At 28.7% G+C, this 72089-nt stretch overlaps 3 protein-coding genes across 3 annotated transcripts; all 3 read right to left on the bottom strand.

Annotated features, from left to right (window-relative positions):
* Positions 1–23883: 23883 nt before the first annotated feature.
* Positions 23884–27330, bottom strand: LOC129295228 (cytochrome P450 93B16-like). The gene is made up of 2 exons (XM_054933718.1): positions 26310–27330; positions 23884–24780 (listed from the first exon to the last, which is right to left on the bottom strand). Exons 1-2 carry the CDS (start codon positions 27246–27248, stop codon positions 24124–24126), a joined length of 1596 nt encoding a protein of 531 aa, XP_054789693.1. The 5' UTR covers positions 27249–27330; the 3' UTR covers positions 23884–24123.
* Positions 27331–47341: 20011 nt separating this feature from the next.
* Positions 47342–53003, bottom strand: LOC129295225 (inositol-phosphate phosphatase-like). Its single transcript, XM_054933715.1, has 12 exons — positions 52876–53003; positions 52707–52762; positions 52551–52601; positions 51178–51258; positions 50954–51057; positions 50796–50880; positions 50264–50318; positions 50137–50180; positions 48331–48399; positions 48148–48248; positions 48007–48063; positions 47342–47724 (listed from the first exon to the last, which is right to left on the bottom strand). Exons 1-12 carry the CDS (start codon positions 52886–52888, stop codon positions 47625–47627), a joined length of 816 nt encoding a protein of 271 aa, XP_054789690.1. The 5' UTR covers positions 52889–53003; the 3' UTR covers positions 47342–47624.
* A 9643-nt stretch (positions 53004–62646) lies between these two features.
* LOC129295226 (cytochrome b561 and DOMON domain-containing protein At4g17280-like) lies at positions 62647–67584 on the bottom strand. Its single transcript, XM_054933716.1, has 4 exons — positions 67203–67584; positions 66020–66486; positions 64483–64737; positions 62647–63354 (listed from the first exon to the last, which is right to left on the bottom strand). The coding sequence occupies exons 1-4, from the start codon at positions 67384–67386 to the stop codon at positions 62992–62994; spliced, it is 1269 nt and encodes a 422-aa protein (XP_054789691.1). The 5' UTR covers positions 67387–67584; the 3' UTR covers positions 62647–62991.
* Positions 67585–72089: the final 4505 nt, after the last annotated feature.

Here is a 72089-nt window from a genome sequence, read left to right as displayed (position 1 = left end):
AGATTGTGAAACAAATTTTTAAAAAAATTACTAAATTACTAAAATCTTGTCAAACAAGCTTGTAGTTAGGTGTGTGTGATGAAATCATGATATATTAATTCTCTTATTCTTCATGCTCTTGAGATCTTATCATTTAGAGTTGTAAATATTAATATACACAAGTAAAAAAAACCCTCTTTCTTAGTTTTATAATTATCAAAACACATGATTCAATAAGTTGTTATTCCCAGAAACCAGAATGTTGATTTGCTAATATGGAAATTTACAAAAGATAGGAATTACACTATTAAATCTGGGTATTATGTAGCAAAAGGCCTTAAGAAGGAGGTTATGAATAATAACCCGGGTAGCTTGCATCAGATACCTAAGCAAGTATGGCAATGTATTTGGAGTTTGAACGTACCTACCAAAAGTGTAGTAATTCTTATGGACGGGGGTGAATAGAACAATTGCAACTAGAGAAGCTCTATTCAAAAGAAAGTATGCTAAAGATCCTTTGTGTCCTATTTGTAGTGAAGAGGCTGAATCTATTGAGCAAATGTTGCTTCTATGCTCAGGGGCAAATAAATGTTAGCATGGTTGGTTATTAGCTCTAGTTATTAACAATGATAATATACAAAGATTTGGGAAGTGCCTTGAAAATATTTTAGTAACAAACAGATACATGGAGGATTCAGGGAAAGCCTTAATTGTTGCTACTTGTTGGGGTATATGGAAAGGAAGTTGTGATTGGGTATTCAATGCTACACAAGTTAATCCTATGAAAGTTATTGAATCTGTTGCTGCATTGGTTGATGAATCTTGGAGAACCATAAGTATTGAAGAGAAGTTTGTTAAAAGACTTGCTAGAACTAGGATTAGTATAAATGAGTGTTGGAGACCACCAGCAAAAGATAAGGTGAAGATTAATACAGATGGAGTTTTTTCTGGAAGTAGTAATAATGCTAGTTTCGGGATTGTCTATAAAAATGTAGAGGGTCGATTTGTGGGTGGTTTGAGTAGAAGAATTGTTGCTAACACAGCTTTCATGGCAGAAGGGTTAATTGTGCGTCAGGCTATACTTCTTCGCAATAGATTTGAAGGTAAGATTTGTATTGAAACAAATTGTGAAGGTTAGATTACTTGCATTAGTGCTAATTCAGTTGAAGCTTGTAAATGGTAAAGTGCTATGGTGGTATATGATATCCTGCACCTGCAGCTCAAAGAATCATTGCCTTTAGTTTATTTTTCCTTGGTTCTTAGGCAAGCAAATAAAGATGTTGAACGATAGAAGCTACGGCTAACAAGAGATTAGGGGCCCATGGGTGACTGGAAACAACAAAAACTCCTTTATCTAATGCTCTGTTGGAAGATTCTAAGAATAGAAAGAAGAAGATTATTACTAAAAGTAAAAATGTTTTAAAAACGGTTGGTGTTGGTTGATTAGTTTGCCTTTTGTGTTGCTTTGTTCTATTTTTTTTTCTGTAAGTTGTACCTAGGCTTTATTTGCTTTCTGGTAGGTTGTATCTAGGTTTTCTTGCTTTTTTTTTTAATTTCTAATTTGTGTGTGTAATATTTTTTTGATATTAATAAAATGGGCTCCGTTTTGTTAAAAAAATCCATTATTGCACATCTTAAATGATATATGTTGGGTCATTATATAGTTTTGCTTATCTAACCCCACAATTTGTGCGTAGTTATAAATTTACCAATAGTTATTTTTTCCCCATTTATTATAAAATGATTTGAGTTGGTCTGTAATACAAGTGCATTGGCATATACAAACATGACACAATTCACTTTATCATCATGTAGGAAAATAAGATAAGAAAGCGTATGACGTATTTGGACTGTGGTGAATTTAAAATACATTTGCAATGCATATATAATTGATGATTTACATGATGAAAATTAGTTGTCTCTCTTGTTTAATTCCATGCATTGAATATATAAATATGCTTGGATGTATAAAATCAAACGAAGTATTGTTATACTAACAAAAAGATGACATAAAAAATTGCACAATGAATTTGGTTCAATCCAAGCCCAACCACTTGCTGTAAAAAATGGCCCAATTCAGAGTAAATTTAGGATCCATTTGGTATAATGTAGTTGAAGGGTATAGAAATGGAATTGAAGATGAAAATCATATCTCAGCTTGTTTGTGTTTGGTGTGTCAAATATTATTTCCATGTGGAATCAAATTCCACAAAAAATGCATGATTGAATTGATTTTCACCATTTGACTCATGGAATTTTGAATTCCATGGAAGTGAGATTTATGACATTATTCTCCTTTCTTTTTAGCTCCCCTTCTGACAAAAATTCTTCAGTGATGGCAACAAATATTGCAAACCAGGGTTTAAGAAACCTCAGCAATGACGACGAGATGATAGCAACCTCCTCATCTTCTTCGTCACTTCATCTTCGCCTTCTTCTCTAGATCTTCAATCTTCTTCATCTTCAACTTCTCCAGCTTATTCTTCATCTTCTCTACTGTTTCATATAGATTCAAAGGTTACTGATGATTTTTCTGCCTTGGTTTTTGAGTGGGTTGTTGAATATTGGGTGCAGGTGGCTGGAGGTTTGGGTTCCAAGAATATGAATGCAAAGGGCAAAGATTTTTTTTTTTTTTTTTAAAATTTTTGATAGGATATTTTGATAAATTGATTAAATAAAAACATATATATTAAAAAAAAAATAAAAAAAACTGAGAGTCAATTTGTGTTTCAAAAATTAACATAATAATTTAAAAAAAATATAAAGAATCAATAAAAATTAAATTTAAAGGGCCAATCAAAATTAAGTTAAATTTGAGGAAATAAAAGTTTCATTTTTTCTCTTATAACATTTGAAATGTTGAATAATATAATTCGGTCATTGCTTTTCTCTTACCATGCGTTCATTGCTTCACACATGAACAATAAATATTTTATTGGCTTCAAAATATACTCCCTTCATTAAAAAATAAAAAAATTTAACTAAACTTTCTCCCAATAAAATAATTATTTATCTTTAAACTAACTTTATTTTTTTAGACTTATCCCTATCTACACCTTAAAATAGATATAAAATGATTTATTCGACACTTTAAAAAAAGTAATAATCACATATTAAAATATTAAAAATATCTTACATATTTTGATATTCAATCATTTAAAAAATATTTTATATTTTTTAATGAAAAAAGTATTAACTTTCTCATTAAAACTAGACTTTCACCTGTGCAATGCATAGGAATATTTTTTTTATTCATTTATAAGTACTGTAAAAATTTATTTGACTTTTTTTTTAATATATGTAAGGATTTTTTATCATTTGAAGGGTAAGCATAAAATATAAAAATTTTAAAAAATTTATTTCTGTGTACTTGTGATACTTTATGCAGATTTAAATTTAAATAATTTTTTTCTATTTTAAATTTTTTTACTCAAATATATTAAAGATATAAAAATACTTTTAAAATTTATTTTATACAGAATTTTTTATTTCATGTGAGTTAAGATTTCAAATAATAAAAATCATCCATCAAATTATACACATATTTTTTAATAATTTATATAAATTGAGTTTGTAATTACATTGCAATAAAACATTTTATTTTATGATTTATTATTTAAATTTATATTTTATAATACAATTAATTGTCTTATGTACATATAAAATACAAGCAATAAATAATAAGTAGAGTCCTTACTTTTATTAAAAATATTAAATCTTATATTATTTTTATTGTGAATCTTGTATTTATAAATATTTTTTTATTATGAATCCTACACCTATTTTACTACGGGTCTAACATGAGGTATTAATTTACAAAAATTATTTCTTTTAAAAAATATATATGGTACTGTTAATTCAACTGTAGGAACAGTAATTTTATGCACTTTGTGTATGGGTATTCTTTAACTTGCCGAAGACGGTAAAACACAAGTACGGCTTGGCTCGTGGAATGTACAAAAAATAATGAAATAAAGGTATGTGTCAGCCTCATTACGCTCCAACGCCGAAGTATAAATGTAGAATGATGACCACAGTGACCTCCTCAGTAATGGCGACAGTGACCTCCTCGGTAATGGCGACGAGCTCACTTCTTCTTCAGATCTTTCATTCGTCTTCATCTTCCACTTCTCCAGCTATTCTCCTTCATCTTCGCTATTGCATGTTTCCTCTCGATGCAAAGGGCAAAGATTTTATATAAACATATATATGTATATATATGTATATATATATTAAATAAAAATTATATTTAAGAAACTTGGGGCTTGGGGCTTAACTTGTATTTTAAAATTTGAAGAAGTAATAAAATAATTTAAAAAATATAAGGAATGAAATCAATCAAAATCAAACTTGAAGTATCAAATTAAAAATTGAGTGAAATTTAGTCTTAGAGAATTAAAAATCCCATTATTTCTGAGATAAAATTTAAAATGTTGAATAATATAATTTGGTTGCGTTCATACTTCTTCACAAATGAACAATAAAATATTTTCAAGAATTAAAATATACTTCTTCCAATCTAAAAATGCAAGTAATTTTTAGAAAAAATTTATATACCAATAAAATTCTCATTCTCATAAAAATATATATTATTTTTTTAAAAGGGGTAAGATGTAATTTTTTTTCATATATTAAATTATTTATATTTCAAACCGAAATTAATTACAAAAATGCCTATATTTTTTTTAACTTGAGAAAACAAGAATGGCTCGTGGGGCATGCAAAAGAAACGTGTGTCTCCTCATCATCTCCAACACCTAATTTTGAAAACTTTCTCCAAATGGATTCTAACCAAGCGCCTCTTCGAGCTTTTACCGCATGAGGAAAAAGGACTGTTTACTTTATAAACATCAAATCAAAATGGTGCCCTATATTCTTTTCATTTGCATAAGAAAAATGGAAGGAGAGGTCAACTTGTAAGTGAGTTGTTTTATAATTAAAGATGTCGAATGCGATTCTGAAAATAAGGGGATGTTGGTGGTAGATTTGAATTAGTATAAGCCTCATTAAAGTCTCCTCAACTCATCATCTTGAGATCAAGATACACGAGGTGCACTCCATGCCAAAAATAATAATAATAATAAAATAAAAAAATGGGAGGAGATGAGGAATACATCTACATTTGTCTTATACCATATCTCAAGTTATAGAATATTTTTAAAAGAGTTTTTTCATCTTAGAATATAAAAACACTTTGAATAGATTAAGGTTTTATTAAATGCATCAATTTTAATATTATCCTCCATCTCTTTATAATTAATTTTCATCTCTTTTTTTAATATATTAAATGATGGGTATTTTTAAAATTTTATATTTTTATTTTAAAAAAATAAGATTGTTAAATGTATTTAATAAAATTTATTAATATATAAAATTTTATTTAAAAATATTTTATAATTTAAAACAGAGAAAGTAATATGAAAGCCAACTGTGCCATTAATGATTGTGAACGGAGCATACCAGAGCAAGGGACCTACACGGCATTGGATGTGGTTGGGACGTTAATGGATGGGTGTAGGATATTATGGTGGGAGTCATAAGACATCATGACATACATTGGATTCTCGGATGTTTGGTTGATTTATTATTATTATTATTATTATTATTATTATTATTATTATTATTATGTAAAGGTGTCCTTTTAATAAAAATAATTCTGCTCAAAAAGTAGGCGGGCTCAAGATATAAATATTTTTCCTAATAAAGATTTAAATCTTAATTAATCATATTATAAAAGATCAGCCGTTTATGTCAAAACTAAATCCAAGACTACTCAAATTACTCATTTCTGAAAATCATGTTGCTGGTTACTTTTTGTACATAATCATGAACATCCACCTTGTTGTAGTCATGTAATGGGGTGGTCGATAAAAAAAAAAAAGAAAAAGAAAAAGAATGGAGAATTTTTTTTTCTTGACTAATTAATCCTTTGCAATTAATGGAACGTAACATTTTAACTTAAAAAGAGGGAAGCTATTTTTTTGGCAACTTTTTAATTCACTTGTGATTTAATGCTTCAAGCTTAACTTGTCACGATCCAGTTTTTGAAGTTTCCAATTGAAAATTCAAGCCTTGCTAAAGCTCATTTCAACAGAAGCTATATGCCACATTGAGATCAGACTTGATAATCTTTGTCTTTCGAAATTGGTTGAAAATGCAGGAATACATTCCCTGAAAGCTATCTGAGCGAGCGTGATGCTTAAGATTTCCACATTTGTATCAGCCAAAAACGGAGGATGATGGTGAGTGTGGATTATATGCCCAGGAAGCTGAGTTTCAAGATTGATTTCGGTGCTTATCATTGTAATAAAATCTAAATCATTCAGATTTTGATTTGGATAATTCAGATTTAAAGATTATTATACATTTTTATTTTATATTTATTAAACTAAAAATTTATAAAAATTTTACAATAATTTTAATAAAAATTTTATTTTTAATATGGTCTATATTTAATTTGAAGAGTTCTATTCAATACAAATTTTTTTTATAATTGATGTATATAACTATCCAGATGTTTTATAATTTTATCAAAATTATTTACAGCTTTTCAGAATAAAAAGTGTTGAAAATATGGAAGTGCCATACTTCAAAACTAAAACAAGAGAATATATATCGAGTTCGAGGATAATTGAGTTAAGTAGCACACAAAGCTGATGAAAGACAATTGTTTTGCTGTGATACTATCTACTTCATATATTGAAGTATTTGACAGCTTACAAGGAGGGGAAAAACATATAGCTAACGAGAGTTGAAACATAGGCTAATCTTTTATAATTTACAAATCAATATTCAAAATTTTAATAAAAAAATTGAATTATTATTAAATTATATTTTAGATAAAATAAGGTAAATGTACTCCCTCCTTTCCTAAATATAAAACATATTTTAAAAATTTGTTTTGATTCTACATATAGAATATCAATCTTTCTGTTTTTCTCATTTATTATCTTTTTCCCTAAAGTAGCATCATTAATTTCACAGTTTCTATCATTATCTTTATCTTTCACATCTAATACTCTCGATCTCTTTGGAATATTTTAGGGAAACCGATGGACACATATTTTAGAAAAAATAATTAATTAATGTAATCAAATTATTCTATCTTCGTGAATTAGTTAATTAGAATTTATAATGAGTGTTGGAGTTAGTAGCTATCATGCTTATCCTCAATAATTTCTATTTTAAATAAATATGCTAAGGAATCTAATTTATTTATTTAAAATAAATAAATAAAATAACTCGAACATCGAGATCACAGTAATTAAAAGAACTTTTGGATGCGCAATTATTAAATATGATTTTATTTGTTTAATGAGTATATATATAAATATAAATTAAAATAGAAAAAAAATTGACTACTAAAATATTAAACATGAATTTTAAATTGTTCTTCATATATTTTATGATTTGATCTCTTCTGAATCCACAAATTCCATGACTTGTTCAACATTAAGAATATTATAAAAATGTATACAATATCACAAGAAAATTCTTTATGAAAAAAGATGATACCAATATAAATTTCGATAACAAAAACCATACCCATATACATTTAAATTATAATCACCATGACTACTAAATTAATTATTGTATAATTTTCACTCTTCTGAAATTAAAAATATTTCTCAGTCTGAAAATAAAGGATACAAAAAATATTTCATTTTCATTTTTAATCGAAATTTTAAGAAATTGCTTTTAGAATTTTCAGATATATCCTATTAAAATCAGCTATCAATAACAATCAGCCAACCAGATCGAGCGAGACCGGTGAAGGACACAAAAACATGAGAGAGAAGCAGTGGAGAACTGGGACGCTGATCAATTTAGCCGTGGAGGGAATGTTTCTATTAGCGACTTTTCAAAAGCTAAGATTTTTAAATTTATGTAGTAATTAATTAAAAACTCAGTTTGAGGGCATAACCGAGTTTTGCAGTTACAAACATTGTTTGGGAGCTCCCTTCGCAACCTTGGTTTTGAAGGCTCGGATGGATTTGGTAAAATAGATGGTTCTGATGGTTTGGCCAGTTCAAGGGACGTGTGAGATTGAGTCTAGCATAGCAGTATTGTTGCCCGTTGGAGGGATTGCCAACTACTCCCTACAATTTTATTTATAAATCACATTTTTTAAAATTTAATTAATTTTATTTGTAAATTATACTATAATTTTTTAAATAATATTTAAAAATATTTTTAAAATTATTTTTATAAAAAAATAATATAATATTATTTTTTAAATTTATTATATAAAAATATATTTAAAATTTTATGTATTTGTATTTTTTATTTTTTTATTGATATTAATGAGATTAGTGTACATAACTTAGATGGAGGAGGATGTGAATATGTGACTTTTCAAAAAAGGTATGACTTCGGAATCGAGATTCTCCATTTATCAGTTGATTAGACCTCAGCACCAAATGGACTGGCGCACTCTGGGCTCCATGCTAGGCGGGGGACAATAAATATATACAAGAATTGAAGGGCAGATTTATCTTTAAAATATAAGTCTAAAAACGTTTGAAATTTTAAATTTTATTTTTTGTATAGTATTTTTTTCTAATATTTAAAAATAATACAATATAATCATAAAAGTTAATTTTAATCGTTGGTTAACCTAAAAATGATAGTAAAAACTTCAAAAATTATAAAAAAAGTCTAATGAAATTTTAATTTTTTAGTCTTTTTATATAAATTTTTAGATCCTTGCATATAGTTTTATTAGTTCTTTTTTATAATAGATATAAAAAAGGACCAAAATGATCAAACTATTTTGGGTTTTAAGCTAATTTTGGGTTTGTCAAATCTATTTGTTTCAAAGCGACCCGAGAGGAACCAATTATCAAATCAGATTTATGAGACAAACTGAGTTATTTTTGTATTTAGGTTAGTGAAGATCTTGAAAACATTAGGGGTAGGTTATATGATATATCAACCAGCCTTCAGGCATACTAGACTAATCTAGCCCATGTAGTGATCCAATATTCTATCAAAAAAAAAATTTTAATGTGTTTTATTTTTAAAATTGTATTACGAATCTTTATAGCTCAAATTCAAGTTTTCGATATATATTTTTTTTCATAGTGTTGTTGCATTGGATCATAAGAACCGTTGTTTTCCCTACTAATCGAGTGTCTTCTGCAGAAACCACGTTCCAGTAACAGAAGCCTCAAGTTTCATGGCCATACCAGTGGGATGTGGACCATCAACATTGGGCCCTTAATTTTTTTTTGGTCAGAACATTGGGCCCCTAATTCATTACACCTGACTTTGCAGATTCAATAATAATGGCTTCACCTGTAACACTTCTTTCTCATAAATGAATAATTCATGGTTTTCATAATTAAATGTTTTGTTGTGACTTGATTAACTTTTTGTTTGTTAAAGAAGTAATTAGTGGCATAGCTAATACTTCCTTCGTTTGAAAATATAAATCATTTTTTTAATGATTAAATATTAAAAAATGTAAGGCATTTTTAATATTTCAAAGTGTAATCATTATTATTTTTTAAGTATCCTTAATGAATAAATCACTTTACATTTATTTTAGAGTAAAACATCCTATTAAATAGGGATAAATATGGAATGATGTTGTTAGTTTAAAAACAAATAACTATTTTATTGGGGTTAATATTTAATTAAAAATATCTTATATTTTTTTAAACGAAGGGAGTATATACAATAACAACAAACCTTAACCCATTAGATGGGGTAGGTTACATGGATTGTATGACGTCATTATACTCTATTATTATTACGCTTTTAAAAATATTATTAATTAAAAATCTCACTTAACAACTTTTAAAAGTATTCTCTTTAATCTTTTTCTACCATTCTAAAAAAGTTTAAAATTATTTATTCTACTCTACTCGCATGTGCCTCCCTTAATTTTCTTTATACATGTCTAAACCACATCAAATAAGTATATAATTGTCTTTAATTTCCCCATCTACTTCAGTTACATGTGAAGCATAGGAAAAAACATGCAACAACATGGGCTATTAATGTGTTGCATGTTAAATTGGACGTTCCATGGGAAGAATCGAGATGGAAATGGAACATTGCAAGCAGAGCCATCAATTTGTGGCCCCTCCTTCCCTTTTTCAACATTTCAACAGTTTACATTTAATTATGTTTTATAAAATTTTTTATATAATTTACTTCTGCAGTTGTGAACGGTTCAAATTAAATTTTAGCAATTTAAAATTTGCTTAATTATTTCTTCTATAATTAAAATTTTAGCAAATTTTTTATTAAAAAATTAAATCTAAACTATTTAGGTACTGATCTATAATGGTTAAGAATAGAAGCGGACAGGAAAGGAAAAGGAAGAGGAATTAATAATAATGACTAGGGAACGTGGCTTCTTGCTTCATTCTCATGTGAATCCATAGCCTCCAAATCTATTAATTGTTAAAGCAACAGCAAGAAGTTGTTCAATGGAAATATTTGCATATATTATGAAGATCTTCCATTAGGGTAAGACTTATATACTAAGAATTATATACTTAATATATTTATATCTAATCAAATCATGTTAAGTGGATCATAATATATTAATAAAATAATATATAAGAATTTATTATAGAAATAGTATATAAAAAATTCATGTATCTTGATTTAATTGAAAACAGTATATTGAGTATATAAGTTGTTATGTGTCCAATTAAAATACTCAAGTCATTTAAATAAAATCTTATGTGATATTATTTTAATTAATTTTATTCTTATAACAAGATGCATATTTATTTTTTTATCTTTTATTTTTACTATCATTAATGTCAGAATCTATTATATTTAATGCCATATGAATATCATGTTTTTATTAAACATGCCTTAAATAACGAGGCACATATATTCACCAGAATTTCTCATAAAACAAAGGATATAAGTTTTTCCCTTTCCCTAAAAAAAGGTTATTTTAGTCATTTTGATTTTTATTCTATTTATCTCCATTCCCTTTTTTTTTTTCTCTATCTTATCATATATAATTTGCGAAAATACACTCTTTTCCTATCTCATTTCATTAAAAATCTTTGCATCAAACAAAAAGGGGCCTATGAGTAATTAACAAGGTTTCATCACCCATAAAGTAAACAAGGATAGATATGAAGTAATTAATCAATTATTATTCAGCAATAACGAAAATAAAATTGTTATTTAATGAAATTATTATAGATGCATATAAATGAGATATCATTTTTGACATAATATTTAATGTTATTAAAATCTTAGTATACACAACCCGCTAGCTTGATATCTAGGGGGGTTTGCAGATAAAATTATCAATATTCCATTCCAATAAACCAATATAGCGTGTATAAAAGGGTTAAATTATAATTTGATCTTTAAATTATAGGACCAGTAGCATTTAAAATTTTAAACTTGTATTTCGTTGAAATATGCTCTCTTAATTTTTAAAAGTAGTGCAATATAATTTTTTTATTAATAAAAATTAATTTTAACTGTTAATTGATCAAAAATGACAAAAAAGGACACAAAAATTACAAAAAAAGGACAAAAATTAAAGGATGTTATTATAACAATTTTGGTTATATTTATATTATTGTGTGATGTTATTAAGGCATCTTGCAATCATAAGTATATTTTAAAATAATTAAAAATGTATGATGGTGTTATGATATATTATTAATGTAATATAGGATTCAAAGACAAAAATATCTTGGAATGTTTTCGTGAGGGGAACCAGCATCCTAAAATTTTTTGGGTGTAATATTATCCTAAAGCTTTTAAAAAGAGTACAATATCGCCCTATCATTAATGTTGACTATTTGTTTGATTTAAATGTGAGGTTGGCAGCTACTAGGCATTTTTTTAGTAAAAATTTAAAAAGAAAACAAAACCTACAAAGATTGGAAGAGTTGAGAGATCTAAGCGTGAAGGGTGACAAATTCAGCTTTTGAATCTTGTTGCTGGTTTGTTTTTAATATTTTTAAAAACACAATGTTGTTTCCAACCTAGTATTTAAATCAAACTAACGATCAACTGATGGGCAACATTGACGGCAAGGCAATATTGCACTCTTTTTGAACATTCTTGGGTGACATTACTCTCAAAAAAGTTTAAAATGTCAAGCATCCCTTGTGAAAAAATTCTAGGACATTTTTTACTTTAACCCTATAATACATTTTACATCCTATATGAATGTTCAATGATAAATTTAAGCATGAGGTAATAAAAAGGAGGGAGATAGTTGAAGCTGTGTTTTTTTTTTTTGGTTATTTTGAGCAATTGAGTCTATGACAATAGTATCCATGTAATACTTGAACTAGCCTACTTATTAAGTATTTTCCTTTAGTTCAATAGCAAAGCACTACATGAAGTCAATAAAAGTCCTTATCAAAATAATTAATGACATCATTTGAGCTAGATGCATCATAAACACGACACCGTACACAAAACCTATATGCATTACAAACAAAACCAATGAACACGCCTTCCACTTAAGACACATGTCATAATAAAACCAATAGAGAGGAATGTAAACTTCATATCCTAGAGCCAAAAACTTGACAAACTCATTGGACACTATTATAGATTTGGTAATATATGATCATTATTTTTGCCCATATTTAACTATTAACAAATTGTCAAATATTGTTGCATAACATTTGATGGTTGTTACCAACTGTCATATATTAGTACTCAAATGTGGCTAAGAAGACTATTATGAGATAATAGTTGATTGTTATGGTATATAACTGTCAAATATGTTTAACCATATTTGATGGTTGTTATAACAACCGTGAAATATAATGACACATATTTGATGGTTATGTATAACCATCAAATATTACCTTCAATTTTTTTTTTACATTGGAGGATTGCATATTTCACAGCCCCTTACTTTACAGATCAGAATACATGCAATTAGAATCTAGTCCAGAATACTTCCAATACATAAATTAAAACTAATCAATTGAAAATATGTACAAATAAACCAAAATATTTTCATATACAACATTTTTGAATCCTCCAATAATCTAAAAAGAAGTTACCCCCTATGAATTTGTCACATTTTGAGACATCAACTGTAATGAATATTGACATCACTCCTTGGTAACTTCATTGGTGCTAGCATCTCTAAATACTTCACAATATGTGTCTGGGTAGAATTGCATTATAAATAACCAAAGAAAAATCAGTTGACAAATTTTTAATATTGTAAAATAATTGAACTTGAATGACATATATGTACATATACATACACACATACCGTCAAAGGAATGACAGTCTACTAGTGAGTGATGATACCTTTAAAATGCCTCATAATACAATATCCACAGTCCGGGCCATTATCCTTTTGTTGAGGGCATCTAAAAAACCAATAAAAATATATTAATGAATTAGAACAAATAAACATATAATAAAGACAATATTCAAAGGCAATACCTTAATTATGTTCCAACTGTAGGCTTGATCATATTTCTTGCCTCTTAAAATACTAAGCTACATTTGGGTGCAATACAACATCATAGCCATAATAAACAAAAAAAAATATTGATGCTTAGAAATTTGAAACAATAAAAAATATATAAGCTAATTAAGAAGCTTACATATTAAACATCTCCATCATATCTTGCCGATTATTTGGTAGCTTCCTAGCAGAATCCAAGTAGTAAAATCTTAGGCATGTACCAACCAGTTGGATGGCAATTAACATCTAATGGCTCCTAAGAGAATTTAAAAATGTTATAAAATGAAATTCTTGAACCAAAATTAATTTGACAAGTTCAATTAATTAACTCTCACCCTTGCACATAAGGTGCCAAGAATAATAGTTCCTTTGAAGGGTTATTGTTCTTGGCCTCAAAATACTTAGACAAAGTAACTAATTAAGCTTCACGACTCTCAGTAGATTGGTCACGATGAGCAGCAATATCATAAATATATATAAAGATAAACTTTGAGGCAAGGCTGGTAAGGACGATGAAATTTTCATAAAGATATCTAAATAAAGAAATCAAATATGAAATATGTCAATATATTTGTAATAAAATAGAAATTTGTCATGTGAAAAATAAGTATCTCATATGAAAGTGAACGACAGTTTGGCTAATCTCCTCGTGCTTAAGAACTTCATTGATCACTTCGATCTGAGCATATCTCATTGATCTATGTTATACATGCTATGATCAAATAGGACCCACATCATAGGATTTTTAATCCTAAACACAAGGGCATATGCTTTAAGTGCATCTTGCTAACTCATTGACAATTGAGACAAACTTATCGAGGGTAGTCCAGCGACCTTAGATTGATGTGTCAAACTTTTATGATGGTCCTGTCCTTTAGACTATGAACTAATAGTATCAGTTATGGATGAAAAGAAATTATATGTATACTTTATATGAGATAATGCCAACTATGATATCTTTTCTATCATTTCTTTTAAGTCTACCAACAGTATGAGATTCTTGGGCCATGCAACAAAGGAGCCTACCACTTCTCCTATAGTTACTGCATCAATTGTAGGCATAGGTAATGGATAGTTGGCATTAAGAGTTTTATTGATTAACCCTCACATGTGGTCTGCAGGCATTGACACACTATGTATAGTAGTCTCTCTCGAGACATTATACACTTTCCCTACTGTGACCCTACATTGATTCAGGTTGTTTGCTAAGAAAAAATAGTCAAACTCACCCTAAACATATAGAAGCATTAGGATAGAAAATAATTGTGAACTAAAGTTAATACATAAAAAATACTACCCTAGGGATATTCTTGAGAGGAGAAGGCTGGGCCACTGTGCAACTGTCTCGCTTGCTGGTAGGAGAAGGGCTGAAAAATGGCTTCTTGGCTTCTTGGGAACTAAAAAATTTCTCAAATTTCTCAAGGCCAATACCTCTAACATGACCAGGGTGATCTTTTTTGCTCAATGTCCTTTCCAATATATCTTTAGTCTCTAATATCTCACCTCTAGAGACTTCTTCTGAAATGGCAACCTGAGCAGCAATAATATTATATAATGAAGTAAATGCAAATGAATAAACTTATTTGATAATTTAATTATTTAAGCACTTACAACTTTTTTGGCAAGCTCTTGAACTGATTCGTGAACAATATTTTTAGATTTGTTGGTTTGACCCAATATAAGAAGTCTATGACAGGATATAATACTTTCTCTTGTGATTTCTTGCTCTAGCTATATATAGGCATAAGTGGCAAAACACATGTTAATAAACTTATTAAATAAAAAAATTTAAATAGTTTAATTTTAATCCAAAACACATGTTATCAGTATGACATCTTATGAAATTAGTCCATGTTATCAATACGATACTCTATCAAATTGGATATTCATGTTGAGATATAAGAATTACTTACCTTATTTTATTCTTATTTTGTGCCATTCTTATATTTTGTACTTTATCATTTAAAAGTTTGAGTTGATATCTATTGATATTTTAAATCTATGTTATTGAATGGCTGGTAGCTATAGATAATACTCTTGTGATTAGATGGTTAGAAACCACATCATTTTTGTGGTAGTTTTGTAAAAGACCATTTTGTGGTACTAAAAAAGAAAAAGCTTTGATGACAATGAAAAATATTTTTGCTATAGTACTAAAGACTAATAGCTTGTAAGAATTATGACACTAAAAAATAACAGTCCTAAAGACTAATTATTAGCATATTTATTTGGTTATGATTACATCACATATGGCCGATGACTAAAGCAACAATATTTTGCCATGTATATTGAACTAATGATATTATGCCAATAGTTTTTAAAATCATGAGCAATGTTTACAATATGGTTAGAAGCCATTCAAGCATATGGATATGAATTTATTGAAAATAAATGTCAAAGTGGTTATGGAGCTAAAAAAATTGAGATATTAAATAAAACACCAAGAGCAGTATGGAATCAAATAGACCAAAAACTAATTATCGGTCATATTAATTATTATTGGTCACGATACTGTTAGAAATTTAATAATTAACTCATACCTACCTCAATTAAGGCAGGCTCTTGTACTTTGCTTTTTAGATGTTATTTGATGTTTCTAGTCTTTTTTTTTTTTTAGCCACTATCATGTGAGATCATGGAAGCTTTGTCATTACGTGCCATTATCCTGAATAATAGGTGTCAAAGAACTTTGACATTCCTATTCAAAAAAATAATTATCATGATAGTACACTCTCTCACACACACACATTACAATTAGACTTCTTGTATGTGATACTTGGAAAAAAATTATATATTTGTATCACATTTGAATATAGAGAATGAAAAACTGTTTAATTTTATGAAAAAATTTAAAAATAATTAATCTTTTAATCCTTTAATTTTAAACTCATTTATAACTTAGTTTTTTAATTATAGCTTATTGTGACTCGGCCCCTTAACTTTTGATTTGCTTATAGCTCAGTACCTCAATTTTTGACTCGTCTATTACTACTCAGTCCCTCAATTTTTCATTGTCAATGAAGTTTGTCTTTCTCCATTAGTTCTCCTTTTTTATGTTAGCTTAGATCCCATATCAAAGAACAAAATGATCATGGCATTTTAGAGCAAGATATGAGCATTTCTTTTATTTCTTTTATTTGATAAGGATAATTTTTTAAATTTTAAAAAATAAGGACCAAGTTATAAATGAGTCAAAAATTGAGGGATTGAATTACAGTAAGTTATAGTTCAAGAACTGAGTCGTAGCAAGTTATAGTTGAAGGATTGAGTTACAAATAAGTTAAAAGTTGAAAGACTAAAAGATTAATTTTTTTCAAAAAATTATTATGAGCAGTTGATAGTTGATGTTGATGGACAAAATTATTTTGTGATATTTTAAAGCTATATATGTGTATTACAAGTTAAATTCAAGAATGTAATAATCATTCCATGTTATAATGTTTATTAGAACTGTGCAAAAGTCTTCCAGTCTTGTCTGATCCAATCCAACTCAACATGCTCCAGTCTTATTACGTATGTATAAATATTAGTCCTTCAGGACTAAAAAGATTAAAAAGATTAAACTATTTTTCAAGTTAGATTGAATAAGAGACTGGGCATTTAGACTACTTGGTCTAGTCTAGTCCTATTAATTTATTTATCATAATTATAATTTATTTATTTTTGACAAATGCTTTAAGTATAATTGACTTTAAGAAGATGATTGTGTAAAAATTTGTTGAGTTTGTTTCTAAATTATTGTTATAATGTAGTGTTTTTGAAGTTTGTTGAATGCTGTTTTTGTTAAAATTATAAATTTAAATCATTTGGACTATAATAAAAATATTTTTTTGTCATTGAAAATTATTATGGATTTATTATTATTATTATAAGTGTTTTTACTATCTTAATTGAATTTATTAAGTTAAAATGTATTATTGCCTTTCATAGAGAAAAAAAAAAAGTTACGTGAATACTGAACTAACAGAACTAGTCTTTCAGTCTTATGAACCAAGTTTGGTTCTGTTAATTTTTGAGTTATAATTGGACAAGATTGAACTTCGAGTTAGGCCGAAGTCTAATGACGTCCCGTCCTTTGTATAGTCCTAATCTTTATGATGGATTTTATTTGTTTTTACTTTCTTATCAACTTTTTTTCATTTCACTTTAACCCCTACACATCATCAATTAGAAGGCATTTGGGCCTCCAAGTGAATTTGACTATTATATGTTGGGAACTATCTTTAAAATTTGATAAAGATAAAAAATAAAAGGATATATTTGCATAATTCACACTTGAGGGACAAATTGTTGGAATATAAATATGTTATTTTGTGTGATAATTTCAGATGAAGTGTCACTTGTTGGATGAAGTTTCACTTTATATATATATATATATATATATTCCCTAATTGAGATCATATTGAGATTGTAAATGTATCATAGATCATAGAAATTAAAAAATTTACTATTGATTGAAAAATGTTACAATAAACAAGAAGTTTACTGATTTATTAAGATATATTGTTGGCATAAATTGTTTGATTATTTTGAATCATTCATTGAAAAACTAAAAGATTCATCACTAATAGCCAACACACACATACTCTCTCTCTCTCTATGCGCGCAAGATTTTTTGAATAAATCAGTATATTGAATGCACAATTTTCAAAGTATGTAATCAATACATTTCATATTGAAAATGCTAGTAAAACTATATTTCAGATTTTCAATGATTATAATATGTTTATAAGGAAAACTAGTTTTTTTTAGCAAAATATAAGAAAAACTATTTGAAAAGGCCATTTTACAGTAATTTAACAAAACTATTTATTAAATCTCCATAAAAAACTGGATGAAACTTATGAGAACAAAATTTCTATTATTGGCATGTGTTCTTACGCGTTGCAACACTCACACATATTACACCAACAAAATTCTCCCATACTAAAATTAATTTTTGATTAGGAGCCATATATTTTTTAAATTTGAATGTGCAAAGTTTCTTCTTATTATTATTCCACCACACTAAATTGATATTTGGAGAAAGTTGAGAATAAATGTTAGGTGAAAAACTCTATCTCCTTGTTTGTTTATAAATGAAACAAAAGAATGTTTTCTAAATTAAGGAAACAAATGGAATAGGAGATTTATTTTATATGATGAGTTGATTATCAATTGATGAATTTTTCTCAATTCGAGGGGGAGAAAAGACTAGCTGAAAAAGAAAATATATAGAATGCATTATCATTATATTATTTATATCCTCTCAAATAAAAATCATTGTAAAAAATAGTTGATTAAAGACAGAATTTTCAGTTATTAATTAGTGAAATTTTCATCACTAAATGGGTTGGCAACAAAATTAGTGACGGAATATTTTCGTTGGTAAAAATAGCATCATTAATTCATTAGCCACAAAATACTAATAAAAAATTTTCATCACTGAATAAAAATAAGTTATTTTGACTTTGTGATCGATAATCTGTTGCAAATTTTTCAACGAACTTATTCCATTGCTAATTTTATCACTAATTTTTAGGTGGAACAAAACATCATTGCCACATTACCTTGGTAGATCAATACCACCTCACTACCTCCTCGTCACTTAATGGACCAGTGTCACCTCATTGCCACCTTGTTGCTACATTATTTGTCACTGTCATGTCAAATATTATTACATTTAATTGTACCTTGGTCAAGCTTGAACCCACAACCTCATATTCCTTAGTGCCTTTGCGTCCACCTTATTGTCAGTTGAGCTAAAAAGTATATTCAATCTTAATTGATAATTAAATACATAATACTTAACCAGACACATATTAATAAATATATTATTTAAATTATTGTTAAATATAGTATTTAAATTTACTTATTTTTTAACATTATATTTATTTATTAATATGGCCAAACTAATTTATATATAATAATAATTTATATTATATTTTATTTTTAAAAAATTATTTTTGATAGTAAATTAAAAAATAAATTTAAAAATATTTTATTATCATTATATATTATATTATATTATAATTTGTATCTATATAATATAAAATATTTTAAATTTTTATTTATTTATTTATTTTATTTTTATTTTTAAATAAGAATAATTAATATATGTTTTAAATTATTATTAAATAAAATATTAAATAAAAATATATTATAAATAATAAACTTAAATTAAAAATAATTAGTGACGTAATTAGCGACATTAATGCATAAAGCTTTATGATGGAATTTTTTGTCGCAAATTCCATCACTACATTGGAATAAGATATTTTGAAAATTAGCAACAAAATTTTCATCGATAAATTCTATTAGTAAATTATTTTTGAAGGATTAGTGATGGAATAATGATAAAATTTTAACGATGGAATATTCCGTCACTAATTTGTTAATTTTTTGTAGTGAATATGAGCTACAAGTTTATCAAATGCATTCATAAAATATTATAAAAAATTTTCCGAATGCAATTACTACCCTAAATAATAATTAGTAATTCTTATATTCTAGCTGAAAATGCTCCAATGATTACAAAAGAAAATGAGGCATGCTTGAAGTATCAGAGAATAGTTGGTTTCAAATATAAATATAACTTGAAAAAAAGGGCATAAAATTAAAATGATAATAATAAGGAGGTAGACACTCTAGAAAAGGGTCAAGACATAACTGATTTTAAAATCCTTAGAAGTAGTTTAGGTACCTGAAAGTAAATAAGGAGATTTCAAAAAGTTATGTTATCATTGAAAAAATGGAATCGAATACATGCATAAAATTATTGACACAATTTTGATGATAATATCATATAATCAAATGATAATATTATACACATTATGAAAAGTGGATAGAAAGATGATTGGCCAAAGGAAAAGGAAACGAAAGTGACATAATGTGAGTAGAATTACATTCATCAATTTGACTATATGAAAATTATAGACATCCAAATCAAACACTTGAAATGTAAAGCTATTATGAGATATATGAACATTTATATGAAAATTAGGATTTTCACAAAGATATAGTAATGATTATGACCAAGTATGTTATCTTGTGGTATATTTTTGCATATATCATTAGCCTAGCAATCTATGAAATTAAAATAATACGCCAATTGAATATTATTATAGCATATGCATATGACTCACTAAATAGTGAAATTCACGAAATTCACATGAAAATCCTTAAAGGATAAAAAATGCTAGAAGTATGATCGAGACAATTATTTGTAATGTTTACATGGGTTAAAATAGTTTGAGTATATATAATTGATCTGAGCATTGAAAAATGTTTAATTCTGAATTTTATTTGCTTTGTAAATTGAATTATTGGATATCCTTATGATTTTAAAATCATTATATTTTTTATGATAATTTTTTCCACGAAATATATTGACTTTGATTCTCTATAAGTAGTATTTGTTTATTCTATGATAATATTTATATATTTTTCCCATGTTGAAATGCTATTAATTTTGTAAGAAAAATTATGTTCCTACAAGTATATGAATAAATATTGAGATGAAAGTTTTGTATAGTTCTATTAAACCATTACGTGATATCAATTGTTTCTGAATAAGTTGAACATGCGAATACATGATATACCATGATGATTTTTTGAATAACTTTTATTTTGTGATCTTGACAATACATGTAAGACAAATAGAGTATATATATTAATAATTCACTACTACAAAAAATATTTTTTACACTGATTAAATTTTTTTTTACACTAGTTCCAAAATTGGTGTAAAAATAGAGGGTGTAGAAAGTCCTAACTTTTTACATTGGTTTTTCAACCGTGTAATAAGTAGGCTTTCTACACAAAGATTTAGATAATATTGATGGATGATGAAGCTTGGTGTTTGGATATTCACAAAACTTTCTAATGCCAGAGAGTATGATGAGTCCAACTTCTCTCTTTACTCCATACCATCGCACACAAAGAACACACAAACACTCACAAATTAGTCCTCTGTGTTTGTGAGTGTAAAAAGAGTAGGGATGATAAGGGTAATGGGGGTGGGGGGTTGGGGGTCTAAGGGGCTGGGGCAACAAGGAGTGAGGCTGGGTAGAGCGGGAGGGGACAAGGGAGCTATGGGAACTTGGGGGAGGGGGGAGATGAGGGTTCAAGGATGGGGGGTTTTTTAAAAACAATAGATACTTTTTATATTAGGTATGGTCCACCACCCCATATAGAAACTAATATTTTATTTTTTTAATGAAAAAATTTAGATGCTTTCAACACCAAGTGATGTATACCTAGTGTGTAGAAATTAATGTTTTTTTAAAAATATTTCAAATACTTTTTATATCGGGCAATGTCTGATGGAGAAACTAAAAGAAAAATCATATACTTTTTATACTGAATATTATTTCACCTAGTTTAGAAACATTTTGATTTTTTATAATTTTTTAAAAATGTAACTATTTTCAACATCAAGATCATTTTACCCAGTTTAGATTTTGTTTTTTTATACACTTGTTTCCACAAAATAAATTTTTAAACTTTTTCCATTAGTTATAGGTACAGCCGATGTAGAAAGTACTTTTAACACTGGTTATATGCAGAATCGGTTCAAATAATATTCTATCAAGTCTTTTTATTTATAAAAATGTCACTTCTCACTTTTTTTTACACCGGTTCCTTTTTAACCAGTGTAAAAAGTGTGTGTAAAAAGTATTTTTTGTAATAGTGATTCAACATATTTAGAAGATATGTTAGGGTAGCATGTGTGATGAAAATGCATCATGCATGTTTTGGCTAAAAAAAATTGGTTAAAAAAGTATTTGTGACAATTACATTTGAGAAATTAATATTCTCAATTGAGACATGATCACAAGGAGTGATAATATTATCAGAGAAAGTTAAATTGATATCTTCATCAGAAAGAGTAAAATTCATTCTATACTCTTTTTCCTTTAACCAAGGCTTTGTCCCACTTCATTTTCTTAGTAAGGTTTTTAATGAGATAGTTTTAATATGTATTGTATACTATTTTTTCTTTACTAGATTTTTGTTCCATTATGAGTTTTTACTAGTAAGGTTTTAGTGAGACATACCATTTGTTTATGGACATCAAGAGAGAATGTTATAAATATTATGATAAGTGAATGTCCATAACTCTATAACATCTTAGGATTTCATCTTGCGATTAATGTCATTATACCTATAGCTCTTAAATGGATGGTTTTCTAATATTTATTCCTACAATCTCCAATGGTTTCATGTTGCACTATAATGTAAAATAATTCTATTTATGAAATTGTAACTTTTAGGCATAGGGTTGGAGGCTTATAAATAGAGATTTGGCACAAAGGATTGTAAGCACATAAAAATTTACATGAATGTGAATTCTCCCCATTTCCTATCTCTATAGTTCTCTCTTACTTCTACTATATTGTTCATATTTGCTTATACTTTCATCAGAGAAAGGAATTTGAAAAAAGAAAAGAAAAGAAGAACAAAGTTGATTTGGTGGCCTGCATGTCATGCTCGAGGCTTGAAAGAAGAAAATTCTATCTAGATCTGTTTATAAATTATTTTTAATATTTTTATCAAAATAAAAAAAATCTTCAATTTTATTAATTTTGTCTAATTAAAATTCAACTAGTTTTTAACTTTATCCCTATTAAATATACATACTTTAATAATAAAATAATTTAAAATTTAATACCCTTCCCAACATTTAATGGAGTTAAAAGGGTAAAGATACACACAATAATAATTAATATACTTTATAAATAGAATTAAAATAAATATACTCTCTATGTTCTAAACAGGACTAGAAGAGTAATTGATATTAACTTCTTTTCGTTGCTTTTGTCAAAAAGAGTCAATTTTATTTATTTTCAAAGCAAATTACACTCACTCATATAATTCATCAATGTTTTTTTTAAAGGACGAACAGCCTAGAGACAAATAAAAACCTAACAGTCCAAAAGAAACAAACAAAAAACAGCAACCTAACGTGCCTACTATACAAGTCAAAACCAATACGAAGACAAACTAATTAAATTTATTTATAGCCCATTACTTTGGCGGGCCTACATTGGTTTGATTTTCGAAAGCAATGTGAAAGGTTATTGAAGTTATCCCATAATGCCCCCACTCGTTTTTTTCCCCCTTACTTTCGTAATTGTAAGTATTCTATAAAAGGAGATTGGGAGGAGAGAGGCAAGATTTGGTGCTTTAAGTAAAAATATTTGGTTTCGTTTGGTTATTAAAATAAAATAGAATGATAAATTAAATCACCATTTCTCCCATAACAAGCATAATAACTCTTAGTAATATATACTATAAAAATATGAAGATTATTATATTAAAAAATTTCATAAATTATGATTCCTAACTCAATGAATAAATTTATTCATTTTCTTTATGAATATGCTCACATATCCATTTTAATTATTTATTTTTATTTTTATTTTTTTAATTCATTTTATTTCATTTATTTCTGGTAAGCAAAACAAGACCAAAGGAAACTGCAGTTGGCCAAACAAAAAAAAAATTACATACACAGAAAACGCTGACTACACAATAGCATCTCTTTTACAACACACAAACTCCATGAACATTATTAATAAAACAAAAGATATCTCCTAGCACAAACCTTCCAGTCAATAAATTAAATTGGCTTATTAAATATTGAAAAAAGAAAAACCAGAAAGAAATGATAAAAGAAGCTGCGAAGCACACCCTAAGACCACACGTACGGCAGGATCGCTGACTTAGACTTGAAGGAAACCATCAAAAGGGTTGAATCGTGCGACAGGAATACATAATAGATCATTGGCTCTTGGAGCCGTCAATCCTGGCCGTTCATCCATATTAATAGTCTTGCCATCGGCGATGATCTTGCCATCGGAATCGAGCGGCTTCCACGTGAAGCACTGAATGAGAGCTCCGATGACGACGGGCAGCTCCCGCATGGCAAGAGGCTGACCGGGGCAGCCCCTCCTGCCGGAGCCAAAAGGCAATAACTCATAGTGATGGCCTTTGACATCCAAGCCACTCTGTTTTCCCTCCAAAAACCTCTCAGGAGCGAACTCTAACGGAGATTGCCAGATCTTGGGATCTCTTCCCATGGCCCAAACGTTGACGAACAAGAACGTTCCCTTGGGAATCAAGTAACCACTCACAACACAGTCTTGTGTTCCTTGTCTGTTGATCATTGCGACTGGAGGATGAAGCCTCATGATTTCTTTTACTATTGCGTTAATGTATGGAAGGTTTGGGATATCTGATTCGTTTATTAATCTCTTTTGTTCAGTCACTCTGTCTACTTCTTCCTGTGCTTTCTTCAGAACTCTTGGGTTTTTTATCAGCTCCGAAACTGTCCATTCCACTGCTGTCGCTGTTGTGTCTGTTCCTGCCGTGAAGAAATCCTTTATATATTCCAACCATGACAATTACACAAGTTAGATATATGTAGTTAATTAATTTTAATCATATACTCCTTCCATTAAAAAAGTAAGATATTTTTAATTGAATCTCATTCCAATAAAATGATTATTTATTTTCAAACAAACCCTATTTTTCTATATTTTTTTCTATTTAATAAGATATTTTACTATAAAATAAATATAAAGTAATTTATTTAATATGAGCACTTTTAAAAAAGGATAATGATTGTACGTTGAGAAAATAAAAATGCATTATATTTTTAAATATTTAACCCCTTAAAAAATACTTTATATTTTTAAATGGAGAGAGTATTCTTTAGATCCAAAAAAAAATCCAAATATTTGATCATATATAGTGAAACGTTTTAAAATATATATACTTGTTCTTCTAGGTAAACAAGGGGAAGGGAATGTAAAAAATATATTACCCTTCAATGTAAGAGGGAATTAAAGATTTAATTTAATTTAAATTCTATGAAATTAAGATCTGTAAATTTATGTGAAAATTTTCTTTTAAAGAAGAAAGAGTCGATTTTATATTTTATAAAAATAATAAAAACAGGAAAAATGCTAAAAAAATGCTTCAAAGAATTTCATAGATCTAAACTTTAAAGAATTTAAATCATGAGTTTATTTTAGTTTTAAATGAAAAATTCTATTTCATTTATTTCTTGTATTTATTAGTTATTTTTTTCCAAATGATCCTTATTAAGTACACATTAGTGTGAACAATGAATAGCTAGGGATAGTTTTAATATAAACAAATAAAAAAGATATGTTAACCCTTCGGCCATAATTATGAGATAAAGTAACCGAATTTATAATTCTTAAAAAATAGTATTTAATATTTAATATTATTAAACTCCTTAAAAATAGTTGACTTTTTAATTTTAACATTTACTAAAATCAATGATCAAAAGAAAGCAGTGTCATTGAATTATACATGTAATTAATAAGGGACAATATAAAAAAAGCGTAACTACTGCATCTTTATCCTATATCTAAGATTAAATAAAATTTTAAAAATTTTCACTATAATTAAGACCGGATATATTTAAGATCATATGAAATTTTAAAAATAATTAAAATATACATTTAGTTCTTTAACTTTACATAACGTTTTATTTTAATTTTTTAATTTTATAAAATATTTTTTTAATCGTTTAATCCTAATATTATTTTTTATCTCAATAAATTTTTATATTAAATTTTTAAATATTAATAAAATATTTTTAAATGTTGATATATTGATTTTAATTTTTTTAAAATAATAATAATTAATACAAAAAAATTACTTGTAACTAATAATATTATGGTTAAAGGGTTAAAAAGATATTTTAAAAAAATTAAATGATAAAATTGAAATGAGAAGTATATACTTTAGTCTTTAAAAATTCAGAGTATAATTAAGACAGGAGGGATTTTTTTTTACAAACAAACTAGCTTAATTAATAATTTACTTAATATATGTGAGTTAATTATATGATAAGTTTCTCCGTGGAGCTACTCACCAAAATTAACGCCTTCACATGGTTCCTAGTCAAAGAAACCTCGGAACTCTCATCTTCGGCGACGTCGAGCAAGATGTCGAGAAAGTCCCTCACTTTCTCTTCTCCATCTTGATCAGGGCCGTCCTCTGCCTTCACAGAAGCTTTTTGTTGCTTTCGAGACTCCTCGCGAGCGGAGATGATCCTCTCCAAGAAAGCATCGAATCTCTTGTGCAAGTCCACGGCTCTCTTTCTAAATCCTTGAACATCTAAGGTTTTGCAGATTTTAATAAAATCGGCGACGTTAAACTCTCCGAAGATCTGCGTCACCTCCCGAGCCAGATTCCGAGCCTCCTCGGCCTGTCTGTCGGTGCCGGTGCTCTGGATGCTCAGCATCATCCGTGAGATGACGTTGCCGGAGAGCTTCATGAGTTCTTGGGTGAGGTTCACGCTCTCTCCGGTCATGGATTTATCCATGAGATCCTTAATGAACCGGTGGATCTCGCTGGCCCGACCCGGACAAAACTGCCGGATGGTTCGGGCTCCCAAGAGCTCCGTGTTACTCAACTTCTTGATGAATCTCCAGTACGTATTGTAAGGAGCGAAGGCAAAAGCAGCATTATCGTAGGTCACGAGATTGATGGCAATGCTCATTGGACGAGCACAGTAAGCGAGCTCGTTGGTTTTGAGAAGCTCTTTGGCGAGTTCAGGAGTGCTGGCTACGACCATGTTGGTTGAGCCGAGCCGAAGGTGCATGAGAGGACCATATTTGATCTGAAGCTCGTGCAAGGCTTGGTGAACCAGAGGCTTGAGGAGGTGGAGGTGGCCGACCAAAGGCAAAGCCGGCGGGCTCGGAGGAAGGCTCAGCGTCGGCGTCGGCTTCGACTTGATCCTTCTCATGAAAAGAAGAAGCCAAGCTGAGGCCAAGAGGATCCCACCTAACAACACAAGTTGTGACACCATGTTTGTTTGGGATTTCCCAACTCGAGAAGAAGGGAAATGGCAGTTATGGTGGCTTGATGAGTTTTCAGTTCTGTATTAGCAAGGCTATACATGTGTTTATATATATACACAAACACGCGTCTGATCTCAGTGTGGAGCAAGTGAGGTGCTCGTCAGTCATCATTAAACAATAGTATTTTAGCTTAAAGGGATCTAGCATTTCAAGGCAATCTTAAATACTTAGTACTTCCAATTTTGTTTTACCTCGTATTTCTCATAAAATGAATTACCTTGTCAGCCAATCTCGCATTTGAATTCAATAATGGGTGTTTCATTTGGCATATACTCCTTCCTCTAAAAGTATAAAATATTTTTTAAAAAATTAAATGTTAAAAAATATAAAAAATTTTTAATTTTTAACGTATAATTATTATTTTTTTTAAAGTATCACTATTAATAAATGACTTTATATTTATTATAAAATATTTAATAAAGATAAATATAAAAAGATACGGTTAGTTTAAAAGTATGTAATTATTTTATCAAATAGTACGATTCGGTTAAAAATGTTTTATATTTTTTGAAAAGAAAGTATATTAATAATGACTTGATTTAATCCAATTCAATGATTGTTTTCATATAATATTAAAAAAGTATCATATTTTAAATTTTTTAGACAGGACGATGTATAATTGTGAGGATTGTTTCAAATTTTTTAAAATAAATATATGTTGATAATTTTTAAATATTGATAAAATCCAACAATTATAATTAAGATACTAATTGATGTCATTCACTCAATCTAAATTTTAGCTACTTCCACTCTTCGTCCCATTTTATAAAATACTTTAATTTTAGTAAAATTACGATATCAATGAAATTAAATAAAATAAAATTTGAAATCTTAATTTTTCTATCAAATTTTAAAAATAACATTTATTTAAAAAAGGAGACAGAGAAAATACATTTAAATAGTACGTTTGGATAACCGTCAATAATGAAATCATTATTTTTTAAAATCATTTTATATTTTAGAATATTGAATTATTTTTTTAATAATAAACATATCGAACCATTTAAGCATGTTTTATGAGATGAAGAAGAGGAAGTATGAGAATATTGTCAATATCGCATGGTGGGCATAGGTCGTCTCCTGATGCTTCCCTCGAGCTCCCTCGTGGAATGTTAAAGACATCAATGATAACTTTTTTTTAGTTAGGCTTCATTTTTCAAAAAATTTACCACTTTGCCACACTTATGCACGCGCCAGGATGGACCAGGACGCAACTTAATAATAGGAGAGAATTTTTATCTTTATTTGAAATGATATATCTATTAAAATAATAATTTCATAAGAATATTAAAAATATAAAAAATAAAATTGTCATCTGGACAAACAATGAGGTGTCCGTTTGGATACGTCTTTAATCGATTTTATTCTCAAAAAAATTGATTATTTAATTTATTAGCTAAACATTTAAAAAAGCAAAAAATCAATTTCAACCCTTAAAATCGATTTTTTTCAAAAGCTAATATTTTGAGCTTTTTCAGAAACGTTGATAAAAAAAACTGGAGAAATTACATAAAAAGGTCCAAAAAAATTATAAAAAAGCACAAAATTTTATATAAAAAAAAATCAAACTCCCTTTTCTTCTCTTTTTTTTTTCTTAGTAAAATTCAAATTTTAAATCTTTAAAAAAGTTGTTAACATATATTAAGTTAAAATTAATTTTAAAAAAATAATATCCAAACAAATTACATTATAACATAATCAATTATGATTAAAATTTACCACTTAATCAATTATTTTTATAATTTATTATATTCAACTGAAATCCAAACATACCCGAGATTTATGATGCACCGCAGCGAAACTGATCCCCATGAATTGGCTGGGCGCTGTGATTTGCGTCATTAATAGTACGACATTGATAATACATGTGTGCAGACTCTGGACAATATAAGATAGGACAGTGAAATGCTCTATATATATTACGTAGGCTTGGCCCCACTCCTTCCTTCAAATCAAAATCAGTCAATTGTACCCATTACGCGCCCTTTCTTTGCGTGGATTTGCTTCTTCTTTATTATTATTATTATTATTATTATTTACTGTGGATGGCGTGTTACGCAGTAGTGGAACCGCGTTATTAAAAGGGTGGCCGTGGCCATCCCAGCTTCCACCACTTTATATACAGGGAAAATGGCAATAAATTTTTTTAAATTATACAAATAAAAATCTGATTTTTTTTTAACAATCTCTTAAAATAATATAATTTCACAAAGTTTTCTAGAGACTTTTGAAAAGATTATTTTATTTTTATTAATAAATTATAATTTTTTATTCAATTTTTATAATTTTTCAAATAAAAATTATTATTTTTTGAGTTGTGATTGGAATTTGTTATTTTAAAAACTTATTTTTAAAAAATAAAAATTATATTTGATAAGTTATAATTTTTTTGTTCAATTCTTTACAATTTATAGAACAAAAGTTGTCATTCTTTAGATGAAACTTGTGATTGACGTTTATTATTTTTAAATTTTTTTTAATAACAAAAATTATACTGGATAAGTTGTGATTTCTTATTTAACTCTTACAATTCATAGAATAAAAGTTGTTATTTCTTAAATAAAAGTCGTGTTTCGGGCTTGTAATTTTTAATAAGGGTAACATAGTTATTTCATTTTAAAATTTATTAACACAAAAGTTTTTAGGACTTCAGTCAAATTATAGCACTTTGAGGGACTAATTTATAATTTATATGATTCAGAGCGATTTTATTGTCATATTTCCTTTTATATATCCTACCAATTTCTATTACAGGAATTTTTTTTTTTTTAGTTCTTAGTATAATATAATTGATTGGGTATTAGTATGAGGTATTTTTTGTTATTAACTTTACTTGACAACATAAAATAAATTTCTAATTTTATTCTTATTTTAATAAAAAATTTTAAAATTTATATTATATTGTCTCTCATAGTTAATGGATCTAAATGTGATATTGAGAAAATGTAATTAATACTCCGTCAAATGTCTTATTATATTAAGGATCAAAGAATCTTTCAAGAATGAGCCCTATGATAAGAATTGGACGAAGTAGATATATACTTATTTTGTTGGATTTATAAATTATGTCCAACATGTTTTACTAGAATAGAAAAAAAAACTCATTAGCTCTATCTAAAAATATAATAAGTTTTTGATTTTGCCTACATTAAATATACATGCTTTATAACGTGTTTTATCTCATCAACATTTAATAGAGGGCAAAGAGTGAAATTTGCGATAAAAATTTAATGATATAACTTATAACTAATGATGTGCTTGTTAAAATTGAGGAAAAAATGGCTACCCTTCAATTTTCTGATTATGCACTAATATGGTGATGAGGCGTCGACTTCAACATAAGAAGCCTCTAAAATCTTGGGAAAAACTCAAGAAGTACATGAGAGAAAAGAATGTACCCAGCTATTACTAATGGATTTGAATAGAAAATTCTAAACTTTTAATCAAGGGAGCATGTCTATGGTTGAATATATACATGAACTTAATAAACTTAAAATGAGAGTAAGAGAGCAAGAAGATTATCAAGCATCCATCACTCAGATCCTTGATGGATAATGGCCTGAAATTCGACAAAAGATTAAAATTATATACTTTGTTAATAAAGAAGAGTTGGTCCATAAAGCAATGACAATAGAAAGAAACTTGAAGGAAAAGAAAATTAAATCTTCTACTATATGGAGAGACTCTTAATCTACATCTAAATGGAAGAATTTTATGGCAATTGAAAATCCCAAGCCAAGGGCCAAGGAAGAATTCAAGGGTAAAAGTCTCTAATTATAAACCTTTATATTAACAATTGAATGTTTTAAATGTAAAGAAAGAGGTCACAAATCTTATCATTGTCCTAGTAAGCGTATTGTTATTGTACTTGAAAATGGAGGTCATAATAGTGAGCATTCTAATTGCAATAATGATAGCTATGATGATTCTAATGGAAATTCGAATGACTCCCTTAATGGAGAAGAAATGGCCTATTACTAGAGAGGTCTTAGTTACTTTGCTTGTACTTAATGCACAACTATAGGTTGATGGTAAAATTGAATGAAGAGAGCAGATATTACATACTCATTGCTACATGTAGGATAAGATTTGCAGTGTTAGCTTTGACAATAGTTGTCAATTGAATTTGGCTAACACTATTCTTGTCAAGAAATTGAACTTGAACACCATCAATCATCCTAAGCCCTATAAATTCTAATGGTTGAATGAATGTGCTCAGATCATAACAAAACAAGTTCTAATCCATTTACTATCGGTAAATATGTTAATGATTTCCTTTGTGATGTAGTACCAATAATGGCTTGCCACTCATTGCTTGGGAGACTGTGATAGTTTGACAAAAGTGCCATGTGTGATAGTCGTAAGAACACCTTATTTTTTGTACATAATAGGTGATAAACTACCTTATTGCCCATGAAGCTTATGTTGACTTATAAATATCAAAAAAAGATTGTAAAAAACTATAGAAAACTACAAAAAGAGGGGGGAAAGGAGGGAAAAATTGAAAATCTATTTGCAAAAAAATAAATGAGGTGATGAGTGCAATTGAGCATGATGAACCACTCTTTGTACTCTTGTGCAAAGATGTTTATTTTAACATTAACATTTCTTTCTTTAGTTGTAAAATTAGGCAACCAGGCATTTTAAGTGTCCATGTTTTGCAAAATTAGGCAAAATGTACATGAGAAGGAGGAGAAAATATGAGATACTTTCGATTTTTGCTATGCCAGGACATGAAATCTTTGAGTCTTGAAGAGGATTTAGGCTGTGCAACCGCATGGGGTGAGTTTCTAGCTTCCTTTTCTGCATTTCTATATAACTTTTCTTGAGTTTGATGAAGATTTTTAAGTTAGAGTTTTCCTATAGGGTGTTTAATCCAAACTTATGATACTTTATTATGGTTGTTGAGTTCGTTGGAAGTGTAATAAATACTAGGAAACATTTATTTGAGGTTAGAATTTGAATTTGAGAATTTTGGGTGAAACCTAAGCCTTTGAGGTTGAAAGGAGGATTAATTTGAATTATTTGGATGTTTTCTGAGGCCTAGTTGTTCCTTTAAGTATAGATAAATGTTTCTAAGGTGTTAGAATAATGATTTAATGCTTGAGGATAATTTATGATTTTTGGAGGTATTTTTGAAAGAATTTTGTGATTATATGATGATGAAACATTGATGTTGGAAGTGATTTGGGGATTATTTAGAGCTTATAACTACAAGAGTATGTTGGAGAGAATTTTTGGAAGGGTTAAAATGATTGCTAACCTAAATTAATGCTAATTGGGGGCTAGACCTAGACTCTCTAACTCTAAAATTTGGAGTTATTTATTTGGTTGTAATATAAAACTAATGTGTGGTATGCTTGAAATGATTGTGTAGATTGTATTGACCAGTAGAGGAAGTGGTGTTATGAAGGGGAATTGTTGTTCAAAACATAAAATAACTATTATTAATGTGTGGTGGGTGTGTGTGTGATTGATTGTGTTATTTTGTTATTTAATGAATCGTAATTGATTGAAAATAATGTTTTACTTAAATATAACCAAACATTCATTAGTCCTTTCTGATCATATATCACACTATTTTTACTTAATTACGTTTGATTAATCTAATTAATAAGATGTTAATTTTTAGGATGTTATAAATTTCATCCAAGTCACTTTTGTTCCTCTTCATGCATGACATTTAGATGTGTTATGTATATTCTAATCAAGTGTCGAACAATGTACAAGAGTTACATGAGCTTCCAAGAGACTTTCACTCCAAGACTGCTAACCTAGATTGAATTTTGTCTACGTTCATTCTTGAAACCCCTCAATCAAATTTGTTCAGCATTTTAGATATTTTTCATGGCTTTAATAACCTAAAACCAATCCTATTCCACTCATTTACACCACCATAACATATACAAATAAGTGGTCTTGCAATTCATTTTACACTTTTAAACCTTTTGTTTAGTTTCACCTCTTATTTTCCTGTCAATTTCTCTAACTTCTGCTTTTGTTTTTCACTTCTTCTCTACATTTTCCTTCACTTTCTTCCATTTTCCCATCCACATTCCTTCATCTCAATCAAGTAATCAAACTATGGAAGTCATCTTAAAGAGGATTCAAGCTTGGATTATAGGAGGCATTACCATGAGAGGCTAGAAACTTTAAGGCTTTCCAAGAAAAATGAAGCCACATCTTGAGTTTTTCTAAACCTTTTCTTATGCTTTCAATTGCTTTAGATTATTCTCTTCTTCTTCTTTTGATTCTTAATTCATGTACCATGAATGTATCTTCTAGGATTTAGAAATTTGTTCTTGGCCAAGACTTTCTTTAGAGAAGACGATGATGTGATTTTAATTCTTAGACTAGTTGTGCACTTCAAGTATTTGTATTTAAGACTGATGATTTGATGAATGAATACATATTTACCTTTCAATCTCTTGCTGTGTGTCATGCTAATTAGCCTTTGTTTAGCTCCTAATTAATATTATAATCTTGATTGATTTAAAGTCTTAAACATGATTGGGCGACCTAGGACTAATTTCAAAGATTGAATTATATATTAGTGTACCTATTAGAAAGATTTGTGTGTTGTAATCCTAAGTGGTCACCAGGGTTCTATCACTAATCACCTAGTCTTGATGATTATTAGGACACATTCACACAACAATTGAAGAGAGTAATTGAATCTACAGTAAGGCAAAGAAGAACAAGGATAAAAGTGGTGGATTCATACTTAGGAAGCTACCTTTGACACTTGGTTGAACACTACATTTCTTTTTTATTATTTTACACTAAACCAAAATCATAAATACACTTCCTCTATTAAACTCATGAATTCTAATTTGCAATTTTAATTTATAATGATCATTGACTTGAATTGATTGCAATTAATTTGCAATTACTTGAATTTATAATGTGATTGTGGATCATACTATGTTGGAATTCATATAATGGATGGTGGTAGATTTATCAGTGGGAGGAATATTAGTGATGCCTTGTATATTCTTGGTCCTATTGAACTTGTCTTGCCTTTCCATACACATCATATACATTTTCATTAAACTCAAAACTATTTGAAGAATATATGGATGGATAAAAATAAGTATTATATATAGCAGGTTGACACAGTCCATCCTGAATAATAGTCAACTTGATTTAGGAAAGGGCTACATAAAGGATTAGAGAGATTGGACTACTGCCTAACCTGAAATTTGGTCTTTCTTATGAAAAGGATTGGGTTAGGTAATCTATAGTCCGATTTGGTCTAACGATAATCCAAAAATTAATAGGACCAAATTTAGCCCATAGGACTAGAAGACTGATCTTGTTAGTCCAGTACTTATTTAGTTTTTCTTTTTCTTTTTCCTCTGAGAGGCAATAATCCATTTCAATCTAATAAACTCAATTAAGATAATAAAAATACTTATAATCATAATAAATTCACAATAATTTTCAACAAGAAAAAATTATTTCAGTTACAATCCAAATAGTCCATATTATTAAATTATTAGTTTAAGCGTGCAACTATACGAGGAACCAGACTTTTAAATTATTAATAGTCTTAACTTATTATTATAAATAATTAGTGAATTAATTATAATCATATTAAATAAATTTAATAGGACCAAACTGGACCAAGTGGTCTAAATATCCAGTCTCCTATTCAGTCCAGCCTGAAAAAAATTTGATCTTTTTAGTCTTTTTAATTCTAAAGAAATAGTTTTTAACAGGATTAGACCTTCTCAGGTTAGACTAGGTCTAATAGGACTAAAAGACTTCTGCACAGCCTTAATTTAAAATTAGAAATTTGGGCGAAGTCATTTTTCCTATATTTTTTGTTAGGTTAGCCTTGAAAATTTAGTGAAAAATTGGGTAAAGGACTTTTAGACTCAGGCGTAAAAGCCTGCAAAATAAGGCTCAAACTTGGGCTAGCATAAAAGTTTTTTTTTGTTTTTCCTTAAATTTTTTACTCTTATTTGTCATCCAAAAAAAATTCCTTACTGAATCTTAACTTCAAATAATCAAACGCTAACCACTAAAGTATTGAATCATTAAAGTACTAAAAAGCAACAATTTCCCAATATTGCAAGATGGCATGTGAAATCTTGAGTGTTTTGATTATTACAATAGCTAGTGAGTCGACTTTCAGTGTTCAGTCACATGTTATCACGAAATATTGGCCTTACCTTCTTTTAGATCATGGTGATGATTTTTTTTTTTGAACAAAGATCATGGTGATGATTGATGCATGGTTTTCTTCACAGTAATTTACTTATATTTTATCACCTATCTTAAATATTTTTATTTTTCAATGAAAACATGAAAATCATACAATATGGTCGCTATTTAAAATTGGTGAAGAAGATGAAAATATTGGTGGTGTCAAATTAGCAACTCCAACACTTGAGCTTTCATTAGCTTGAGACGCAAACTAAAATATTTTGTTTACAAATGATGATGATGATAATTATTAGACACTTAATGACCTTTTAGAACATTTGCGTGATCTTTGGACTTAAAATTTTATTGAATATTTTGAAATTAAATTATATTTTGTCAAAAAAATGTGAGTTTTAGAATAGTCACACTTTAAACCTTGATAATTCTTGGCGGGCTTTCAAAAGCATCATATTAATTTTTTTTTTTAAAAAAACAAGACTTTTGAACTCAAATCTTAATAGACTGGCCTTTGTAAGTCTAGCTATATCCCATTTCCCAACTCTAGCCTAATTCAAATCAATCTCTTGTGTCACTCTAATATCGACAGAACTCGCAGTATCTTTTATCTTGAAAGGTATGCAAAGTTTTTATTGATGTGATAAATAATAAGGTGGTTTAAAAAAAGTATTAATAAATGAGAAAATTAAAGTTTCACTTAATCATTATACATATAAAAGTGAGGTTAAAGATTACGATAGAATGACATGTGTTTATTTTTGGATTTGCTGTAATTTTGTGTTCCAGGGCACCTTTCTTGTGATTATGTACTCCAAAGTTAGGTTTGGAGCTTGATTCGAGATGATTTATTATTTTTCATGTATATAAAATATATTATTCAGGTTTGGAGTTAAATACAGGATGAATTGTTAATTTTTATATGTATATACAAATTTATTTTTTACCTATTTGAAATTTAAATTTGATCATATTTGAATTCAAATGAATATCTATCTATTTAAAAATTTAAAAAAATGACCTTTGTTTAAAAATTTTCATCTATCATCATGATTTTTTGAAAATTTTCTTCAATCCTGAAGATTTGCTGAAAATTAAGATTCATATGATCGAATATATATATATATATAAATTTAAATTTAAATTAATATCTATTTATTTAAATATTTAGAAAAAAAAATCTGTGTTTAAATATTTAAATCTATTCTCATGATGTCAAAAAAATTTGTGTCATAAAATAAAGCATAAATATCTTTTTATTTGAAGTCAAATTAATATCTATCTATCTAAATATTTAATAAATGATTATGGGTTTACAAATAGTAAAGTACATATTTTTTATTTACAAAAATGCATATCATCAATAATTTATGTTTAAAAATATTAATTTTGATGGGTTGATATACATATTTAACATTGCATGGTTTAAAGTATTAATTTTATTTATGATTTGCAAAATATATATGATCAATGATAATTAATTTTTAAATTCAAATTAATTTGGAATCACTTTAAATATTTAATCACAAAAATTAATACTTAATATCTTTTAAAAAATCACCCCTTATTTTTCCTCCCAATTTAGCCTTATTTATTATAAATTACTAGGCTAGGCTAATATTCCATTTTGAAATTCTAAATTTGAATCACTCTTGTAATCCCATTAGGTTTATTCTTCTCTCGATTATTATTCATAACATCCATGGCCTCCGCATCTGAGATTTACGCAATCCATACCATCGATACAATGAAAAAGGATTGGTGTACTGTTGTTTGGGTGATTCATCATGTGTGGAGATTGCTAGGCAAAAATATATCCAAAAACTTCAATCGATGTTGAATTAGTCTTCTAGAATGTTGGAGTTATAACTTTTGTATTTCCTTTTTAACATTTGTAACTCATCAATTATATCCAATATTTAATACTTAATAAATCTATTTGAGATTGGATTTCTACGGTCATTTGAAATTTTTTTATGAGGCATTTTAGAGAGAGGTTGTAGTTGTTTAAAATATATAAATTTTTAAAATTTGGGGTCTCTCAATACTCTGGATCATATCGAACAATGAACCATTCATACAAGATGAGTTCTATATGCTCAACTATTTTGAAGTTACATCCTAAGACAGGTTCCATCTATCGTTTTGAGTTACATTTTTTCAATATTTTAGATATTGTAGATAAGGAGGCAAGAGAAAACAAATTATAATTACTTAGTGGGTATATTATTAAACTTTCTAAATTTTTATTTGAAAACTCTATTTAGCATGTTTAAGATAACATCTTATCTTAAACTTTTTCTATTTATTTGAAAACCTTATTTAATGCACTTATATAATACCCCATCTATTCAAAAACTTTTCCTATCTTAAACTTTATTTTTTAAAACTTTATTTAATGAAATATATATGTAGCATTATACTTTATTTATATGAAGTATAGTAAGTTAGACATATAATTCAATGTTGTTTATAGTCGTACCTTAATAATTATTTATACATAGTAGGTTCCTTCATCATTGTTTATTTTTCTAATTTATTTTATTTAATTAATCATGTAAAATGAAAAATCATAATTATTCTACCTTGTAAATGTCACCAACTTTAACAATTAAGAAATATATTATTAGTTTAAATGATCGCTCAAGAGTAACAACAACATTTTTTAAAAAGGTGTGAGATTAAACAATTATAATTCAATTGTATATTATATTATATAGAAGTAAATAGGCATACGAAATTTCTCTATTTAATAGATTATATATCAGATTGGTTTTAAATTTTATGCTTTTTGTTTCACTTATTTGATTTTTAATGTTCTTCAATTTTTTATTTTCCATTTTTTGTTTGATACATGTCAAGTTGATAATTTTAATAAAAATTTGTGAGCCCTGCCTAATAATTCACATTCTATTGATCCATCACATATAGATTGAAATATCTAATCATTATATATAAAAGTAAGGTTAAATGCTACGAGAGAATGCCACGTGTTCATTTTTAAATTTGCTGTAATTCTATACTTCGAGAGGCTCTTGTAATTCTGTGCTTTAGAGTTGAATTCAGAGCTAAGTTTGAGTTGATTTATTATTTTTATATGTGCATAAATTAAAGTATTTATGTTTGGAGTGAGGTTTGAAATGATTTATCATTTTACATGTATTAAAATTTTTTTATCTTATCTATTTGAAATTCAAATTTGATAATTTGACAAGGATATTATATTTTAGACATATATTTATTTGAATTCAAATTAATATCTACATATTTAAATATGTAGAAAAAAGAAATTGTGTTTAAATATTTAGATCTATTCTCATGATTTTTAAAAATTTAAATCATCTACTAAAGTATAGATATCTATTTACTTGAATGCACATTAATATCTAGCTATCTATTTAAATTTAAATATTTAAAAAACTATCATCGGTTTAAAAATTTTAATTCAAAATATCATTTCCAAGATATATATTTACAATGATTATGGGTTTAAAAATATTAACACTTCATTATGTATAATGATGGTGGTATTAGAATTGGGTTAATGAACAAATAGGATTCTGAACTCTTAGTCGAAAATTATCCTGGATCCTGAACTATTAAAATATATAAAATAAATTCTAAATTTTTAAATTCATAATAAAATAAACCCTTATGGTTAACTTTTTTAACATTATTACTGTAACAATCAGAATTAAATTCATAGAAAAATAAACTCTAAATAGTATCTGTGTGGACAGTAATGATATTAAAAAGTTAATGGTCAGGATTTTTTTTGTTATGAATTTAAAATTTTAGAGTTTATTTTATATATTTTAAGAGTTTAAGGTCTAAAATGATTTTTGAGCACTTGTTCAAGGTCTTATTTACTTATTAACCCATTAGAATTAAAAATAGATATCATTTACGGAAACAGTGGTGGCATTCCTATGAATTTCTATAATTGAATAAAAAATATATATCATTTAGGACTTTAAATTCAAGTTATTGTTTAATATATATTAAGCATCTGTCATCACAAAAAAAAATTAATATCCATTATTATTTTAAAAAATTACCCTTTCATTTTTCCTCTCATTTCAACCTTATTCAATTATAAATTAATAGTGTTAGCCACGCATTACATTTCACCCCCTCCATTTTTTATATGTATAAAAAAATTGAATTTACTTGAAAATATTAAATATCAATATTTTTTTAATATAAGATTTAGTTAGGAATTCAATTTGGATTTGATATTGGAATTAAAAATCAGTATAACAATGTCATGCCAGAAAAAAAGATCAATTCAACAATCAGATTAATAAAAAAAAACCACAATTTCCTCTATTTTACTTAGTATTCACCATTTAAATTTATAAACTATGCAATTAAATCAAAACCAAAACTTACTTGGTGATAGGTTGTAGCAAGAGAGGAAATGCAATTACCCAAAAAAAGAAAAAAATATTCAAAGTTTCAAACTTTGGCATGCATGAATCTCTTTACATGAGTTTCAAATGCAGTTTTGAGTTAGTTTTTCAACATGCTAATGTAAGTTTTTGTGTTTATGATCTTCTTCAAAGTAAATATCATTTTTTTATTTTATAGTTATACACATTGTCTATTGATTGTTGAATTCCTCCAATTATTTGAAAGTCCTTAATAAGAAACCAAGGTCTATTCACTCTTATAGCTTTAATTTTTTAGAGTTGTAGACATTTGAAAGAGGGGTGTTACTAACAAGAATTAGCCCTAGAGAAGAAATTACATACTTGAGTTCTAATAGTGTTATAAAAGATGATGGAGACATGAATTCACTTGATAACTTATACTCTATAGATTTTTTAAATTCAATTATAATGTTAGGACTCTCGAATCATGAAATAAGACTGAAAATTGGTGCCCCAATTATTTTGATGTGAAACATTAATAAGTTTATGGGGTTGTACAATGGTAGAAGTCTCATAGTTACAAGAACTAAAAAATATGTTATTGAAATCTAAAAAATGTCTAAGTCAACTACAAGAATGAAAGTATATATACCTCGTATTGCTATGTGTCCATCTAATTTTAAGTTTTCATTTACTATGAAAAGGAGGCAAATTTCTATTATGCTCACTTTTGTAATGACCATTAATAAAAGCTAAGGCTAGAGCATGTGTAATGCCAGTTTGTGCTTGCTTTGTCTTGTTTTCATGCATGATCAGTTATATGTTGTTGTTTCTTGTGTTCAAAGTAGGAAAGGTTTAAAAATATTAGTTTTTGATGAGGATGGTCAATTCACAGACAAAACTTCTAACATTATTTATAGAAAAGTTTTTGATAATTTAATCTAATTAATTATAAATTTTTATTAATATGGTTATTGTATCTATTCACAATGTATTCATTTAGCTTTGACATTGACTTAACACTAATATGCATGTTTAACATTAAAAATAATAATTATATAGCCCCACTATGTATAGAATAATATGGAGTATTTGAGATGGTATGCTACAAATTATTTTTTTGAGAAAAATCTCCTACAAAATTAACACTTATTTACAAAAATTTTAATTCATCATAAATGATAGATATGTCATTTATAAAAAAAAAATTATTGTATATGACACGTGCATCACATGAATACTTTACTAATATAATTAATTATTAATTATATTGAGCGAGAATTGCAAGCAATTTTCCCTTAATAAATTGCTTTTTATGATATGCGTGAGGGCTGTCTATACTATCACTACGTTGGTAGTCTTCATTTCTCCCTGTTTTTTGTAGAGCCGGTAATTTGGGCCGAGTCCGACGGGCCAGCCCGAACTCGCCCGAAAAATTTAGGATCAAGCCCGAAAAAAATATTATTTTTTTATTGTTCGGGCCTATTCGGGCCTAATTAATTATTAATTATATTGAGCGAGAATTGCAAGCAATTTTCCCTTAATAAATTGCTTTTTATGATATGCGTGAGGGCTGTCTATACTATCACTACGTTGGTAGTCTTCATTTCTCCCTGTTTTTTGTAGAGCCGGTAATTTGGGCCGAGCCCGACGGGCCAGCCCGAACTCGCCTGAAAAATTTAGGACCAAGCCCGAAAAAAATATTATTTTTTTATTGTTCGGGCCTATTCGGGCAGCCCGAATAGGCCTGAGGAAATTCGGGCCAAGCCCGATCGGGTTTGGGCTTGGCCCGAATACCCGAATAAAAAAATTAATTTTTTTAAAAAATATATAAAATATGATAAAAATTAATTAATTTTTCAAATTTTATATCATTTTATACCAAAATACTATATATATAAGTGTTTTAATGTAGTTATTTTTTTAAAAAAATTAAAATAGTTATATTTCATATTTTTATTATTTTTAATCAATAAAATATCTCAAAATAATATTTAAAATATATTTTAATATTGATTTTAATATTTTAAGACCCAGTTTTTGTTAAAAAAAATTTTGAGTCCTATAAATCATTTGCATGTAAAAAAATAATTTTATATTTTTTATAAATTAAGAGAATTAATTTTAAAGTAAAAATAAAATTGAAAATAATTTTAAAAATAAAATTTAGGCATGCACGAATTTCTGACTCTACTACTAGATAAACATAATAAATAGAATAATATTTTTAAATAATTACTTGGTTATTGTCCATGCTAGATTTGGTTAAAAATTAAGAGTAAACTAGAGTAAGAATTCCTTTTATATAAGAGTTAAACAATATAAAAAGTTAAAGAAAAATGATTTCAAAAAAAATAATATTTTACTCATAATTAAATAATTTTTTATATAATATAATGATGGCAATTTTTTTATATTCATAAAAATGAAAAGTATAATTTACCTAAAAGTTATTTAAAACTTTGAACTAATCAAAATAATAATTTTAAATTAGTAGTCTAACTGTGATTGAATTGGGATCAGCTTAATCATAATTAAAATAATATAATTTAATTAAAATATATAAAATATTTATATATGACTATGATAAGAGCAATATTTAAACAATTAAGACATTAATTTACAAGTAAAGGAAACATTCATGAATAAATTATACATAATACAACAAAATAATAACAGAGCTACTTAAATACAAAGTTGATAAATTATTTTTTATTTTATTATTTTAAAATTAAGATAATATTTTACGATTAATAGAATTATTTAAAAATTAAAATTGGTTCAAAAAATACAGAAAAAATATTTTTAAAAAGTTTCGGGTATTCGGGCCAGCCCGAATAAGCCCGAAGCCCGAAGGTGTTAGGGCCGGGCTTAGCTATATAGGCTTTTTAGAAGGGGTAGGATGCTTTAAGCCCAATCCGAATAAACCCGGCCCGAATTAAGCCCGACCCGAATAAGCCCGACCCGCCCGAATTAACGGCTCTAGTTTTTGGTCCCCATTTCTCCATCAATACATTAACACTTGCATGCTTTGATTCCGTGTTGGTGATCACTCCACGCACCACTTCACAAGTCGCTACGTGGCAAGAAACCCGCCACTCTTTAATTTAGATCCATGCTGCAGCAGCATTGAAGGAAAATCCATGAGAAATTAAATCCTCCTCTAATCTTATTTACATGACGCTTTTAATATATTTTATTAAAATTAATTAATTATATTTAAAATTTTAATAATTTTTTAACTTTTCTCCTATTAAATATATATATATTATTAACATATTTTTTTCTTTAACATTTAATGAGGGTTAAATAAAAAATTTTGTAGTGAAAATTTAATAAAATAACTTATAAATAAGATAAAAAAAGTTCTCTCCCTGCTTTATAAATAAAATTAGAGGGAGTAGCTTGTAAAACTGGCTAATCCCTAAATTGTGCACTCCCCCAGCACGAGTTGGAAAAACCTGCTACCAATGTTATATATATATTTTTAAATTCTTTTCCTATTTTTTGAGAAATGTAAATCTAACCGCAACAACATAATTTTTTTAAAAGTTTTTTCCTTTTGTTTTTAGAAATGCAAAATAATGGAAGCCAAAAGTTAGCCTGACTTAAGGAACTATTAACATAGTGCAGGAAAGAAGGGAGAGAAGAAAAAATAATATGTAATATAAGAATGAAAAATCATGTGCAAATACCCATCTAGATGATATACCTTTTGGATTTCATGATCCATCAACATATTCTGAACTATTCACACCATCAACACAAGCTACAGCAGCTTCATGTGTAGAGAAATCAACAAATCCAGAGTCTTTCCTCTTAACATTATTAGCCACATTCCAGGCAACTATAATTCATATAATTACCATAACCTTTAAAGTCATCCCTAATAATATGGAAGTGGAAGTGGAATCCTGTAAGATCAGGACAGAACCTGGAACATAAATAAGAATGGACACAAATAAAGAAGAAAATGAAACAAAGAAAAAGGAAAAGATAATGATAATGATCAATGAAAAGAATTTCTAATGCATGTGCCTTCAACAACCTTAGTCTTCAAAGACAACTTAATAGTTTATAAGACTTTTAATCACATCTGTATTTATCATATGATATACTCATACGCAAGTGCAGTTCGCAACATAGTTTTAAACTCTAAAAAAAAATTCTCTTCATTAATCTTGTTCAAAGAAGTATAAAAACATGGCCTATGCCTAGGCATATGTAAGACAATCTAAATCTAAAATAAACCCTAAAGACTAGAAATCTCTCTAAGAGTGGTGTTTAATTACATATTAGGAATGAGAAATTAAGAGCCATTTTAAAAGCTTTTCTAAAGACTAAACTTAGACTCAGATCAACAAAATAAATGTTCTAAAATCAAAAGGATTTAATGATATGTTGAAATTACGAAATAGTAAGTCAAACCATAAGAAACATGTGCTGAAAATGCAAAACAGGAAACTAAATGAAAACTAAATCAAATCCTAATTAAATGTTGAATATCAAGCCAATTTTGAAGCTTCTAGATGGTCAAAAAACTTATTCCTTCATCCCACACTAAGGCACTTGCTTGTCACATGATATTTTAAGTTAACTCTTTAATCTGGACTCCATATTGGCCTTGTATATCATTTGATTGGGCTTCTAACTTTATAGTTTTCATTCCTGGACCTTTTAAATGAATCTTCATGGCACTGTTTACGTCCATACATATGTGTAGGCTAGTTGAACAACCATTTGTGCTTCAATAAGCTTCATTCACATTCTGAAACTTTCATGGACCATTAGACAATTCATTTGGGCCCCAATGTAGCATTATTAAAGTTCCATTCGACTCCTTTATATGTATATAATAACATTGAGCCATCAACTTACAAAGCATCCAATGTATCCTTTTTAAATATTGAAAGGAAAATTATATCACATATAAATTTAAGATACTAGACACTCTAATACAAGTAACTGAAGAATAAAAATGTCCTTTAACCTTCAAATGAAAGTAGAAGAGAAGAAATTAAATGGTAAGAACTCCGAGATGGAAAAGCATCAAATTATTGAAGAATTAGCAAAGCAACCATAATTTGGGGATTAAATAACAAAAAAATATAGGCAACATTAAATACCTTGAATATTTTTTTGAAAAATATCATCTTCACCGGGTCCTTTTGGATGAGACCGAGGCGATCCAACTAGTTATAACAAAGGGCATCCATGGTTGAACTAATATTTCCTACAAAATAGTAAAATAATGAGCTTATGTTCCATGTTTAGTTCTTAGCCTTCCTCGTTCTACACAATCTTTCTTTTAAATATGAAAAATTACCTAAAGATATATGTTTGAACTTCCATTCAATTCCATGGAGATCCCTAGCATCTGGCTCTTCGTCCTCACCCCATATTTCCCCATCTTTATCCTCTAAGTATTGAATAAGTCAATGAAAAAAAGTGCGGTACAGGTGAGGAACTTTGGAAAAATTTAATATCAAATGAGGACTTTAAGATTTTGATATTACACTACACCCACATGATACTTATTCCCTTTGATATTATTTATAAGTCACTTTCAGCATTTTTCACTGGAACTAAGGAAAACCTTAAATGTCATTAACTTTGTCTTAAAATTTAACAAGTTTTCACCATTATTCCTAATAAATATTCTTAAATCTCATTGTTTATATTTTTATTCAAAGTATTTAATAAGGGTGAAAATGTAAAGAGAAGAATTGAAAATTAACAAGTGTCTTATAAATAGGATTAATTTTTTCTTTTCTTTCTGCCCTATAAATAAGACTAGAGGAGTATCTGAAGATAAATTTTTATGGAAAAAGACCTAATTACTCCTAAAGTTTAAAAAAACTTATTCATGTTTTAACAACAATCTATTTGTAATTACTAACAACCCATTCAAAAATGAACTTAGAAAAACCAATAAGACATGTTGAATTGGAAGTGTGTTAATCTTAAATAAACACTTTGGTTTTGATGACAACAATCAATTTGTAATTATCAACAATAAGTTCATAAATGAACAAATTAAAAAAATTAATAAGACAGGTTGAATTAGATAAGTTATAATTGACATTGTCTACATATTTATTGGGTTGTTAAGTGTGAGTGTACTTGGCTTGATTTGGAGAAAAGCTCCGCATTGGATAGAGTTATGAGCTAAAGAAAAGGTATATAAGTGGAAGGGATTCATAAACTCAATGACTTAGAGTTTTGGGTTCAGATGTGATGCCATACTCAATTATGTGTTTTCTTAGAGTTAGGTGGCCTAACTCTATTCTACCTTCTTTCAAGATTCTCTTTGGCCCCAATAATATTGATAGTCACTTGTTCATTTTTGAATAAGTTGTTATCAAAATATAAATATATTTGTTTATTTGAGACTAACACTTGTCCAATTTAACCTATCCTATCAATTTTTTTAAGTTGTTCATCTTTGAATGGGTTGTTATTAATTATGAATGGGTGGGTTGTTATCAAAATCTAAATAGATTGTTGTTTTAAACTTAGGGATAATTAGGCCTTTTCCTATAAAAACTTATTTTTAGATAAATATCATGAGTGCAGTGGAACATGAGAATTTTCTCAACTAATATAAAATTTTCCAAGGGTCCTCTGCTGATGCTTTTCCAAAAAACAAATCAATTCTATTGTATGAGTCATACAACCAAAAAGGGCCAATAATTCTTAATTGTGAGTACGCAAGCCAGCTATTTTGTACTAAGGATGACAAAGGGGAAAAGTAAAATATGAGGTACCATTGGGCTTTGGTAGATCATTGAGTCAATAGACCTAATTATTTAGTAATAAGTTTGCCTCTCTATCATCTTCTATTCCTCTGCAGGTTTCCTCAGGGATCATGTCAAAAACTCCCAACTTGTTTCTACAATTTGTATGATGAAATGATTGAATAGTACATTATTTGGACTGGGAATTTACCTTTTCATAGAATTGTCAAGGCCGTGGTTTTTACATAAACAAAACAAGGGGCTTATAAATGGGCGAAAATCATGCTGCCACTGACCTTCACAATGTTATAATAATATTTTTTTAAAAAAAGGATCCAGTAGTTAGATTTCTTTGTAACTTCGGCTGGCAAGTTACTCTCTCTCTCTCTTACATTCCTTTGAAAAAACTTGTACATTAATCCCTTTTTTTTAAAAAAAATAACAGATATTTATTTTAATTTAACGATAGAATAAAAATTACTTTAAGTTTAATTGTTTAAAATTCTAAATGTACATTAACCCTATTTTTTGTGTTAATTTGTTTATATATAGAGAGAGACTATACATATACATAGACACATGCACAGATCATTACTTGTATATCGCTAATTTATCGCACCCATGTATGACCTATCATATCGCATCTACCACTAATGCCCTTACCAGTACATCATGAAGTCAAGCTATTTCTGAGCCAATTGATTCATATATTGATATTGACATTTAAAAAAAAATCCAATAATAATCTTTTTTTTTTAATAATCGTGGAGAGAATCTTTAAATTTTAATATTATTGTCAATATTTGAAGTTATAGATTCTTAAATGTCACTTCCCAAATAATTTCCAACTAGAAGAATTCTAGAGTCTGAATCATTAACCAAATGACACTCATCAATATCGTATAATATTTTGGTGCCCCTTTAAAGAGAGCTCAAAAAAAAAAAAAAAACTTCGAAGTTTCTTTTTTTTTTAAAAAAAAAAGGAAATTGAACAAACTGAACTAACATAAGCCAAGTTACAAGGCCATTTTCAGTTTCAACCACCTAACTAACATCCTGTTTGGCATAGAACCTCAACAAATGCGTCCTTAATGTAAGGGTTTGAAGCTGCTACTCTCTGAGATGTTAAGTCAAAATCTTTACCAGACCTGTTTTGCACAGAACATCAGATTTTGATCAGAACAAACCTTCAAAGACTGGGCATGCTAATATTTCAAAGAGAAAGTGGAAAACTAACTAAATCAATATATAAATATAAACTACTTAAAAAGTTATGAACAAGGTCGCTTGTTCCTCAATCGTCATAAAATGAACAAAGAAAGTGTTTAATTTTCTCCATAAATGACCATAAGATGAAAGCGCCAAAGACTCTAAAGAACTTCAGACATATTCCATCATTATAAAAAGGGATATTTGGACAAGTATCTTACGGATCATACACCTCTGCCCCGGCTTCTCTGACAATGACTGCAGCCCCAGCCACATCCCTTGTGAAAGGAAGAAACCATGTCAGTCACAAATTATGATACCACAATTCTCAGGGTTGTATGCTGTATGTATAAAACTCGTACCAAGGACCACCAAAGCCAAGTTCAAAGCACGCATCTAGCCTTCCACAGGCGACTCCACAGAGGTTCATGGCGCAGGAGCCAGCCATTCGTACAGATCTCACCTAATCAAAGAAAAAACATTGTGATGGCAGGCAACCATTTCACTAAATTCCAGTAGATTCTATGGCAAAGTCTTGAGTTTACCTTAAAAAGTAAGGTATTAATCCTGTTAGTACAGACATCTATTGTTTCTTTGTCACGTTTTGTTCCAATCTGCTCTTTCAGAAAGAAAAAGCCTGATCACTTTCCAAATTTTATTACAAATGGCAACACATTTACAAGTAAACATGAGTACATGACATGTCTAAATTAGGGTGAATGTATCTTTCGATCATTGAAACTCAAGTTACTATTCCAGAAATGATGTCTGTTTACTAGCCAATATTACCTAATCTGTACGCAGTTTTATTTTTTAATTAAAACATGTATCATAAAATCAAAACAGGTTACATATAAGGAGCATTCCTATCATCAAACTTCAACTCAGTAAGCCAAGGTGGAGGTTGATCAAAGGTAGAAAAAGAATTAGGTAACCTATGACTGACTTTAGCCAGTTCATCAGTTCTCTTTGCAAAATTTCTATAATGCCATTCAAAAGAAACAGTCCAGTTTGGGTTGTAAGGCTTCTAGCCTCCTGCATGATGTCTCTAAAAGGATGATCTTCAATATTATGTCTGGTAACCATGTTAATCACACTTGCACTGTCAGTTATTACATCAGCCTGTTTATCTCCTCTTGTCCAGCAGTTAATTGCACTTGCACATTATCTGCACGCAGCTTGACAGGACAAATTGAACAAACTAACTGTGCATTACATGGAGATACAATTTAAAGTAGAACAGGTACGACATGTCACAATTCAAGTTCTACTAAATCATAAAAAAGACAGTATTTTTCTAATAACACAACTCAAAAGATTACATACGCAAACGTTTATTCAGAGATAATATTCTTAATATATTTTTTTTTTGCCAATTCAGTTATTTCTTGATCAAAAGTGTGCAGATTTAATAGCTTATAGGCTTGCACTGCTTAGATAAGATATTAAATGCATATATAGGAGATGAGCTTACAACTACCAAAATCTGATCAGCATAGAAAAAGAAAAAGAAAACAGCTCAACGTTTGCCCATCCTGATATGCGTATGAATCATCCTCATATTACGTTGCAGAAATTTTCTCTTTTAAACAAAGTTCCAACGCAGCGCGCACAAGACATAAATAGTGCTTGAAACACAAACTGCATAAATTCTGAGAAAGCTTCTGCCCAGGAAATTATGAAAGACAAGGACTTTTAGGTTACTCTACCACTACAGAAGGAATGACAAGAGTACCAACAGATCTATTGGTGTATGCAGATTGTAATCTAGCATTTGTCAGTGCACAAATTTTGCACAAATTTTGATAGCGTTTGAAAATATAGAAGTGACTATATGGTATAATAGTGTCGAGCAACAGTTGCCATGACTTCACATGATAATTGGAACTATAATAAAGATAACATATGCTAGATACTGTTAGCAAGGAAACAGAATCATCTATTAGCTACTTAGGCTTGATGCTACTTTAGAAGCAAAGAGTTAGTATGATGCAAATGTGCTCAACAAAACCTTTAAAGTTATTTTAAGGATCATGTTAATTGAAACTTAAGTATAATGGCCAAGATCAGGACATGCAAAAATATAGAACACAGCCACTGTCTGTATTGTAAGTGACTTGACTGATTGAAAACACTGTGGTTAAATTCCTCAATTATTCCTTATTCATATTTTGCAGCTAATTGTTGTGTCAATTAAATGTTTTTCACCACAGACAATAAAGGGAAAAATCTAAGAGATCATACAAACCACTGATCCCCCAAAACCCCACCCCAAGAAAAAGTTAATCAAATAGGAAATAAGTCGGAGAGGGAAGGAAGAATCCATATCAAGTCTGGTGGATTTAACATACCTCAGTTGCAAGGAGAGAGCTAATTAGTTCAGTTTGTGATGACGCTGCACAATTAAAACACATACACATGAAGCAACACATTGTCAATTAGCCATAATAGACAAAAGACAAATAATGAAAGGCAAACCTTTTATAGGGTTTCCATTCAAAAAAGCACCTCTTCCACGAATGGCAGTGAAAAGCTACAAATAAAAATTCAAAACTTCAATTCTAAAAGCTTAATAAATGATAGAGCACAATGGCGTCTTGCAATCCATGTAGCCGACCCCACCTAGTGGGATAAAGGCTTGTTGTTGTTGTTGTTGTTGTTGTTCAGAAAAATTTTCCACGCCAAGAACAACAAAAATTAAAACATCAACTTAGATTAGTGTGATATGAACTGAAATCACTCCCTCTTGGCTCCAACAGGTCATGGCCTTGTGGGCCATTTTGTTCACGTGAAGGTCACTGAAAACTATGATCATATAGAACAGCTGATCACTTGATTACTTTTTTTCCCAGAATATTCAATGATGCCCTGGTTTCACTATGCGGAAAGTATTTTAACAGCCCAAGAACTAAATAATATGTACACCATTCAATCACTCCTCTGTATATCAAATTCTAGCAATTTAAGGGATTTTATTGTCAGAAAATCAACCAAATGAAAGGCTTCTCACCTCATTAAGTATTGGGTTGTAAACAACACCAACTGTAGGAACTTTTTGGATTGTTAAACCAATGGAGACACAAACAAAGGGAAACCTGCAAATAGTAAAATTATAGTCATTTAAATGGATAGACATATTCGTCAACTGAAACACAAGAAAATCTTTACCCATGCACAAAGTTAGTAGTTCCATCCAAAGGATCAACTATCCATGTGTGTTCATCAGTAAGTTCTGTAGCACCTAAAACAGCAGAAGTCTCTTCCCCAATGAACTAGTAGGAAGAAAAAATAAATAAAATGACCATGAGGGAGTACATATGAAAAAAAAAAGTAGGCCATCTATCACAAACTTAATTTTATATGGAAAACTTATTTGAAAGAACACAATCAACCTTATGAGTGGGATAGAGCTTCCCCAGGTGATTAAAGATGAGATCTTCACATGCTTTATCAGTTTCTGTGACCAAATCAACCTGTGCATCATAACAAAAGTATACAATAAATAACATGGTTACAATCTTTTATCATCTATGTACCTTCTTCCATGTTCATACACCAATTATGACCATGGGTTACTTCTTCCCACTAACCACCTGCAGTATCTTTTCCATCAACAGAGAGAAAGAGACTACAACCATCACCTAACTTATCTTCAACATACACATCCTGCATTGACTGTTTTTGAGTTTGTTTTGCCTTGGTTAACTACTGTTGTGCAAGATAGATAGCTTGTGAATTACTTTCTTCCTATTAGATTGACCTGAATGAAGTCTCTCCAATGACCACGAAAGATAAAGTTAAGATAGTTCACTGGAAGCAGCTATGCATACTACAAACAAGATTGTTACACCTTTGATATTAATAAAATCATTTCTGAGCCTTTTCCAGATAGATCAACCTTGTGGGATGGATTTGTTCCTTGCAGAGTGCTAGAGCCTCTAAACCAAGTGGTCATGAACTCTTACCACCTTCATTTAATGTAAATTTCACCATAAAGATTAGACAAGTTTCACTATGGGCTACATGTGAGGGAGCATGTTTCCAAATAGGCTTTTGACATCTTGTAAGAATCATTAAAATGTGTGCTATAATTCTCCTTCACTTGCATAACACATTCAACGATACTACTACAGCTACGAATTGTTTCTCTAAGTTCAACTGCATTTCTGCATATGAGCTAATGGCAGAGCACTCTACTTTAGCTCTGTGTAGGCCGTAGTATTTGGTTGAAACTTAGTTTCCAAGTAGGGTTAGACATCTTGTAAGAATCATTAAAATTTGTGCTACAATTCTCCTTCACTTGCATAACACATTCAACGATACTACTACAGCAACGAATTTTTTCTCTAAGTTCAACTGCTTTTCTGCATATTAGCTAATGGCAGAGCATTTTACTTTAGCTCTGAGTAGCCGTAGTATTTGGTTGAAACTTTTTTTTTTCAGCAAGAGTCATTTACAGGATTCTTGATCGCGTGTGTTATTTTACCTTTCTGTCCATCATCTCCCGTAATGGCCTCTCCCCCAAGAAGAAAGAAGAAAATAAACTAACATTCAACCGAACTTTCAGTTCTTGCAATTATAAAATCATTGCCAACAATTTCTCGGCGCAATCAATAGCGGTTAATAAAACTTGCCTGAAATACCGTGCCAGATTTTCTCAATATTTCTAAAATGAGATCATTGAAGTTAACCTTGCACACTAAAAGCTACAATCTATACCAAAAGAAAGGGACCAAGAAAAAGATAATGAAATCTCAATGCCAACCTGCCCTTTGTGCTCCACGTTTTTGGTCTGGTAGAAGCTTTTTCGAATAATCTGGAAATTCACTCAGTTACAAGAAAGAAATTCAAGAAATAAACCAAAAATTAGAACTAAATACTGAATGAGGGAAACGAAAAAAGAACCGAGAAATCAACTGACCTCACCAGCTTCCTGAGCAGCTTGGACTGCAGACGCAAGAAATTCGGCGAGCGAATCTGGAGGTCAACAGATTTGCAAAGAACACCAGAAAATTCAACCGTTTAGAAGCGCCCTCAAAGAAACGTACAAGAACTGATAAAGAATGATGCATAGGTGGATTGAGTCTTACCATTTCCAGCCATTTCTTGAAGTTCAGGGGTATGAGACGCAGAGGATGAGGAATGCTATGATGAGATAGCGAGAGGCTTTCCTTTCTTCTCGAGCTTTCACGTAGCACACTATAACAGTCAAAAAGAGCACCTCACACCACATGCGTTATATGTATACTCACACGCACGCCTGCAGAGACCGTCATCAATCTTGCAAACGAAAAAATTAATTTTAATTTTTAAAATTTCTCGAAAATGATACCATCCAGGAAAAAGGTTTGAATATATTTTGACTGTAAGAATAAAAATTACTATCAATATAAATAAAAAAAACAAACCATGCTATTTTAAAATAAATATAATACAATTTATTTGTTAAATTCCCAATGACATTATATATATATATATATATAACTTTATAGTTTGAAAATTAATTTGTTTGTCAAAATTTAAAAAAATGCACCGCAGTCTATAACGCCCAACAGATATTTAATCACAAAGGATGGGGGAGGGGGAATTAATCATAATTCATAAATTCTGATTTTTTTCCTATAAAAAATAAAAAATTGAAATTTGATAGCCAACATTTTATTATATTTTATTTTATTTAATAAACATATAATATAAAATAAACATAATTTTTCAAATTGAATAATAGGAATTATGTTCTACATTTCTAAACGTTCACTTGTTACATCCATCTACAAGGATATCAATCTAACAATTTAATTATACTTGTCAAACTAATTTTTTAAAAAAAAATATTAGTAAAAATAGGTTATTTTCTAACATTAAGATTTTTAAGAAAAGCAATATATAATTTATTAGAATTTTTATTATATCTTATAAATATTAAATTTATACAAAAATATAAATAATGTTATTGATTATCCTTTATTGTGGGACAAACCATACTCATTGAAAAAGTTTAGCATAAAAGGGAAATGCGGAAGCATATACCGAAAGATGCTTTGGCGTTGTCAGATTCTGTCCTGTGAGGTACCAACATGTGTTGCGGGAATTGGAAGTTTCGCATTTACTGCTTCAGCTAGAATAAAGAACAGCTAGTTAAATTCTTAATTTTATTTAAAAATATTTAAAATAAAATTTATTTTTATTTAAATAAAAAATTTTAAATTTACATTATATTCTCTTTTTATGAATTTAAATATTTAATGAATTTAAAAAGAAATAATATTTAAAAACACTCTCTTTGATTTTTATTAGTGAGAGATAATATTACACAAGAATCTAGATTAATAAATAAAAAGGATAAAATAGAAAAAAATTTTATATGTACTAAATTACTTATTTTTTAAATTAAGATTAATTGAAAGAAAATGTTTATTTGAATTGGAGGGAGTAATTAATACCTCATAATGTGTCAAATAATAGGTACCAAAAAATATATATAGAATGTGCCCTATAGTAGGAATCAAATGGGGTAATAATTTAGTCATTAATCTCATTTTTCAAATTATCAGCCCATTTAATTCATTAAATAGTTTGTTTTTAGAGAGAATAACAAATAAATAACATTAAAATAATAAAAAATACTCCTTCTATTTTAAATTATAAGACAAAGTTAAAGGTACTCCTCTGATCTTATTTATAAGATAGAGAGAAGAAAAAAATTGGCCATATTTATAGAGCAGATGCTAATTCTCAATGCTTTTCTTTACATTTTTGCCCTTATTAAATATTTTAAATAAAAACATCAGTAATGATATTTAAGAACATTTAAAAGGGGTAAAGGTAAAAACCTGTCAAATTTTAAGATAAAATTAATGAGGTTTAAAGTTTTCCTTAATTTTAATAAAACATGCTAGAAGTTACTTAAAAATAAGACCAAAGGGAGTATATTGTTGTCTTGAACTATAAGAGGACAATTTGAAAAAAAAAAATATTTCCTCCATTTTAAATATATAAGACATTTTTAATCAAATCTCACCCCTCAATAAAGTACTCTCTCTGGTCCACATTATAAGACCATTTCTAGAAGATATATCTGGTCCCCATTATAAGTTACTGACAGCTGAAGACTTCCCATTTTAAAGTGAAATTTTGAAAATTCCCCTGGCTACTTTACTCATCTTCGTTCAGCTGACTGACAATTTCATTGGCATCCTCTCTCTCTCTCTCACTCTCTCACTCTGTCTTCATCTTTTTCTCTTACCATCTTCACTTGGTTTTCGTCGATCGCCTCTCTGCCACCGAGCTCATTGTTTCTCTACTATAATTCCTCTTCTGCTGTTATTCGCACAAGTATCGCCGATCATTTTGTGGTGTGCAATATCTCTGGATCTTGCCATTTAAGTCCGATGGAGGAGCGTTTTGAGGGTCTGTCGTGGGATCAACTAATGGCATGCGTAGTAGATGATTCTCTTACTGGAGAAGAAGATTCACAATTGCTGAAGTTCTCTGGAGAGGTAAACTCTCTAAATCGAAAGATTTTGAGGGCTCCTCGTCCGAATGGTTCTTCCTTTGTGTCTTCTAACTTCGCTGAGGTCGTGCGTGGGAAGAAAGCTCAGTCGTTTGATTTGAACGAAGAGGCAGTCGAGGATGGTGAAGAAGTGAGTGACAGCGATACAGTGCTGGAGTTCATGAAAGCAAGTGAAAAGAAGAAGATAGTCCACCCTTTCGACTTGAACAAGTTTCCATTCCCTAAGGAAGACTATGCACATCTGACTGAGGAAGAGAAGGACCGTAAGCGATTTGTGTATAACACTTTACATTATATGCTTTGATTTGTCTCAAATTTCTATACCTTTTTGTGTAATTTGGGTTAATCTAGAATTTAAGCTTATGCTGATTAAGGAGTAGGTTTAGGATGCTCATGGTCTGTTAGTCTAATGGATGATCATATTATATTGTGTTAATCCTATTGTGTTAATTATATTTTGAAGGATATCAAATGTGCATGCCGTTATAATCCTTCTTGTAGCAATATTCTGTTCGTAACCTGTTATAGTCTATAGTATGTTATCAGATCATGAGTTAGTATTTTAGCGATAAGGATTCATCACCAGGCTGTTCTTCTCTTTGCTTAACGTGCCAGATTGATTATTTTGCCTCCCTACTGATATTGAATACTAGTTTATTTTTTAAGGATATCAAATGTGCATGCCGTTATGATCCTGCTGATATTAAATATGAGATTTCTGTGAACCACCTAAGCTCCTAGCTACTGGCCTCTAAACTAAGTATGGTAGCTTTGTGTTAAATATAATTATAGATTTGTCACCAAAAAATATAATTGTGATTGTGTAAGAGCCTGTCCAAGTTATTTTTCAAAATCAAAATGGGAAGGGCCAAAAGGGGGAAAGGTGGAAATGTCTCCATTGTTTGATAACAAGTTTTGTTTTTTCCATAAGTTGCATCATTGTGAAATATGGTGAAACAGGGGTTGTTTTATTGATTGAGCAAGTAGTACCAGTGAATTAATTTCTCTTGCATCAATTGCTTCATATTTTCATCACTTTGATCAATTTCTTCCTTTATATTCTTTGTTTAACATCTATTAGAAAATAAATTGATTACAAAATATTATTCCTTTTATGATCAAGGGTTGTTTATTTGTTTATGATCAGGGGTTCTTTGTTTACAAAATGAATACTATTCCTTTACAAAATAAATTTATGATCAGGGGTTCTTTGTTTAATTTGATTAGTTTTATTTCTTTATAATTAGGGGCTGTTTAACATCATTTTTCATTGACAATAGCATCTATTACAAAATATTAACTGTTAATATTATGTGTTGCAATTTACATGACAAATTGTAACACAAAATATTAATCACCAAAATATAGAGGATTCATAGAAACATCTACCCTTTAATCTTAATCATCCATCCACTTGTGCTAAGTGCTCCAAAACTTCTTCAATTAGGTAGGGATCACACTTAAGTTGATTAAGCAAGTCACCTCTTCTTTCCATCACATCCTTCTTCAAATGACCTTGCTTATACTTGTTTGAACCTTTATCTTTCATAATGTCAATCATAGTAGCTTGTAGTGTTAGGAAGATCTTATTCAATTGCTTGGATGTGTAAACTTCAAATGACTTCTCCACAGCCTTGAGAAGGTCATCTATAGTTTTAGGTGCTTCTTGGTGTTGTAGTGCTTGAACTGCTCTAAAATAACCAAGATCCAAAATGTTCAAATCAGGGAATTTAGGGGTTGGGAAATCAAGCGAATATCAAACCTATCATCACTTGTTACCATACAAAAGTACACATCATTGTCATGAATGTGACAAGGAGTATTATCTTGTTGAACATAAATGGTTTCACTTGCATGGCTTGTTAGCCATTTGGCTTTGATTTCTGGTAACACCTTGGCAATTAAGAAAGATTTCATCACTTCTTTTGTAATTGAAGTGATTGATTTTGTTTCCATTATGCCTTTGCTCCTGTTTGCACTCCTCTTTGTTGCCTCTTTTGTAACAAATGGAAATAACCCAATCTTCTCAGAAAAAATTCCATTTCCTTGTACATCAAATCTAGGCCTAGCCACAACAACTAGGAACATAACCTTACTAACATAATTCTTGTTTTTGCATGTTCGATGTGGTGGCTCTTCCCCTATTGCCAAGTAGTAGGTCTAGGATTCTTTATCATGTAAAACCATTATTCATCAATATGGATTATTTTGTGTATTGATTGAAAAGTTAGATCATTTGGTACACTTTCTTGTTCTAGTATGGACAAACACCACCTCAATCTAGCAAGCATGTTTTGCTCCTTCAAATGTGGTTTGATTGCACTGTGTGGTGCCATAGAACTCCTTTTTTCTTTAGTATGATCAGTGATGTTTTGTTAACCCATAACACACTTGCAAGAGACCTATAAGTAGTTCTTTGTTGTACAGGAATTGCCTTGACTTGTTCCATGTTCACATTAGGTCCCTTTCTTCCACACCTATTTGTCTTTCTATGAGTTGTATCACCTGTTTTCTTAACTTGATTCCAAATGTGTTGAATCACTCTCATTGAAACTGAGTATGCTGAAGCTATTTCTCTTGCTGTAATGTTGCTTAATTTACCTCCACAACTTGAGTGTAACAAAATCTTACAAATGGCTACACGTTCTTCATTTGATAAGAACCTTCTTTTACATGGTGGTTGCCTTGATAATTCAATTGTATTGCCTCCCATATCTGTCTCTGTTTCAAGAGTGTATTGACACTAGATATTAAAAGTCTATACAAGTTTATGTGTACCCTACTTTCTATATAAAATATGAAATTCTGTGTACATGACTTAATATACAGCGAGTAAGTTAATCTTCTGGCTCTCACACTTGTTCAAGGAAAATAACCTTTATTTTCAAGGAACATGGTAAGAGAGTTTCATTCCATTATATGAGATTCGCATGTATTCAACTGATCAAACAATTTGTAATATTGTAGGTGATGAAGATGTTAAAGAAGAAAATCTAACTAGAGCTTGATGTTAAGAGTCTCAAAGAAGCGGCACAAGAAAATCAAGCCAACAACTCTGCTACTTTGCTGTTAGTTTAAGGTATAACAACTGCAACTTCTATTATCAAAAGTTGAAGCCTAGATATTTCTCTTTGTTATGAAAAAAGGTTTTCTGTTCTGAATTACTTATAACCTGGGATTTAATGGAAGTACTTTCATATTCTTGTAAACTTTTTGGTTTTTTATTTATGTCCTTCTATTCAAATTATATGCTAACTAGCAAGAGAGTATTATTACTATACCTAACAAGACACTACTCTTAGAACCACATACAAAAGCTTTTCAATTTCCATCAAGCTTAGCTTAGCTTGGCATGTTTCTACCTACTATTCTTGTATATATGCATGCACCTCCCAAGCTAGATTTAGGACCGAAAAGCCTCTTTTCCAAGTGTCAATTTTCATGGTGATAGCTTGATTATTATCATTTCTAATCCATAGGACCCTCCTACAAAATAATCATGAAAAGTCTAACCAATAAGGTTGAAATTATCATTTTTGATTTGTCATGTCACCATTTTACTTGAGAGATTCTATCTATGCATGTGAAAAGCTATTAATAAGCATGTTAGCTGAGGTATTAAGGGGCCTTGGAATGTTTAAAAAGCTTTTAATATTTTTGATGTAGACATCTATGATAGGCTGGTTGAGGTATTAAAGGGCCTTAAAATGTTTAAAATGTATGAAAGGTGATTATTACTCTAATAGATTATATTTGGATAGCTTTAATCTTCTCAGCAACTGAATATAGATACTAGAAAGTTAAATTTTACATAGGGATACTCTAAATTTTATAAACATAGATATTCTTACCATTTCTTTCTTCATTGATTGCATATTGATTTTCACTTTGATTGTTGTATAAGTAGACATTCTCACACATGGGAGGAGCATTTAAGTCCAAGAAACTATTGCTACTATCCCCACCATCTTCCTCAGCTGGAGCATTTAAATTAAAAGGCGTGCATTAATTTTTCATGGTGGAAGGCAGTGGTGGAAAGCTGAAAAATATTGTGGTCCCGTGCGTTTTTGTTCTCTTGCTCAATCTGCTTTTTCTATCATTTTTAGAAGAATGTAACTGGCCAAATATTTCCCCCCATTTCATTTGGGCCTTCCCGCCAAGTAAAGCTGACAGCCTTTATTTTACTGATAGACTTTTTTGTAAAGTACTATCAGAGAGAGTTATTTAGAAAATAATATTATATAGTTTGGATTATTTTTTAATTTTTTATTTGAAGGGTAGTTTTAGAATTTTATTTATAATTATTCTTTATACTGTTGTTGCATTAGTATTGGTGAGGTTGGTAAATATGACTTATAAATAGGATCGGAGGGAGTAGTTATTTACTTTCAAACTAACTCTATTTTTTCATACTTATCCTTATTAAAGACCCCACAATAAATATAAAGTCATTCATTAATAGAGATATTTTTTAAAATAAAAATAATAAGTACATCTCAAAAGACTAAAAATACCTTATATTTTTTATCATCCAACTCCTCAAAAAATGCCTTATATTTTTTAACGGAGGGAGTAACATTTAGTTAATTATACCTTTTCAATATTACCTTAAAGATAATTGAAATGATATTGTAGTGTAACCAAGTGTGTAGGTATATTTTTGAAAGTTTAAAATTTTGTTTTGAAAAAATAATGTTAGAAAATGTCATTATTATTTTTTATTAGTATGTGCAATCATTTTCTACTTTGTTTTATAATTTGGTACACAAGGAGTATCATGCAATGGGATAATTAGTATGGAGTTTCTAAAGATTTACACTAACTTGAATTTTGTTTGAAATTTCATTTCTAACCCTCAATAAAATGATAGAAAGCATAGTTATTAAAAGTTAAACTAAAGTTGTTAATAACAAAAATAACGTTGTTAATACAAAAAATGTAATCTAGTTATGCAATATCAACTAATCCTTTTGCAATGATGTATTTATTTTCTCTCTTTCCTTTAATTTTGCTTAATCTCACTTGAGCCTAGAATCATCAATATTCCTTGGTCTTTGATCCTTATATATTTTCATTGTAGTCCTTAAATTTTTTAAAGATCCAAAATAACATAAGCTCCTATGGTTTGCCTTTGGTTTTAAGCTATATTCTAAATAATTTCATGCGCAAATTTATTGGTGCAAAATATTTCAATGGCTTATTTTTTGTTCTATACCATGTTCAACCAATATTCATCACAATTTGATGATAATTCATGCTATTTTTATTAAAAAATATAAGATATTTTTTGAGAAGTTAGATGTTAAAAAACGTAAGATATTTTTAATCTTTTAAGATATAATCATTATTAAAAAGTGTCCCTATTGATGAATGAGTTTATATTTATTGTAAGATATTTAATAAGAGTAAATATGCAAATATAAGATTAGTTTAAAAGTAGGTAACTACTTTATTGATAGTGAAATTAGGTTAAAAATATTTTATATTTTTTAACGAAGGGAGTATATTTTACACACTTTTGCCTCTCTTACCTTGGCTTTTTAGCACTTGTTTAATATAATTTATAATAAATGGGTAATATTTCTAATTAAAAGGCAAAATAAATATTTTTAGGAAATTTTTGGGATTTATTGCATATTTTTTCAGATTTTATTGAATATTATTTTTAATTCTCTAAAATTTATTTTTTATTGATTTTATTATTATATGTGTAGGTGGATACATCACAAAGAGAAGAAGCAAGAGGATAAAATGAAAAAAATCTTTTCTTATTTTTTCTTTCTTTTTATTTTATTTCCTTCTCCATTTTTTTTTAATATTTTTCCTAAACCTTTCTTGATTCCATTGAACTCTCACTTTTTTATCCTCTAAAAATTATTAGTCAATTTCCTACCCAATTCTCATTCTTACACTTTCCACTCCCTTGCCTTTTCACTTGACATTATTTTTTTTTCATTTTATTGGTTTTAGAATTATCACCATTTGTTTAACATTTCAAATCTGAAAAAAAAAAAAATAAAATTTCACTCCAAAAATATTAAACACACGTGCACCAATTGGCCATTTGATTTGCACCCTTTATTCATTTCTTCTTCCACTGGATGGTTCAATGGACATCACGTGCTCACCACTGGGGGAAGACATTCACATTCATTTTATTTTCATTTTGCTGGACACATATCTCGGCTATTCATCCACGATCGCTCTCTGGTCTTTTCTTCATTCAGTGTCTCTGCTTCGTTTCTCTTTCGTCTGTCATCATCTCTGTCACTCTCTGTCGCGCGCATCATTCCTCTCTCCAATCCAGGTTCTGAAGTCTAAACCATTCGAAATCTTCCTCCAACAGTCCGCACAAGAACCTTCCTCTAGGTTCAGCCATTCTCCTCCATTCTCTTCAACCGAGTTTCTCGTCTTCTTCCGCCAATGGCTTACATTTTCTGCATATTTGGAGCTGGATTTGAGGCTGTGATAAGGCGTGGCTAGAGGTTCGTGATTTGATTGATGGATTGAAGATTAAATTGATGGACTTCAATAGTTAAGGATTTTTAAACTTTAGTTTCTCTAAATTTTTCTACTTGCAACTTCCCTTTTCATAATTGAATTAACGAAGTTGTAATGTTACACTTAAAATATTTAATTAAATGCCTTTGCATTTTAATTGAGGATATTTGTTGTTGAGTTAATTGATTGCTAAAATTGTTACTTAATTTTTGAATTTAATAGTTTAATACATAGTTGTGATGAATTGTCAAATGTTCTTGACATTAGCAATTGTATAATTACATTGTGAGGCCTTGACAAGTTCTAATTGAGATTGATTTAAAATTAATTCTTAGTTAGGCATTGTTTTAGATGCTATTATAAGTTAATTAATCAACCAATAACACATTGATAGCTTAATGATGTTAATTTAGTTCAATACACGAGTGTTGATAGTTAGCTTTGTGTGTATGGCTTTATTAGCTATGTTTGGAATAGTGTTGAGCTTCATTTGGTCAATGAAAACATTTCCTTAGGAATTTAATTGTTGAATGAGAATTTTTTCACCATCATACTTTTAAGAATCGCTTTCATTTTCTTTTAAAACTAAAAATTGTATAAACATTAAGTAGAGTTTTAATTGCATTTTTAGACAATTAATCAAACCAATTTCTCTTGTTGTTTATAACACATTTGATAATCATTCTTTGTCAATTTTAAATTCAACTCGCTAGGGGATTCATCCTAAGTTGCTTCTTATACGCATTAGGATGTTTATTTAATTTAATTTGGTACATACACGACTAGTGCATTTCACTTGATATGTCTACAACTTTAAATAGTATTATATATAGATATTTAATAAATATGAAACCAAACAAATGCAATGTATTATCTCCAATAGGACACAAATAAAAGCCAAAAACAGTCAGAAAATTATTCTAAAACTACTATATAAAAGAATAAACTCAATACAAAACGAAAGAAAAGCTCATGTAAAAGTCAATGTACAAAATGATCCCAACAAAAGGGAGGGGGGCGGGAACAGCCACAATGCAAAATAACCAAAATTCGAAAAACCCATATATTTCTATAATCCTTCTAATAATGATACAATCAATATAATTAGAAAGCGATAACCATAATAGTAGATGTCACATGTGGAATGAAACCTACCACTGTGTATCGGAGACGATCCAGATAACTTGCCCTACTAAACCTGTGGCTTAGATTCATACCCATCACTAACGCCATCGTTATTAGCTCCATGACGATGATTATGATGATTAACCCCATTATTTGGAATGGCCTCTGGTAAATTTTTCCTCTTCAACACAATGATCCAAGTGTAGACCTCCAAGAACAGAGCAATGCCACCAAGAGCAGCTATAACCCCAATGTAAGCATTTTTCCAGTTTTGGTAACGATCTCCAGCAGAGTCCTCAAGAGCGTCGAAGCCTTGGAATATGTTGACCACGCTGATGATTATTGTGGCGTATCCTACCAAGTAGTGGTACATGTTCCAGTACATTCTGTACTTGTGATCCTTGTTTGGCCTCAAAAATAGAGCAAATACCTGTTTTTTTTTTCCAAAGTATCATGTTAAAAAATATAAATTATTTTGAGTTTTTTAAAGTTACCCTTAATTAAGAGTGTAAGTAATAAGGTTTTTTTGATTGTAACAACATATTAAATAAGAAAGATAATTAATCACTCCCTCTAATCCTATTTATAATACATTTTTAACATTTTCATCAAAAAAAAAATTAAACCCAATTAACTCTGTCTAAAAATTCAATAGATTTTTAATTTTATTCTTATTAAATGTGCATACTTTAAAAATAAAAAGAAAATATTATATACTTAAAATGCTTATTGTCAATTAAATTAAGATATATACATCTTCTAGAGATTATTTATTTCACAACAAATTCTTGTTATCAATATCATTAACACATTATAATTCATTTGACTTAATTTGATTAGATAAAAATATATTAAATACATAAAATTAAGTACATAAATCTTGGCTAAAAATAAAATACTCTCACATTTAATAACATTTTCAACATTTAATAGGGATAAAAGATTAAAGACGAGTACAACAATGATCAAGGTGACCGATAAATCTATATAACTTAGCTCCAATGGTTTTAATAATTTAAAATGTTAGTCATATATTTCATAACATAAAATTATAAGGACTAAAGTTACTTTTTGAATATTAGTAACTGATATTTGAAATAGTTAAAATTATAAAAATTGAGTTGTATTAAGTGAAAATTGATGGATGGAGTTTAAACTTTTTAATCGAACCAAAACAAGGGACTAGGTTGCTCTAAGTTAAAATTCTAAAGCTAAATTTTAACTAAGTCAAAATGAAATTAAATGATTAAGGGTTCTGTTTGATTGTTTTACTATTTTTTATTTTTATATGTTATTTTGTAATACGGTTTTCATCATAGTTTTCAAAATAAAATAAGAGGAAAATATATTTGATTATATTAATTTGAAAAAAAAAATTATAGTAAAAAAATCAATTAATAATGATGGTCACCAATGATTAATAGTGTAATGGCTTAACAAAGTAATTAACCATAATTGACTATTTGAAAAAATGAGAAAATTTTGAAAATATTTAAATTGAAAACATTTACTTAAACAGGTTTTTTATTTTTATTTTTTGAAATTATGCTAAATATACCTGAAGAGTTCCTAGGATAAAGATAGTGAATCCAAGAGCTCTGTGAGTGTCATACTCAACAGCTTCAGAGTCATTGCCGAGCTTAAGGCCATAAGCCCAGCCACCAACACCAACAATATAGGCTGAGGTCTGGCAAATGACGTGAAGGTAGAACCAAGCAGGGCCTGCTGATTTGAACACTTTCAAGTATCTTGCTATTATGGCCCCTATTGGTAACATTGTCCCCCAGCTTACTGCATTCAGCACTCCATGTACCTGATCATTTCACCGCACCCAAAAAAAAAAAGAAGAAGAAGTACCTGATCATTTCACCATAAAAAAATATATACATTTAAGGTATTTGTTTTTAATTAAATCAAGATATTTAAATTAATTATAGATTATTTATTTTAGTGTTAAAGGACAATTTCAACCTAAATTGTAGATACAGAAGCAACTAAAATCTTAAATTTATTTTTGGAATTAAATTCAAGAATATTTAAAATCCTAAACTCATTTTTAATGTTACATTCCCTTTTAACTTTTGTAAACAGTGCAATGTTACTTTTATTGTTAATAAAAATTAACTTTTATTATTAATTAATTAAAAAATTACATAAAGAAGCTCAAAATAACATAAAAAGATAAAAAAATCACATGCAATGACAAACAATTACAAAAAATAATCAAGAAAATTTTCTTGATTTTTTTGTAATTTTTAAAATCCTTTTCTATTTTCTCTGTAATTTTTTTAATCAATTAATAATTAAAATTAATATTTATTAATAATAAGTAGTATTGCAACTTTTTTTAAAAGTTAAAAAGAAACATTGCACTAAAAATAAATTTAAAATTCTAAATACTATTAGATATATAGTTTAGAGATAAATTTTTTATTTAATCCTTTATTTTATAATAAATTTTTGTTATTAATATTATTAATATATTAAAATTTACTTATTTTAAATTAATTGAATAAAAATACATTAAATATAAAAAGTCAAGTATTCTTTTCTAACTTGGATATATAACGTACAAGAAGTTACAGAGTTCATAAATCATGTACAATATGACATCCTTAGGAAGACATTTAGCCACAAATTCGGCTAGGCAAAAAATTGTGGCCAAGCAAAAAATTAACATGGTGTCGTATTAAAAAATAATAATGATAACAACATAGAGTAAATATAATACGATAGTTTTCGTAAAATAACTCCACCTAATCTGGCATACTCAAATTAAGTAACGAGAGCTTAATTAATGAGAGCTCACTCAAATTATTAAAGTAAATACAGTGTTTAGTATGTGAATTTTTTTTTTAAATGAGATTATTTATATCAGGTAAAATATTTTTAATAAATATGTCAAATTAGTTTCCTAAAACTTCGATGACATTTATTTGCCATTTTTAAAATAAGAAAAATTATAGTCTCGTAATTTAAATTAAATTCAAACAATTAAACCAGCCTCTCCAACCAATTCTTGAAAGTTGAAACAAATACCAAATTGACAAATTCAAATCAAATTTGAAACTCAGGAGATAAGATAAGCCACTCACGTTTCTTTTTCTTCTAAGTGAATCACCACTCGGAGCAGCCTGAGTCACACCAGAAACAAGATCCAGCGTCTCCTTCGAGTCGGTATGATCGGAGGAGCTGGTATCATGTCGTTGAGGCGTCGAACCAGAGAGAGGACCTTCCTGCCACACGTGGACCAGCGACGCCGTTCCCGCCGGAAGCATCACTGTAGCGAAGATGATGACGACGTCGTTCTCGCGCGCCGCACTCAGGCCCGTCACGTTGTAGGTTAGGTCTCCCTGGATCAGCTGAGTATCTGTTACATCGCCTGAGGAACTTATCGGCGATGTATACACCGTCGGGGTGCTGCCAGATTCTGAGATTGCTACCAGAGCTTGAGTTCCGGGCATGGCCGTTACGGCGTTGTTTCTTGGGTTGATTCCCCATGCCACCCACCGGTTTGCTAATGAACTGACTCCGCCATGCCTAAATCCAATCTCCAACTTGCCTGTAAGGTAAGAACTCAGAATTTGAATTTCTCAATTCCATCTGAAAGTCAGTTTACTTCAATCTTGAATGGAGGAACTCTGGTCAAAAAACATCTTGAATGAACCCGGTTTGGACCAATTCATTTGACCCGGACTGGTTGGGCCGGCCCAAGGGTGAAAAACAGTGTACTATAGCTTTGAGGCTAGCGTGTGTTTGGTTCGCCGGAGAATTGAATTTTTAATTACTAATATAATGATACAATTATAAAGGAGAAAGGCTGTTCAAGAGCCTGCCAGATAATAAATGTAAAGACTGAGACACTTTTAACTTTTCCTACCTGTTTACTACTTTTCATAACAGGAAAATTCATATTTGACATTAATTTTTCAATCAAGTCCTAAACTGTAATTTTATCATAACATAAAAAAATTAATGTTTATATCCTTGTAAATGTAATCCTTCTCTGTACTTGTAAGCTATCAAAACACGAAATTACAAAATCTTACTTGATTAGAGACTAAAATATAAATCCAATTTTTTTTTTAAAAAAGTGAATAAATGGAGGGAGAGTGATTTCTTGGAGTCAAAAGCCAAAACTAATGCCGGAGAAGTTATTTAGCAAAAGAAATGAATTAACCTTGAATCCTTTATTAATATATGTATAATGAATTAAAAGAGTAAAATTACAATATATTGAACCAAAATTAAATTAAAAAAACATTAAAAAAAAATCACCTGAGGCCTGATCATAGGTCCAGTGAAGGAAAGAGTTCTGGTGAGGAAGGTCACGGCAAGTGCTGAAGTTTTTGTTGGAAGAGAAAGAATAAGAAGTGCAAGTTTGAGCAGAAGACGAGAAGGCTAGAGAGCTCACAACCGAGAAGACCAACACAAGTCTCATCAGCAGCTTTATGAAAGCCATATTTAATTTCTGGAATTGATTCTTCTTCTACTTCTTCTTCCTTAACCACCACGAGACGAACTGAGTTTCAGGTTTGGTGAAATATATATATGCCAATCAAAGAAAGAGAACAAAGACCAGGTCAACTTTGGAGAGTTATGACCAAATTCCAGAAAAGCTTTATACGTATCTCTCTCTCTCTCTCTCTCTCTCTCTCTCTCTCTCTCTCCCTCCCTCCCTCCCTCCCTCCCCGAAAGGTTGAATGGGAAGGAGCAGAGCAGGTATGTATGGCAAGATATATACAGAGGAATTATATTTATTTTTAAGGTTGGTGGGTTAGGTGTAGCTTTTAGCCATCACTTACTTTGTTTGATTCCCAAGCATAATCATAATAACAACTACATATTGACGTGATTTTTTTCCCCTCTTTAATTTTATTTAAAAAACTACGTAGAATATTAATCCTTTTATTTTCAAATTTAAAACAATATTTTTAGGGAAAAACATGATAGTTGTATAAACTTTATTTCTATATTTAAAATTACGCCTAGCCTTTATGTATTGTACATAATTTAAAAATGCAACTTAATTTTTATGGCTTCCAAGCAATGTTTTAAGATATAAAAGTGATTCGATTTAACTCATTAATCAATTTTAGAAATTGGCATGTTTTGGATTATTTTGAATCAGGTTGTTTTGACTGAACCAGAGTTAATTGAAGATGGTTAGACTGTTTTGAATTGTTTTTTCTTATTACTCTTTTTTAATAATAAAAATATTTTTTGTCATTTCTATAAGTCATATAAAGAGTTATTAATTAATATTTTTCAATTTTTACTCTAAACAAATTGCTAAAATGAAAATTTAATTCTAATTCTAGTTTTTTATATAACTTTTCGAATGTTGTGTTTTTCTCTTTAATATGAAAAAAATTGAAATATTTTTAAATTTTAAAAGATTTAATGAATTTATCGCTTTACCCATATTTTAGTAAGATAGTTAAAAGTGAATTATAATAAAAATTAAAAGGAGTATATTAATATTAATGGTGGGGTTGAGGAAGCCCTTGTTTTTTGTGTTTTTATTTTTATAAATTTTATGCGTGTGAAAGATTCTATTGGTATCTTAAAATATCATACCTGATAGAGCCAGACATTACGTGAAATCCACTATATAAAATAGCACGCATTATCACTGATAAACAATGTGATTTCTTATAAAATTTAGCTATAATATCGATTACAGAATAAAATATACATTATTTATTCTCATAATGATAACAATAAGAACAAAAGTGAGCCAGGGAGTAACAAAGGGAGAACTTGAGAGACAGAGAGAGCTTCGAGAAAGAATGGTTGACGGAAACAGTAGGCGATGATTCCAATGTTAAGAAAATTAGGCTGGACATTTAACTGGTAGAGAAACTAATTCATGGTTCAATAATTGAACCGTGGTTTAACCTGTGATCTAATTTATTATAAATAAATTAATATATTTTAAATTTAAATATTATATGTTTAAAGTAAAAAATAATATTATATAATAACAAAAATAAAGGTTTAAATTTCAAACAAAATAATATATAATAAAAAAGATAATATCCATTATTTTCATCCAAAATATATATACTTATTTCATGCATATTTCTTGCATAATTGTTCATCTTTTTCTATTTTACCATGCTTATTAAATATAAATATGTATAAGTTATTGTTAAGAAATATGACTTAAAATTTAAGAAAAAAAAGTTGTCTGGCTCAACTGATTTACTTGTTGATTCTACTAGTTTGACTGTTTCTCAAAGCTGCCATATTTGTGCAGTGAATAAATGAGACTTGAGATTGGTTCTTAATTCAACTAGTTAAAATGGCTGGTTTGTTTTTTAGAACATTAATTGATCTTAGTAAAAGCAATTACGATCATCTAAGCATGAGATATCGTGTTTGAATTTGTATAAATACAGAAAATATTTTTGAAAAAATTATTCTCAATTAAACTTAATAATATTCGAATATCACTAAGTTAGGTAATCGTATAAAAAAGAAAAGAAAATATCTGCATTTAGACATGCTACCAAAAAAAAAAAACAAAGGTTGTCATGTTTGTGTTTACTTGATTTGTACAAAGAAAAGAAAAGAAAAAACAATTTGGGCTTACTTTTTCCTACCCCCCAATTCATTTGTAGCTGCCTATGTGTCCAAGTTCATCCCTCCACGCGTCAAAATAAAACAACTATGTATTATTTAATATACATTAAATAATGATTTTTGGATGGTACCGGTATCTATTGTTTATAAAATTAATTAAATCCAAGCAACGCAACTTTATTAGTCAATAATCAGTTCGTTATGCCAAATGTCATTAGTTTATGTCAGTAAATTAACTGTCACAATTATTAAACCAAAATAGAACTAAGATGGACTAAATTGCATTATTATTATTATTATTATTATTATTATTATTATTATTATTATCTCACTGAACCATATTCAAGCATAACGGGACTTGGTTGGGAATGATCCTTCCAAAAGCAAATTGCATTATTATTGCCCACAAAAATAATTTTTTCATTATTAAATGTTATTAAAAAGTAATATTGGTTCAATTAAAACTAAGGAGGTTAAATTAAAAAAATGCAATATACTTTTCCTTGAAAAAATAAAACAAAATATACTAAAATATCAAAGGTTATTTAATTTTTCTACTAAACATTATTTTCTATTTTTAGATATTTAACTTCTTGATGTCTAGTAGTGTCATCCTAAATTCAAGCACCATCATGTCTATTGATTTTTATTAAAAAAAAAAATCCACAACATCTGAATTATTGATCTTGTTCGAGAAAAAATGAGTTTATATCACTCGACTCAACTAACATTAAAATAAACATTATCTTATTACAACTAGGTACAAATTTTCCTAATTGGCAAAAAAAAAAGTTCATTAATTGGGTCGGGCAATCCAAATTTTACTTCAGGACTGATCCTAAGGCTGCAACTAAAGTTTAAAAGATCTATTAACCTTCTCTAATCATCTTCAAACTCAAATTCACTTAATTATTCCTTAATAACTTAATAAATTAGGAGAATTAATTTTTGAAATGTTACAATGGACATATTCGCTTTCTGTTTTCAAAAATTATTTTATATTTTTAAAAAAATTTAAAAAAATCATTTGGATAAATGTTTTGGATTTAATTGTTTATAAAATTGTTCTCATTTTTTATTTTTAAAACAACAAATGAAAATATCTTAAATTTATTTTTATTTTATTTTTTTTGTTTTATATTTGATTATTGAAAAGTATAGTTAGCTTGACTAATTTTTATCATGAACTATCATCATTAATTGCCTGCAACCATTATATCAGCCTATTTTTAATTCTAAAAATGTTATTAAATTAACATAAGAAAAAATATTTTTTTTTTGTTTTGAAAAACAATTCTGAAAAGTGTATTGCAAAACAGTTTTTAAAATAAAAAATGAAAACAGAAATCAAAGGTGCCCATAGAACCAGTTTGTTTCTGTTTTCAAAAACTATTTTTTGTTTTTAAAAACAAAAACTATTTAAAAGCTCATTTGGATAAGTGTTTTGGATTTAATTATTTTTAAAATTGTTCTATTTTTTGTTTTACAAAAAACATAAAAATATTTTAAATTTATTTTCATTTTATTTTTCTTATTTTCAAAACTTATTATATATATTTGATTATTGAAAGACATAGTTAGCTTGACTAATTTTTATTATAAACAACCATCATTAATCTCCCATAACCATCACTATTAGCATATTTTTTTAATTCTAATTTTTTTAATTAACATTATCAATCAATTTTTTATTTTGTTTTGCTTTGAAAAACAATTCTAAAAACTGTTACAAAATAGTTTAAAAAAAAACAAAAAATGAAAACAAAAACAAAACAAGCCCATATATTCTCTAATTCTTATTATAAGGTATTTCTAACTACTTCACATAACCAAGGAGATATAATTAAGTCATTAAATTTTTCTAAAAATGTTAAAATAAAATAAACTTTTAATTTTACCTTTATTTAAATATTTTTTAAATTTGCATTACATTATCTGTTATAATTAAGTATCCCATCAAGTATCTCATATTAAGGATCAAAAAATTTATCTAAAAGGTACCTTATAATATGAATAAGAAGGAGTATAATACTTGTAGTAAAAATGATAGGCATGAGAAACTTACAATAAAATTATAAATTTAATTCTCTTAAAATGTAAAAACGTACCCATGCATCATGCGGGAAATAAATCTAGTTACACTGTAAAGAGAGACGATATAAGAAAGAAATTAAATATAACAAAGATTGATTTTAATTATGCAAACTGCTTTTAACTATTTTTCTTATTTTATGTGAAGTAGTTAAAAATATCTTATAAAAAAATTAATCAGCATGTCCATAATTTTTTTTTTGAATTCTGATATCTTTTTTTGTTTTATTTGTTTTAGTTGAACCCTTGTTAATCGTCTAGAGTTATTAACTTTCAGGGACTAATTTATCTAACCTATCAAACTATAAATGATCAATAAAATAAAATAATTTATAAGAACATAATTTAAAATTTAAATAATTATTAAGACTTGCAAACTAATTTTCTTTAACTTGTATTAAAAAAAGTATGAGTCAAATAAAAAAAATCAGACCGGGCATTTAGTATTTTAATTTAATATTTACTCTTCATGAGCTGTCCCTGAAC

This window comes from Prosopis cineraria, unplaced genomic scaffold (genome assembly GCF_029017545.1).
Source record: "Prosopis cineraria cultivar Desert tree isolate PC_DT_omini unplaced genomic scaffold, ASM2901754v1 PC71, whole genome shotgun sequence".
NCBI classification, from domain to species: Eukaryota; Viridiplantae; Streptophyta; class Magnoliopsida; order Fabales; family Fabaceae; genus Prosopis; species Prosopis cineraria.
Note: the sequence above shows the minus strand (reverse complement) of the source record. Positions and strands in the feature narration are given on the sequence as shown.

What these genes read in the sequence shown, in the direction of transcription:
- LOC129295226 (XM_054933716.1), bottom strand. Translation starts at nt 67,386, where the DNA reads ATGGCTTTCATAAAGCTGCTGATGAGACTTGTGTTGGTCTTCTCGGTT. An exon ending in GACCTATGATCAGGCCTCAG is followed by an intron (nt 66,487 to 67,202) that starts GTGATTTTTTTT and finishes CTTACCTTACAG; the next exon opens with GCAAGTTGGAGATTGGATTT. An exon ending in CACTTAGAAGAAAAAGAAAC is followed by an intron (nt 64,738 to 66,019) that starts GTGAGTGGCTTA and finishes TGAAATGATCAG; the next exon opens with GTACATGGAGTGCTGAATGC.
- LOC129295225 (XM_054933715.1), bottom strand. An exon ending in ACAACCCAATACTTAATGAG is followed by an intron (nt 50,319 to 50,795) that starts GTGAGAAGCCTT and finishes TTTTATTTGTAG; the next exon opens with CTTTTCACTGCCATTCGTGG. An exon ending in GAATGGAAACCCTATAAAAG is followed by an intron (nt 50,181 to 50,263) that starts GTTTGCCTTTCA and finishes TTAATTGTGCAG; the next exon opens with CGTCATCACAAACTGAACTA.
- LOC129295228 (XM_054933718.1), bottom strand. Translation starts at nt 27,248, where the DNA reads ATGGTGTCACAACTTGTGTTGTTAGGTGGGATCCTCTTGGCCTCAGCT. An exon ending in ATGTGAAGGCGTTAATTTTG is followed by an intron (nt 24,781 to 26,309) that starts GTGAGTAGCTCC and finishes GAATATATAAAG; the next exon opens with GATTTCTTCACGGCAGGAAC.